Source organism: Mytilus californianus, unplaced genomic scaffold, assembly GCF_021869535.1.
Source record: "Mytilus californianus isolate M0D057914Y unplaced genomic scaffold, xbMytCali1.0.p SCAF_2, whole genome shotgun sequence".
Taxonomy (NCBI): Eukaryota; Metazoa; Mollusca; class Bivalvia; order Mytilida; family Mytilidae; genus Mytilus; species Mytilus californianus.
The window spans coordinates 66,369,388-66,430,335 of record NW_026262668.1 but is presented as its reverse complement, the minus strand read 5'-3'; the positions used below and the strand labels follow the sequence as shown (position 1 = coordinate 66,430,335).

At 32.7% G+C, this 60,948-nt stretch overlaps 2 protein-coding genes across 3 annotated transcripts; one reads left to right on the top strand and one right to left on the bottom strand.

The window, feature by feature from the left end:
• The first annotated feature begins 12,458 nt into the window (after positions 1-12,458).
• On the top strand, positions 12,459-18,782 carry LOC127730271 (uncharacterized). The gene is made up of 4 exons (XM_052238574.1): positions 12,459-13,266; positions 15,548-15,713; positions 16,168-16,467; positions 17,966-18,782. The coding sequence occupies exons 1-4, from the start codon at positions 13,125-13,127 to the stop codon at positions 18,780-18,782; spliced, it is 1,425 nt and encodes a 474-aa protein (XP_052094534.1). The 5' UTR covers positions 12,459-13,124.
• A 3,288-nt stretch (positions 18,783-22,070) lies between these two features.
• LOC127730269 (uncharacterized) lies at positions 22,071-43,424 on the bottom strand. 2 transcript variants are annotated; one of them, XM_052238570.1, is made up of 15 exons: positions 41,667-43,424; positions 41,028-41,248; positions 40,164-40,259; positions 38,595-38,675; positions 38,205-38,288; positions 37,542-37,619; positions 36,659-36,748; positions 35,393-35,476; positions 32,810-32,967; positions 32,244-32,321; positions 31,123-31,394; positions 28,188-28,402; positions 26,833-27,019; positions 22,959-23,162; positions 22,071-22,439 (listed from the first exon to the last, which is right to left on the bottom strand). In XM_052238570.1, the coding sequence occupies exons 1-15, from the start codon at positions 41,698-41,700 to the stop codon at positions 22,192-22,194; spliced, it is 2,130 nt and encodes a 709-aa protein (XP_052094530.1). In that variant the 5' UTR covers positions 41,701-43,424; the 3' UTR covers positions 22,071-22,191. The 2 variants fall into 2 exon arrangements, with proteins under 2 accessions (XP_052094530.1, XP_052094529.1); XM_052238569.1 differs by lacking the exon at positions 41,667-43,424 and having other exon boundaries at positions 41,028-41,490.
• Positions 43,425-60,948: the final 17,524 nt, after the last annotated feature.

Sequence of the window (60,948 nt, the reverse complement as noted above, 5' to 3'; positions counted from 1 at the left end):
AGTTCCAAAATGGAGTTGATATCTAACATTTATCTTGGTGTGCCCCATGGTAGTCTACGGTAAATGTTTGTATCTTTTCCATTTTTAAGTGAAATAGTCAGGCAATTTATGACAGTATTTGCTAGATTTCTTTGCCAGATATAATCTATTATTTGTTGATATTATCCCCACAGCTCTGTTCTTCAATGAACTGATAAAGCATTATTGACATCTAGCAAATAATTACATTCAAACTGGTGCTAGGGGCTGTTTTGAAATTGCAGTGCAGTGAGAGTTTCACTGTGACTTCGAGATGAAGAACAGCAATAAAAGTGTTGTTCCTTTGCTTTTACTTTTTTCTTGTACACATATTGATTTTGTGTCATTAATTAATACAACCAGAAGTCCATTACTAGGGGAAGTGTGCAAGCTGTACTATATAGCTGGGTGTTTACACTGTACCCATTATCAGTGGAAAGCGCTATAGGGGGTCCTACCAAATCATCTCGTTTTTCAACTATGGCATCATGGGTAGAAATGTTATCATCAAACAGATAGCTGTTTAAAATTAGTCTCCTTTAGTGTTTGATTAATTATCAGTCAGTTTGTTGAAAATAAAGTGAGCCAACTTAGTGTGGTAATTTCTTATTGCCAAAATTATTTAAAACTTCATTTTTAACATTCAGAAAATGATATAAAATTTTATAAAAGAATACATTGGTACCATTTATCATTAAATTGCGCATGAGGCAAATGAAAACTATAAAAACTATATCAAAATCTGTCGTGACTAAAAACTGGGACTATTGTACTAAGTTAGTATAATATTCCCAGCTAAAAATGTATCGTCTATTTAAAAGATATAGTTGTTTTTGTCAAAATATAGTCATAATTATTTCCATTTTTAAATAGAACATTGTGTTGACGAATTATGTCTCAGTTTAATATTTACGAAATCAAGGAAGCTTTATACCATGATGATTAAGCTAAAGACGGGTTTCTTCTTCACTAGTACAGAAATACATCTGTCAAAAATAACTGAATATTGCTAATATTTGTTGCTGCAGACGGCTTCAAAATAATTTCAAATTTCAAAAGTCTCTTGTTTTTAATCTATCTTAAAAGTAAGAGGCATACTTTACTCTTGTCTATCCGTCATTATACGCTCTCCCTCAGATGTGTGTGAGTCATCAATACAACGTCCCTGTAGTCTTTTTTTATGTCGTTTTATAAACATAAGACTTAAGACACCTCAGGCCTGCATATCATTCTGTTTATGTTTTGATTTATCACGTGTTGTTTGCTTAATATTCAGTGGCAAATATTTCATGCATATCCCATCAAATAGTTGTTACAAGTGTTATTTAATGCAGCAACATTTTTCATGAATACGCAAGGTACTGGATTTAATGTCCCTCCTCTGACCCAACGTGGCTGCTAATCTTTACATCGCACGCTTGTAAGAAAGGGGTTCTGTGTAAATTGGACAATTCAAGGGATTACCATATACCCAACTCAACCCATGAGATTGATTTGGTACTCGAACAAATTAAATCAAATTGCCCTACAGTAAGACTTTATCATAATTAAGTATGAAGTATACTTACATAAAGATTATGTATTCATTACTTACTTGTTACAGAGATCGTGATTGCGACTTTTCCTACAACTTTAACCTATAACATTTATATGTCAAACACATGTGTTGTTTTGTAACATGTATCTTAACGGATAAATGTTACAATATCTGACTGAAATGACAACCTTTGTCCGTCCACACCATTATCTGAGGTAGTATTACTGTCAAGATTTTACACAGGATTGAAGATATTTGAAATTGAAGAAACGGCATAATATTAATGTTTTCTCCTTTTATTTTCAAAATTGAGGGTAACATTTGTTAATTTTGCTAAAAATTGATATATCTGCAGAATAAAACAAAAACTCTTATTTCTTAAAAAAGTAATATGCAAGGTTTTTTTTCCCTTTAAAGTCTTTCCTAATTTAGTTTTATTTGTACTGTATATGGATGCACAATTTTTCGACCAAACTTTTTAATGGAAAATTTTTATGGTTTTCAAGATATTGAACAATAACTTGCATCTAACCCCTATGTTTGATTTTTAGATATGATGGCCTTATTGCTTGGTGGATCAAAATATATTTAACACACTATAATCTATAACTACACACTAAGCATCAGTCATGTGAAGTCTTATTTCAATTTGATTAGTGGCTTAGATTTTTAAACTAAACATGCAAACAATGCTGTGACACAAGATACCAATGCAAGTGATATCAAAACCTCCTATGGTCTTTGGCCAGATGAGCTAAAATAAAAGATCACATTGAGCCTTCAATTCACATCAATTGTCAAGACTTTCTTTTGAACCCCACTTTATGTATTTCTTGGGTTTTTTTTGCCCAAAGAGGTGACTTCAAAATGAAATCTTTCCCATTAATAATTTAGCTATTCTATAAAGCTATCCTATTTTAATTTCCAATGTATACAAACTGGTATATGATACCTAAAGAAATCTCTAATAGAAATAAATCATGGTGGTAGAGAAGATGAAGTTGACTGCAGATTTAAATTTATAACTATGCAGGAAAATCCAAAAAGCAGACGGTAAAATTTTTGTCTTATTTGGCTTTATTCATTCACAAAAAAAAAATAAATGTATACTATCATTATTAGTCAAAATTGTTTTCTGAATACATATATATATAAAGACTTAGAGAAAAGAAATTGATGACTATGAAAGTATGATGCAATTCTATTATGCAGGTCATATGGGAAAATTGTAACACTTTTTAGCTGCAAAAAACTAATTTCAAAGAATGAAATATCAGAAAGCTCAATTGTTAGCCAAAATAATGTTTCCCCAGAGAATGTTGTCACGTCATAAGATTTCTGTATGAATATATCTTTTCTGATGAGACTGTATATTTAGTCTACGCAAATAGACATGTTTTCAAAAGTATCATTTTGGATTGACTTTAATATCTGTTATGTAAGAATATATATATTTACCCACAGATGGCTTAGTAACTTTTAGTTTTATAATATCAAAGTTATATTTCATCACTTTTGGATTACTGCATTCTTTTCTATATTGGGAGAGTCCACATATTCTTAAATCTAAAACTCTCATACTGTGGATTCATTTATTTTCGCTGATACCAATTTTCGTGGATTGAGGATAAAAAGTATATTTTGTGGATATTTGATTTCATGGTTTTGCCAAAGTCTGCATACAAAAGTTAAGAGAATGTTTACTTCGGTGAACATTGAAATTAGAAGTTTACCTGTACCCACGAAAATTGGCATACCACAAATAATAATGAATCCACCGTACATATTAAAAGTCAGCATCTGTAGCATTCTTCTTAACGTTTAGCATGATTTAGCAAAATTATATTTCATTCAAAACCTTGGATGGTTAGCTACCATATTTCATCATAGAATTGATTGTTGGTGTGTTTGTATAATGTACAGTGGCAAATATTTCAAACAAACTCTGGACAAGAACAACTTAATGATAAATCCAATATGCAGCTAGGATTTGTGTGGTAGACCAGACGAATGGTGGGGAATTTAGACAGATTGGTATAAGTATGTTGGACAGAAAGAAAAATTTTGCATTGCAACAGGCAATCTGCAGACCCCTCAAAGAGTTGTTGCAAGGGTCCTTTAACTTTCAGAGTACATGGCATTGCCCCTTCTCAAGGCACTGGTTTTAAGGTCACATTTCTGACTGGACTTGGCTGCATATTTACAAACAAGCCACACCCCCACACCCCACTGCACCGACTTTGCTGCAAGATTAAAGAAGTCAAGGGATTAACATAAAATTATGTGTATAGCAAAGTACAAATCAAGAAACAATAATTAAATTAAAATGAAAATTGTTAAAATCCTAATGCTGTAGCCAGGACATTTAATTAAATGTCTGTCCCTAAAAAGTATAAAATTACTTACATTTTTTGTACACCAACCAGGATTTTAATTTACTTGCTTTGCAAACAAAAGAAACAATGCATAAAAATGTAAAAAATACCATGTTTAACAGGAAACACAAGATATATTACAGTGTATATTACCTGTCATTGTCAGACAATAAAATATTCAACTGTTTATTTGTGGCTTGTTATGTAACTAAGTCACCTACTGCTCAGATCTGAAAAAAATGTATGTAACATGCATCAATCAACCTGGTATGTAATTAAGACAAAAATTGCATGAATACATATAAAACTAGAACACAAAATTTCAGATCTATAATTTGCTTTTCTCAAAAGATATTTCATGCCAGATTATACAATAGACTATTAAGCATTTCATTCTGAATTACCAAAGGTTTCATGATTCTGCAGATTTTAAATATCCATCTTAATTTTTAAAATGCATATTAACAAAAATATTAAAACAGAAAAAAAAATATTTCCAGTTTGGATACCCATTAATATACCAACTAGAGGCTCCAAGTAGTTAGTGCATTGCTTATCTGCTGGTATTTGCAACATGAATGCAACAAAGATCATCAGTTTTATATTTTAGCAACATTCTTATATCAAATATGACAAATTAACTATTAAATGAAAAATTTGCACACAAGTTTTTAAATACATAAAAACTAGATGGTAGTGGTCAACATATGGATTTCTGCAAAAGGCAATCAAAGGATTGATTATCCCCCCATTAGTCCCCAAAGGTTGCAAAATGATGAAAGTTGTTGTTAACCACCATCTTCCATTTACAGATGAAATCTTGGACAATATAGGGTTTTTCAAACATGCATTAAAACATTTCATTGTGTCGAGACCACACCAGTGGCGAGCACGGTGAGGCGTTTCTCACCAGAAGACACAGCTCGTTTTCCAATCTTGAAACGGCACAAGTTACTAACTGAAATCCTTATCTTGGACATATTGTTTGAATCTGGGTGTATCTTTTTTCTTGCATTCGCTATTGTCAATTAAAAGCGTCTTTATCATGCAGACTGTTTTACCGGTTAATATTAATTTCAACAGATGACTTATTGTTTCACAGTTCATTAGATACTTCTAATATTAATCTTCCCAAGTTAGCATACTCATATTGTCATGTCTAATGACAAATCAATATAAACATGTATAAATGTTTTTATTACTTTTATTCTAACTTGTGAGTTAATTCAAAATAATAACCGTATGATTAAATCACTCAAATATATCATTTTTATAAGCTCTTTTTTCGACAACTCAAGGGGTCATACTCCATAAAATTTACAATATTCAAAATGGCATTTTTAACATTCATCGTTTAAATATCTTGATCATACAAGCATGATTGGACCATATGGCATAGGCATATGGGCCAGATACTCAAATGGTCTGGAACATAAGCAAACCAAGAGCAAAATCTTGCAGAATTTCTTACACTGAGACATCAAAGGACTATGGTGACCCTGTCCTATTTGAGAGCTTTTTAGAGCTAGTGTTACAAAATTCTCACCGTAATCTCCATACCAAAATTCATGACAATTGCTTTTCCTTGATTGTAATGTTCCATTTAGTCAGTGTACATTTCTCATGTCTCATATTTCAAAGTATGTATACAGTTGTATTTTATTACTAAAGGAATAACTATTTATTTCTGAGGGAAAAATATTTTTGATCAAAATTTGATTGAGAGTTTCTGCCATTTAGTTGAATGTCAATTTCATTAAAAAAAATATTTCAATGCTTGCCTGGTGCAAAACAAATCTTAGATTGAAAAAGATCAATAAACCCTCCTAAAAGTTAAATGGTAATTCCCTAAAATCCTATAACAAGAGTGCACACGCTGAAATGTCTCGCCTTCTTTACTAATCATTGATATTATGTTGATAGTCCTAAATATAAAGCTTTATTACAACTGTCACATAAACTTAACATTAACCAAGTAAACTAAACATTGACCAATGAACCATGAAAATGAGGTCAAGGTCAGATGAACCATGCTAGGCAGGCATGTACAGCTAACAATTCTTCCATACAACAAATATAGTTGACCTATTGCTTATAGTTTAAGAAAAACAGACGAAAACACAAAAACTTAACACTGAGCAATGAACCTTGAAAATGAGGTCAAGGTCAAATAAAACCTGCGTATATATATAGATCATAAAATATTTCCATACACCAAATATAGTTAAACTATTGCATATAGTATTAGAAAAAAAGACCAAAACTCAAAAACTTAACTTTGACCACTGAACCATGAAAATGAGGTCAAGGTAAGATGACACCTGCCAGCTAGACATGTACACCTTACAATCATTCCATACACCAAATATAGCTGACCTATTGCATGCAGTATTAGAAAGAAAGACCAAAACTCAAAAACTTAACTTTGACCACTGAACCATGAAAATGAGGTCAAGGTCAGATGACACCTGCCAGCTAGACATGTACACCTTACAATCATTCCATACACCAAATATAGTAGACCTATTGCATACAGTATAAGAAAAACAGACCAAAACACAAAAACTTAACTATAACCACTGAACCATGAAAATGAGGTCAAGGTCAGATGACACCTGCCAGTTGGACATGTACACCTTACAGTCCTTCCATACACCGAATATACTAGACCTATTGCTTATAGTATCTGAGATATGGACTTGACCACGAAAACTTAACCTTGTTCACTGATCCATGAAATGAGGTCGAGGTCAAGTGAAAACTGTCTGACGGGCATAAGGACCTTGCAAGGTACGCACATACCAAATATAGTTATCCTATTACTTATAATAAGAGAGAATTTAACATTACAAAAAATCTGAACTTTTTTTTCAAGTAGTCACTGAACCATGAAAATGAGGTCAAGGACATTGGACATGTGACTGACGGAAACTTCGTAACATGAGGCATCCATATACAAAGTATGAAGCATCCAGGTCTTCCATCTTCTAAAATATAAAGCTTTTAAGAAGTTAGCTAACGCCGCCGCCGCCGCCGCCGCCGCTATCCCTATGTCGAGCTTTCTGCGACAAAAGTCGCAGGCTCGACAAAAAAAGGTATCGAGAAACAGATATCATAAAATTATCAAAACTTTAAACTTTAATTAAATATAGGTATTAATTGTGAAAGCATCATTCCAACTATATAAATCAAATAACTCGAGACATTTAAGAGCCTAAATCCCTCAAAATATGATTGATTGATATATATTTTTACCTTTTTTCTAGTCCAAATAATTATGACGACTGGAAAGGCTATTTCAATTTTTTCATAGGAAGGTGTCACACAAAATAATTTAAAGGAGCCTTTCAAGAAGTCATAATTATTTGGACTACTTTTTTTCCCAGAAACACATTTATTTGCAAATAAACATATGTACAAGTAGAGTCATGTAAAGGTAGTTAAAACCATCTTTTTTTTAGTGGCAGGATCTCATAACTTATCTTTTTATCTATTTATTATGTATGTATTTCCTATCATGATTTCCTTGATAAGAGGGTTTGCTGGTCACAAGGAAGCTACTAAACCAAGAGTTCCAAGTGGTGAAGTTTAAATCGTCCCTTTGCTTTGTAAATTTTACGGACGCCATCACAAGTTGGTTGACCATTCACAGATGACAACGTATATGTCCCAATTGTCGTAACTACAATCCTGTCCCCTTTTCCCAGAATGTGATCAACCGAATTAGACTTATATTCGTGTTTTGTACTTACTTTTATTTAAACTAGTTTACAGGGGCAGTTCCAGGGTCCTTGGAGTATATGCAAAAAAATGGCAAAAATAGTGGCGAGCGTAGTGAGGCGAAATATTTATTGAAGATTTTAAGCTAAAATTTTAAAATTTCAAATCAAAGGGTGTATGCCATCAACCCAATTTACTCGTTCATTAGTTATGCTGTTTACATTTTCTCTGGAATATTGTTTTCAAAATAATGAAAACACAAACTAAAAGTTCATGAAAATCATTATTAAAGGTAATTACCCCAATAAACAGTCAATAGACAGTTGCAGTTACATGACATATGATATTCCCCTTGATGATGATTTTGTTGTTAACAGGTTCTGTCTATCTATTGCAGTTTTCAAACACAATCACTAAAGGGTAATATCTCAAACAAACAGTGAACTAGCATTTTCAGTCATGTGAATTTCTTGAAAATATATTTTATTGAAAATCACCCTTCAACTGGAGGCACAGGTCAAGATTCTAGGAAACACAGCATCAATTATACCATGGACATATGATAACAATAATAACTTTATACCAGTGTCTCATTAACTTAAACACCTTTTGTATTTACCAACTTATGCATTAAATTGAAAATAAACTTGAAGCAACATTTGCAAAACTATGAACTCATATATATATAAATGCAAGATACATACCTTTGAATCCAATTAGTATATTAAAATAAGATTTCTAGAAGTCAAAGTTTAAGGTCAATCGGTTAATTTCAACAAAGTCAGACAGGTAAACATATAATTCTACATGCAAGCAGAAATCATCCTGACCTTATTAGTGCATATATAAATTTCAAACCTAATGCAGGTGTTCCATACAGGTAAAATCAGCAAGAAAATCAAAGTACATGAAATTCAGTACAACAGGGGCAATTTTAATACTGTGGTTGTAAATTATTACTATGAAAGCATATAAATACATTAATTCTTTTCTTCATCGAGCATATTTGCGACATCTGTAAATCTTTCTGTGATCAATTTCTTTTTCATATGCAGTTTTTCAAGCAAAATCAATGAATTAATCTTTTTCTCGCCTGTACCTGGCAAATTATTTATCTACAATTCTAATATGACGTTCTTCTTTTGCTTTGGAAACAAAACCCATGTTTTAATTCCAATAGAACATGGGCTGCACATGACTGACGTCACAATTGAAATTGCAACGTGAGTTGTATTTTGACCAACACTGGAGATCAAAATGGACGTTTGCGTTGGTGTTGCTCACTATGAAATAAATTAAAATCTTTCTTAAAGTAACTTTACATGCATCTTTTCATTTTGTATCATTAAACGGTTGATTTACTATACCTGTTTTGACTTCATCAATTCAAAATGGCTGCCATTAGAACATAACTTACACTGCTTCAAAGTACAAAACTAAAGTTCTAAATTTCCTATTAGAATTGAAATAATTCTATCAGAAGTAATAACAACAAATGAAATGATTTGTAGATCAGTTTGCCTGATATACAATGTTGCTCTTTACAAATTCCATATTCAATTTTCAATGTCCAGTTGTAAATAACTTTTTTGATGATGTCAGAGGTTAGTATGACAGAATCTAACAAGAAGACTAAAAATCTTAAAATTAAAACATTTAAAATTAGCCATCCAATACAGTACCAAAAAAAAGTACTCTTATCAAATGGAACAAAAGACAAATATTTTATTTTGTAATAATAGATGCCTACTTTTCATTGCATTTGAAATTTGGTAGTAGACATCATTAAACATTTCCATGTTTAGAAGTGCTTTCCAACAAAATTTGAGGTGATAATCCAGGAAACATATTTTTAACAATTATTTCTCTCAAAATTAAGCACAGTGACACATCATTTTTATTTATCTATTTATTTCAAAATTCTGAAAGGTCCACCTATATAAAAAATATTTCAAAACAAACAATACAAGTACCTACATGTAGTAAAAGTTCATCTCAACCAAGAAGTTTAAAAATCTAATTTACCATTTAGCCTCTAAGCTCAAATAACTTGAAACAGACTAAGGGAAATAAATCCAAATTTTATAAATGAAAATAAAATATATTGAAATAACTTGATAAAAGATGTCATATTCAAACTTCAGGAATATTTTAAGAACAAGATCAAAATGTGATTTAATCATGGCTTGAATGGGAACCTATGTGTTAAGCCAGACACTATAAGGATGAGTGTTACCATGCTAGCTTTCCATGCGCAAGAGGGGAAGATTTTTGTAAAAATTTGCAGGAAAACAACTAATTGAGGAGGGTTATAAGGGCATATACAATAGTTTTGATACCACTGTGATTTTTTTATGAAAATTTGCATACAAACTATTTTAACCTGATCAATTCAAATATTTAATAAAATCTACTTTCATATGCTCCATTTAGAGATAAATGGGGTCAACATTTTAGATATTCCCTCTAAAATTTGATTTTCATAACATTTTTTTCCTTTGGGCAGAAACATCGAACTTTTTTCAAAAGATTATTATTACAAGGGTTTTTGTTAAACATTGGAAATATCTTCTCGACTACCTACATAAGTTTTAAATTTGTGTAACAATTCTTTGACAATAATTCATACTAATACTGATTTTTAATCATTTTAGAAAAAAAAACAGCATTTTTGCTGGATCTATTTTTTTTTTTTTAATCATTGGTGATTTTATCATTAAAATATGGTTCAAATAATCTTCCTACATTTTAAAGCAAAATTTATTTAAAAAAACAGGGGTCCATGTACTGGTTTTCAAACATATGATAAAAATCAGTGAAAAATACATCTTTTCTCAATTTGTGACACCACATTGGAACATTGCAAAAAATAGCATTATGATAGCAACGTTATTACCTCCGCTGTAACTGGTGTGCCCTTTAAAGATATGCAAAAGACACCATATACGTTTCTGGGATGTTAATATCTAATTTATAGGGATATGGAATAACCGTTGGATGTATCAGAGACATATATACACATGTGTATATATGTCTTATATACACATGTGTATACATATGTCTGCATGTAAAACAGTATCATGTATGCTTGTGAACTAAAGAAACCGAGATGTGTGGCTTGGGAAAAACTAAGAAAATATAGAGTAGACTGCGAAAAGGGAGCATACTTCATGAATGTCACATTCCTCGACAAACGGGTTACGTCGTCCAATGGTTAAAATAGTAAGTAAGGATCCCTGTCGCACCAACTAGAAAATGGCGCCAAATATAAGGTGCATGTTAATGCCAAAAAAGAAGAGGAAAGCAAAAACCCAACCAGGGACTTAATATAATATTATATTATATGATCTTATATTAGGTTCTAGACTCAATATTATAAATAAGTAAAAGTCAGTTTTTACAATTCTCAAGATGTATGCTGTATAGCTTACTGTAATAGAACAGAGCAAGGTGTTTATGGCATTGGGGGATTTGACAACAATTTTGATCAAGTTAACTGGAATCCGCCTGTATTTAACGCTTCGTTTTATGCAGGGTACTGGTTGTGCTATCAATGATGTTTCCTTTGTAAAAAAGAAATACAGGTTATCATGTTTTTTAAAGCAAATTTGGCTGGCATATTTATTTAATCTAATTAAACCTCTGTTTAAATAGTTTTAAAGAGATATAAGAAGATGTGGTATGAGTGCCAATGAGACAACTCTCCATCCAAGTCAAAATTTATAAAAGTAAACCACTATAGGTCAAAGTACGGTCGTCAAAACTTGGCTCACACCGAACAGCAAGCTATAAAGGGCCCCAAAAATTACTAGTGTAAAACCATTCAAACGGAAAAACCAACGGTCTAATCTATATAAAAAACGAGAAACACTTATGAACCACATCAACAAACGACAACTACTGAACATCAGATTCCTGACTTAGGACAGGTGCAAACAATTGCAGCGGGTTTAAACGTTTTAATGGTAAAAAACCTTCACCCTTATCTGAAACAATAGTGTAACATCACAACATAGAAAGACACACTATAAAGTATCAATTGAAATGGCCTAACTCAATCAAAAGACATATTTATGAGTGGCCGTTCATGTCAAAATAGCGATGGTTTCATCTAGTTGGTTTTTCCATCTAGATACTTGTTGAAAGCATCTAGATACTTTCAACAAGCATCTAGATACTTTCAACAAGTATCTAGATGCTTCGTATAAGTATCTAGATGGTTGTAAGATACATCTAGATACTTTAGCGAACTATCTAGATACCTTTTTCCATCTAGATACTACTTGAAAGCATCTAGTTACTTTTAATTAGTATCTAGATGGTTCTCACAAGTTATCTAGATGCTTCGCACAAGTATCTAGATGCTTCCTACAAGTATCTAGATGCTTCTCACAAGTATCTAGATGTTTCCTACAAGTATCTAGATGCTTCGCACAAGTATCTAGATGCTTCGTTAAAGTATCTAGATGTTTCCTACAAGTATCTAGATGCTTCGCACAAGTATCTAGATGCTTCGCACAAGTATCTAGATGCTTCGTTAAAGTATCTAGATGTTTCCTACAAGTATCTAGATGCTTCGCACAAGTATCTAGATGCTTCGTTAAAGTATCTAGATGTTTCCTACAAGTATCTAGATGCTTCGCACAAGTATCTAGATGCTTCGTTAAAGTATCTAGATGCTTCGCATAAGTATCTAGATAGTTTAAACAAGCATCTAGTTACTAAGACTAACTATCTAGATGGAAATAGTTAAACTGAATACAAATACTTTTCAATTTGCTTTTAAGTATCTAGATACTGTAGGGAGTTGTACTGACCAATCAAAAACCACTTAACAATGGAAATTTCTGCATGATTCTGCGGTTTTTTCTAAACAAAGTAATAACAGAAATATTTAAGATGGCCGAATCGGACAAGGAACGTTTTTTGCGACAGGTACAATCAACTATAGATTACTGTGCACGTTTAGGATCTTCAGATTCGCTGACACCACAGATCATTGACAATTTGAAATTAAGGTAACAAATATAAAACTATAATACAATACTCCATACTTAAAAATGTGTGTTGTTATGGTAATATCATATTACAGCTTTATACAAAATGATATAGTCATTTACTGTATAAAGATGAAAATTTTTGACAGTGAAGTTGTACTTTTAATCAAAACTATTACAATGTAACTTCAATCAGAGACCAAACATTAAGGAAAATTGAAAGTTATAATAATACTGCTTTACAATGAAGCTGATTCTTCAATATGAAAGAAAATGTGGTACGTACAAGATTATAAGGAGGAGCAGAATCAGAAGAAAATTAACTGATTTTTGGTGCAACTTTATATAGGCGTATAGTATCACTAGTATACTTTTTAAATTTGCCTATACATTCTTTGGGATATCATGTATTTGGTTCAGGATGACATGTTTTTTCTCTCGACTATACCATTATATTGTTGATTACTGCGTTGTAGGATGCTTACATTATCTAGAGATATAAACAGAGCTGGTGGCATATTGATATCTGATGATGAGAAAAATGACCTCATATCCATTGTTAATGAGATGAACGACGAAATCGATAGAACTTCAAATAATCATTTAAGTGCTAGTAGTGGTAAGTACAGTCAGTAGAAGGTCTCTTGGCTTAAGGATTATGCACCCTTTTGTAGTTTCACTCTTAACATATGAAATTTTATAGAGAATCCGCAGATTTTACTTTTGTACTTTTATAATGAACAATACTGTTCTTAGATAGGGAATTCACCTAAAGCATGTAGTGCTAGCAATTATTTCCGAATTATTAGATAAAGATATTAGTTCATGGACCATCTACCTTTTTGATGCAGGTTTTTTCTGTATTGTAAAGTTGTTGTTGTTTTTTATACAGTAAACGCTAGCACAACATTTAAAAAAGAGATATCTATGTTTTAAATTTTATAACGAACATTATTGTAATAAAGTCTGTGAAAATTCTTTAAAAAATCTTGGCTTGGTTTGCCACAATCCACATGTTCGGTAAACTACCTTATATGGTTATGCATAATTTAGGCATACAAATATTCCCGCCAAGTCATTGACTAATGCGTTGAATGGGTTGCAATGATTTTTTGACTACTACACATTTGCAATTTACAAAAAACACAAGGACAGACAACACAATTTTACATATATATATATAGACTGTGATAAGTACTAGTTCTATGCTGAGCCCCGTATTAAGGAATAATTGTTTACATCTTTAGAAAAGAATAACTGAAATACTTAAACCATGCATAGCCATTAATCATATTTATGACGGAATGTTTTAGTGATAGGAGACGACAATTTTATTTTTTTCTGGTGGTGACAGAGGAGTGCTTAATTGTGAATAAAATTGAACATGACAGATTGAAAATGAAAAGGAATGACTAGTCTGCAACACAAAATGCAGGAAACAACTCGTGGGGAAAAAAATAGCATGCGTTGCAGAAGGAAATGAATATTCAATCCACGAAAAATCCTTCAAATCCTGAAATGAATGCACAGGTACAGTGCATAATAATAGACAAAACCTGTTCTTATCTACTTTGACAAGACGAAAAAAAAGTCGAATGCTAAAGCAAGAGAACAATATTTTTTATATAAAAAAGAAGATGTGGTATGATTGCCAAAATGAGACGACTTTTCGCAAGAGACCAAATGACACAGAAATTAACTACTATAGGTCACCGTACGGCCTTCAACAATTAGCCAAGCTCAAACCGCCTAGTCAGCCATAAACAGCTGAATAAAGGCCTTGAAATGACAAATGTAAAACAATTCAACAGAGAAAAATAACGGCGTAATTAATGTACAAAAAAATAAACGAAAAACAAAATATGTAACACCGGAACAAACGACAACCACTGAATTACAAGCTCCTGAGTACGGACAGGCACATATATACATACAGAATGTGGCGGTGTTAAACATGTAAGCGAGACCCCAATCCATACCTGCTAACATTCGAAAATGCCCAGACACAAGAGCTGTACTCAAGCTTAGGTCTGTATGCCCTTTCTTTTATTTGTTTGGATGATACTTTTAGGTAACGTTTTAGAAAATTTAGTTGTCGATTTTCATTTGCTGTTATATTCTTAATGTTTATTCCATTTGAGATCTGATTGGATGGTTATGCCTAAATATTTAGCAGCTGCTTCAGTTTGAAGTATGTGACCATGAAGGATGTAGTCATGGTCGACTGGTTTCTTTTTTTTTTGGTGTGATTCTTAGTATGGCACATTTGTCTGGATGGAATGAAATTAACCAATCTTTTTCCCAATGTGCCGCTGAATCTAAGTCCTGTTGTAATTTTGATGCATCATCTTTATTTTTGCTGTTTCTATAGATGATGCTGTCATCAGCAAATAACCTTATATTTGTTAATTTCTGTCATTTGGTCTCTTGTGGAGAGTTGTCTCATTGGCAATCATACCACATCTTCTTTTTTATATTAAGGTGCTATGTTGTAAGTATTCCAGGAAATCATTAATACATATGAGGAATAAAATTGGGCCAAGGACGGCGCCCAAAGGCACTACAGATGTTACCCCGATTTTTTCTGATTGTTCTCCATCTTGTATGACTGTACATCCCAACAAAAAAAACCACTGAGTACAGATCTGAGAGTACTTCCTTGAATATTATGATATACATTACATTTATGACATTTTGTGAGGAAAATATACTTGTTGATAACAAACAAATCCAAATATGGACCTTAATATCATGCTCAATAGCAGCCTTCGACATCGTCAAACAGCTGTGTAATCTGTATTCAAAATATAACAATACTATGCTTAGTACCTGTAATAAAGGCTGTATTTGGGGTTTTTTCCTTTCATTATTTCACTCTGTATATACATTTTCTTTTAAAGATATAACAGCATTCAAAACAAAGAGGACACATCTTGGAACTGCTGGAGCACCAAAATTGGATATATCAAAGGATCAATTGGTATTCCTAGCGAAGTACAAATTTACAGCTCCATTAATGGCAGAAACACTTCAAATATCAGAATCCACTATTCGCAGGAGACTCAGGTTTGCATATATAACCCATCATGAATTTTGTTAAACAAAGTTGCAGTCTTGTGATAATGTGCATTTATTATAAATCCTATCTTTTGTGTTAAACATCTTTAAAAAATATTTAAAAAAAATTCACTTCATATATAAAAGAATTATTATGGCCACACAAATAAGAAACCTGATTGAATTTGTGTTCGCTTCAGTTGACCAAAAGAGGATATGAAATATGTAACTCATGAAATAATGAAGTCGCAAGGAACCACTTGGACTCTGTCTTTCGTAGAAGGAATACTGCTGTTTAGTCATGACATTCAGGGTGAAGGAGGAAATTATTCATTGGAGAGGTTAATTATTCATTAAATTATTCATTATTCAACTGTGAGGTCAATTTAAACCAAAGTGACATAAATTTTTACATATTTAAGTTTAAATTGTACATTCATTTGATCTTTAAAATTATTTTCAGAGAGTTTAACATAAAGTTAAGGGAAGGAAAGGAAACTATTATCTCAAACGAGGAATTGGATGATAAAGTCATGAACATAATTGGAACCAATAAAAGAATAGGTCCAAACTCAATACGGATTCGTCTTGCCATGGACAATACTGATATTTCACGCCAACGTGTCAGAGATGCTTGCCACAGAGTTGATCCTGTTGGCTGTGCTTTGAGATCAATTGAAAGACAAAATGTTCATAGGAGGACATATAAAGTTGCTGGACCAAATTCATTGTGGCATATAGATGGGAACCACAAACTTATAAGGTATATTAAACTAGAGGCTAAGCCTGTGTCACTCATCTTAGTCTATAAGCATATTCAACAAAGGACACTCTCTGACATTGTAGACAAGAACAGAATTCATGACAAAATATCGTGTTTTGTTGATCTTGTTTTGCTGATCATTTAGTTTATTTAGTGTCCCTTTTTCTTCTTTAATTTTTGCTCAAATCCTGAAAGTAAAGAAAAAGTTCATTTAAGGGTTATCACTCCTACGAAGAATGACAGTCTCCTAATTATATCTGCAAACTTTGACATGTTACATGTAGTAGAACATGCCCTCATATTTAAGTGAATTATATTTTTTAACATATCAGGCAAAACGCAAAAATAAAATGTAAAATCGTCATCAAAGGGCAATAATTCCAATAAGGACAATTTCCCCCATATCGTCTTAATTATAGATTTTGTCTCTCTGATCATTTTTGCTTATTTGAGTTTCTATCGGTCTATTAAAATTTTTAAGGTATAAGGGACGACATCAAAACATCAATGTAGGATAAAAAACTGAATTCAAATAGGTTGGGGGGAAGGTGGTGGGGGTCAGTGAAACAACTATGTGAATTAAGTTTTTTGTCCTTCATTGAACTTTTGATGTCGTCCCTACTGCAATAACACATAAAATCGGTAAACATTTTCATCAAAGGGTTATAACTCTAATGAGAAGTCGACTTACGATTTGGACCATGCAAGTTTATTTGTAGAAAATGTCATGCTGAATTTTGCAATTTAAAGTTTCTCTATACATGTATCTACTTATAAAGTTTTCAAGATAATAGCAAAAATGAACAAAAATGGTAAAATTTTTCATTTAAGGGAAATAACTTCTAAGAAGTCGTCTGATAGTTTTGACGTATTATGGACAATAGGTAGAGCTCATCATTCTGAACATTTTTGCCCTGTCAGATTTTCTCTATTTATAATGGTCGAAATAATAGACAAACCTTGCATTTTACTCATGTTCTATTTTTAGCCATGTCAACCATCTTGGTTGGCAGGTGGACACATTTTTTAAACTAATATATATGAATCCATGACAACTCTCCCCACTGCAAAATTGCCTTTTTAGATAAATGGTATAATCCCGATGAATAAAGGTCTGCCAACTCACTCTACTTATGAAAAAAGAATAATATTGATTTGTCAGTAGTGAATTCGTGGGGATTTGGATACTTTTCATAAGTCCGTATGAGTTGGCAAACAAGAGTGGTGGAGTAGGATGAAGTGGAATGAGTTGGTGCAAAGGTGGCACGATTTGGTGTGGGGTGAGTTGTCTTGCTTCCTATAATAATGTCCATATCAAAACCTTTTTTAAAATACATTTATCATTCCTAGTGTATCATTAAGTGTTAGACTATGGCTGCATTATCACATGTTTATAGTTTTAATTTTTTATAAATATAAATATATGTTTTAATAAATTAGATTTGGAATTTTTTGCATGACTTTTCATGGCATCTCCTTGGTTTTTTTTTAAATTTAGGTGGAATATTGTTATCCATGGTGGTATTGATGGCTACAGTCGCCTTGTTACTTTTTTACATGCCAGCAATAATAACCAGTCAACCACAGTGTATGATCTTTTTATTGAGGCCACTACACAACATGGAGTTCCTTCCCGTATCAGAGTGGATCATGGCGGTGAAAATGTAGATATATGCACCTTCATGGAAGGTTATCGTGGTACAAATAGAGGTAGTGCAATAAAAGGCAAAAGCGCCCATAACCAAAGAATTGAAAGATTATGGGTTGATCTTTGGGAGTCTGTATCTAATGAATACTATGATTTATTTTCATACATGGAAGATATCTACATGTTAGACATTACATGTGCACGCCAATTGTGGGCATTCCAATATGTTTTTTTACCAAGAATAAACAAGTCACTTCAAATGTTTGTATACCAGCATAATCATCACGGCTTAAGTACAGAGGGAAGCAAAACTCCTTATCAGTTATTTATCAAGGGAGTTTTACAAACAATAAATACAAACAATGTTTCAATTGCTGACCTGTTGTTACAGGCAGGTAGTAACGACTCTCTAGAACATATCACAGATGACTATGGAATAGAGGATAATAACTCTGATCATGAAGATAACAGTTTTGATGAAATTGAATTACCACGGATTCATAGCCCTTTAGATGATGGTGATATGCAACAGCTGAGAGACAGGATAAATTTAACCGAAGACTATAAAAACTTAACTCATGGTATTCAGTTATACAAGGATGTTTTATTATTCATTGAATCATTAAATTCAGATCAGAGGGAACTTATACCTTCAGTAACTGATTAAATAGGTGTAGTTCAATTTGTTTTTTCAAACTGTGACATATAGGGAAAAGATGCGTTTTTTGACTGATTTTTATCATTCATACTGATTTAACTTGAAAACGAGTTCATGGACCCCTCTTTTTTAAAATGACATTTGGTTTCAATATGTATGAAGATTTTTTGTACCAATTTTTATGAAAAAGTCAACAATATTTTTTTTATAAAATTAGATAAATATACAGCTAAAAATGTTTTTTCAATGATCCTGAAACTTTGATAAAATCTATTTCTTTCCAAACAATTGTTACACAAATCTAAAGCATACTTATGTAAAGAAGATTTTTCCAAATGTTTTTACAAAAATCCACTTGTGTTTATCTTTTAAAACAAAAAATTAAGGTACATGTATGTCAATCCAAAGGATAGAAATGTAAAAAAAAACAAAATTTTAAGTAAATGTCAAAAATTTTAACCCCAATTATCCTATTAAAGTATCACATGAAGGTATATATTTGTTGTTACATATTTGGATTGCTAAGGTGAAAAAAAGATTGAAGGAAAAGAAATTTTTGTCAAAATCATGGGATCGAAACTGTATTGTATGCCCTCGCTTCACAAATACATATATTTTATTGACCCAAACTCATTAACAATAAATGGTTAAGACCTATTGCTATAGATAATTATAATAATTGACATGATAGAATGAAAAGTTACATGTAAATACATCATGACAGAATGAAAAGTTACATATTGATATTTCACTATTCCTTATATTTACTCAATAATGCTGAGCTATTGTCTACCAATAGACATATCCTTTTTTAACATTGTTAATGTTTTTTACGCTATATTTTAAATAAAACACTTATTTTATTTTGTAATAGTTCTCTTTTTGAGGTAAATCTATCATATTGTAATTAAAAATGTTTTTCATCTTCAATTTTCCCATTATCACATACAGGACAGTATCATTCAAATTTGTTTAATATATCAACATATGATAATGTTTGACACATTGTGTAGATTTTAAGAAAGAAATTAAGATTAGAAGATTCTGGTATATTTGCAAATTGATTTTGCAAGCACTGATCATAAATTCCTTGATTTACTTGTCCTAAGTGCTTTTTGTTAAACAACTTTTATCTACAAGATATGAATATCTTAAATTTTGTAAAATATTTTTGGTTTTGTTAATCCAGGGATCTGAAAACCCAGTAGCACAGAAAATTTAATTTACATGTGTATTTTTGGAAAAAGGTATATGTTCCTAAAAATTTATGCTTGAAAAGACAATCTTACATTTGAGTGGAATTGGACCAATCTCAGCACAACATGCATCACATGAAGCCTTGAAATGCTTCTTTGATAAATATAATGTGTAATTTTTTAAAGGGTTCAAAGTCCCTTTAGGATGAGTAAACAACCCAAATTTCACAACAGTACCTAAGTATGGGTGATATAAATAAATCAAACAATTTTTCAAGAAGTCTACATGGGTTATTCAGACCAACGGTTTTCTTTTTTTTGAAGTAGGCTTTTTATGCCTTTTCCTCAACAGTATCAATGGCTATATTGAAATAACCATTACATTTTATTACAATAAAATAAGAATAATGAGTACACTAACAGTTTCAACACAAGAATCATTATAAGAAATTTGTAAAAAAAAAGGTTTACCAATTGAATTAAAAACAATAACTTTGGACTTATCCGTTTTAACTTGTAGCTTCCAACAGTTACAATTATCATGTAAAGCATAAATATAAACTAGAGGCTCCAGGAGCCTGTGTCGCTCACCTGATATTTTTATTTACAATTGATGCATGAAATAATGCAACTGTTATACTTTTGCTTTAGTTTCAGAGATATAAGTCAAAAACTGCATTTTTCCCCTATGTTTTTTTTTTAGTTGGTTGGCAAGCAAGGTCATCAGATACATTTTTTAAACTAGATACCCTAATAACGATTGTGACCAAGTTTGGATAAATTGGTCTCAGTAGTTTCAGAGGAGAAGTTTTTTGAAAGATTACAAAAATTTACAAAAATTTGTTAAAAATTTACTATAAAGGATAATAACTCCTTAAGGGGTCAAATGACCATGTTGTTCATGTTAACCTATTTGTAGATCTTACTTTGCTGAACATTTTTACTGTTTACAGTTTATCTTTATCTATAATAATATTCAAGATAATAACAAAAAATTGCAAAATTTCCTTAAAATTACCAATTCAGGGGCAGCAACCCAACAACGGGTTTTCAGATTCGTCTGAAAGTTTCTGAGCAGATAAATTTTTACCTGATAATTAATTTTATACCATGTCAGATTTGCTCTAAATGCCTCGGTTCCAGAGATATAAGCCAAAATCTACATTTTACCCCTATGTTCTATTTTTATCCATGGCAGCCATCTTGGTTGGTTGGCCGGGTCATCGGACAAATTTTTTAACTCGATACCCCAATGATGATTGTGGACAAGCTTGGTTTCATTTGGCCTAGTAGTTTCAGAGGAGAAGATTTTTGTAAAAGTTAACAGACGATGGACGACAGACGACGGATGCCAAGTGATGAGACAAGCTCACTTGGCCCTTCTGGCCAGGTGAGCTAAAAAGAAGATGTGGTATGATTGCCCATGAGATAACTCTCCATAAGAGACCAAATGACACAGAAATAAAGACTGTTTTGTAGCCCTTTTTTTAATTTGAGACAATAAAGCAATATCATCTGCATATAGAAGAATATTTTAAGAAAAATCCCCAATTACAACTGAATCAGAATTACAATTGATTAAAGCATTAGTGAGGTCAATAATATAATAATTAAAAAGTACAGGGCTCAGTACATCTCCTTGTTTTACTCCTAGCTCAGATAGAAATGCTGAACTGAGTCCATTTGAGAACTTGATTCTGCATACTAAGTCAGTAAATATTGAATAAACAATTCTAAAAATTCTATTTGGAATATCATGTATCAAAAGTTTATTAAACAATCCTATTCGCCAAACTGTATCAAAGACTTTTTAAGATCGATAAAAGCTGCAAATATTAATTTTGTTGTTAATAATGATCAACTACTGATTTTAGTGAAAATATGTGATCTGCAGTGCAACAATTTTTTTTAAACTTATCTGATATTTGTTGATTAAGATTTGACTTTTTATAGAATTAATTTATTAACAGCTTGCCAAAGTAAGAACTAATGGAATCACCCTTATAATTTCCAGGGTCAAATGTGTTCCCTTTTCATGGAGAACTATAAAACTTTCATTTCAGGTCTTTGTAAATGGTCTATTCCAAATAACATAAAAAATGTGGTGCACACTTTAAAATAACCCGCTACAATCATTCCTTAAATAATTAAAATTAGCTTTCACACAATACAATTTATAAGTTTTCAAGGACAGAGACTGATGGCCAAAATAATAATATATATCATTCTTGGGTAAATGTCTGGCTGTTGATTATGATCTCGCTGTAAAACTTGACAGCTTCAGCTGGGGCAAGTTCAGGTCTAACCTCCAAGGTCAATGCCAAGGCGCAGGTGTTTACAAATGTCCTGCTTCCAAAACATACATCTATTGGCTTGTGAAAGCCTATTGCTGGAATTGCTGTTGACCCTGTCAACCACATCAAGACTTCCTTTGGACCAATATCAATTCCATTTATAACAGTTGATGTTCCTGTTTAAAAAAAAAAATCTTTATCTACTGACCATGTTATAACATACATAATTAACAGCAAATTTGAAATTGCTGAAGAACCAAAAACTCCTGATCATTACATCTGAATAGATATTGTGGGGGGAAGTAATGTTTCCCATATCACACTCTTGTTTTTGGTAGTTCATAAGAACGTGTTTTAAAACAATGAATGTCTTTCTTAAATAAATTATTTGTCCATTAAAATCTTAATTATATTCAAATCAGCCTTCTCGATTCTTTCCAATTTTATTTTAATTGGAATCATTTTGAACATTGAGTACATCACTTTTCAAAGAAATCTGTGCTATAAATCATTTATATGTGCTTAGTGTCAATAGAAATTTCAAACTCATAACACTGAAAAACAAACATCTGAACCAAATAAAATTTGAACTTGATCTGTAACTGGTCATGATGAAACTATATATACCAAATATCAAATCAATATCGTCTGATCATGCTGTATGTCAATAAATTGGTTTAGCTCTAAATACTCACCTTTAGTGGCCTGAAGAAATGTTAAAAATCCTTGACCGGTTGCCCTTTGGTCTAAGGCAGCATTCCCTGTATCGTACTTGAACTTCAACAGGTTTCTTAATGTTTGGACTGTTAAAGGTTTGACTCTTCCACTGAACAGTGTCCTAGCACAGGCAATGTTGACATCCTGTTTTAACAGGCTCAAAACTTGGTGAGTGTCTAATCCTGTTTAAAAAATATTTAGATCATGAAAACATGAAAGTATCAAATATTCTCTAAAATACATATTATATGCATGTTTATCAGTCTGACATAAAACAGAAGGTTATTCCATTTTGTTTTGTAACTAATTGGCATCTCTCTTAATGTATTTTCATAAATAGGAAGTCAAACAAGAATATGTGATTATAGAACATCATTCCCTGCTCCCACTTTCAAGTTGACATGACAAGAACTTATAGATATATTACCTCAACAATAACCTTTAACCAGACAATTATGTATGTAATGGTTTCAGACTATCCCATTTCAATGTTAATTGTTAACAGTAAAAATAGGGTAAAAAAATTTTCTGGGAATTTGCAAAGAAAATTTCTTTCAAGTTAAAGTGACTAAACTTTATGGTTAACTGAATTGGTAAAAATGTTCACATATAAAAGACAGATTGATGGACAAAAGAAATAACAGCTGATGTGCACAAACCAGAAAGTATCATACCCCTCTCCTATCATAGGAGGGGCCTGAAAAAGAATCAAAGCGCGAAAGCGCTGTAAAGGCAGTTAATTACAGGTTGTGTGTATTTTTAGTCCAGTTATATCATTATCTTGCATAGTACATTGTACTTATCAGAAGTGGCTTTCAGTATTTAAGATTTAGAGTTCTCTAATGATATTGAACAAGTTTTATGAATGTCATATTCTGAGCACTATATGAAGGCGATTGTTCTCACTTGTTTATGAACTAGTGCATTATGTCCACTTTGTACCTTTTTTTTATCTATGTTTATAGTCAAATACTGTTTAAAATAGTTTGGCATTTTCTTTTTAGTAATAAGTAAATGTTATCAACTGTATTTTATTCAACTTCGCAAATGTGGTTTGTTACTGGTAGGTACAATGTATGGATGATAGTTGTTTCATTGGCAATCATAACACATCTCCTTATTTATATTCAACGACCTCAGGTACAAAAAAAATGTATGTAACTAAACTATGATGGGAAACCTTTGACTTCTTTCTTTTATATAAACTTTTGATTTGGTACCATAGAACTATGTAGAATAAATGTACATTGCAACATGTCAACTCTTTCAATGACAATACTTTTTTTAGAAACTATAACTCCAAGCAAAATTATATTTCCAAGTATAAAGTAATTTATGAATGAAACAAGAGTGCACAGGCTGAAATGTCTCGCCATCTTTACTAATCATTGATATTATGTTGATAGTCCTAAATATAAAGCTTTATTACAACTGTCACATAAACTTAGCATTAACCAAGTAAACTAAACATTGACCAATGAACCAAGAAAATGATGTCAAGGTCAGATGAACCATGCTAGGCAGGCATGTACAGCTAACAATTCTTCCATACAACAAATATAGTTGACCTATTGCTTATAGTTTAAGAAAAACAGACCAAAACACAAAAACATAAAACTGAGCAATGAACCTTGAAAATGAGGTCAAGGTAAAAAAAAAAACTGCGTGACTGACAAATAGATCATAAAATATTTCCATACACCAAATATAGTTGAACTATTGCATATAGTATTAGAAAAAAAGACCAAAACTCAAAAACTTAACTTTGACCACTGAACCATGAAAATGAGGTCAAGTCAGATGACACCTGCCAGTTAGACATGTACACCTTACAATCATTCCATACACCAAATATAGTAGACCTATTGCATACAGTATAAGAAAAACAGACCAAAACACAAAAACTTAACTATAACCACTGAACCATGAAAATGAGGTCAAGGTCAGATAACACCTGCTAGTTGGACAGTCCTTCCATACACCGAATATACTAGACCTATTGCTTATAGTATCTGAGATATGGACTTGACCACCAAAACTTAAACTTGTTCACTGATCTATGAAATGAGGTCGAGGTCAAGTGAAAACTGTCTGACGGGCATGAGGACCTTGCAAGGTACGCACATACCAAATATAGTTATCCTATTACTTATAATAAGAGTGAATTTAACATTACAAAAAATCTCAACTTTTTTTTCAAGTAGTCACTGAACCATGAAAATGAGGTCAAGGACATTGGACATGTGACTGACGGAAACTTCGTAACATGAGGCATCCATATACAAAGTATGAAGCATCCAGACCTTCCACCTTCTAAAATATAAAGCTTTTAAGAAGTTAGCTAATGCCGCCGCCGGATCACTATCCCTATGTCGAGCTTTCTGCGTTAAAAGTCACAGACTCGACAAAAAGGAGTTCTTAATTAAGAAATAAACTGATTCGCTGAGCGCAGCTGGATACACCTGCAGAGGTCCAACCCTGAACAGTTGGGGCAAAAATGGACACAATATTCAAGCTTGATACAAGTCTGAATTTGGATTGTAATTAAATATTTGACATATTATAGTTTCTGAATAAATGTAGTCAAAGAACTTGAAATTGGTTATATGAATTGAATTTATATTCAATTAAAGATTTCTTGCTGTTGTGCAATACACTGTGCAGTTGCGCAATACTTAATAAATCTGTTGCCAGACTATAAACAAATAAAGTTCAATTTCTTCTCAATGTCATATTTGAAATTTAGGAAAATCAATAGGGAGATTACATCAATAGCTATAAATAATTCACCAAAGTTTCATGCGAACTGCTTAAAGCATTTTTGAGTTGTTGTCCAAAAACTGGAAAATCCCCCCTTTTTTAATGAATAAAACCCCATAACTCAGAAATGTAAAATCTAAAATTTATAAAATTCTAAAGGGAGCTTACGGATTGATAATTTAGTCTTAGATGCAAGATTTTTTTATCAGTTGTTAGTGGCTTTGAACTAGCTGTCAGTAAATGCAAGTACTCTCAGATCTGTACTTAGTGTCTTTTTGTTGTTTGGATGTACATGTGTACAACTACCCGGCCACGTCCACTTGTATTTGTATTTATCCATCTGATGAGTTAAGCCTCTTTCAACTGATTTTTTATCGTTCGTTCTTATATTGTACTGTTACACCACTGTCCCAGGTTAGGGGGTGGGTTGGGATCCCCCTAACATGTTTAACCCTGCCACATTCTGTATGTACACGTATGTGCCTGTCCCAAGTCAGGAGCCTGTAATTCAGTGGTTGTCGTTTGTTGATGTGTTGCATATTTGTTATTCGTTCATTTTTTGTACATAAATTAGGCCGTTAGTTTTCTTGTTTGAATTTGTTTTACATTGTCATTTCGGGGCCTTTTATAGCTCACTGTGCGGTATGTGCTTTGCTCATTGTTGAAGGCCGTACTGGAAAAACTTCTCTACCAGTTGTTCAACAAAAGATTTTCTAAAAATGTTCAGGAACTAAAAGCACTATCACTGATATTATACTAAGCCCTAAATCAAATCAAGACATATTTCTATAATAAAAACATTATCCAGATATTAAGAATAAAATTGAGAATGGAAATGTGTTAAAGAGACAACAACCCGACCAAAGAGCAGATTACAGCCAAAGGTCACCAAAGGGTCGTCAATACAGCGAGAAAATCCCACACTCGGAGGCAGGCTTCGGCTTAAGCAAAAAATGTGTACTAGCTCAGTGAAAACCTAGTTCAGTTAAGAATGCCTGCAATATAGGAATATGAACCAATAAGCTTAGAACAAGTGTCATACCAAATTATAAGCTGCATACTTTAGATATGTCATAAACCAATGTTAAATACCTTTGATAAACTGATCAAGTTCTTTCTTGCACTTGTTAAGTTGGGTCTCCAATAACGCAGCCAGAAGGATGTTTACATGTTTTTTTTTAAATGATGAAGGTGGAATTATAAATCCGGCATCGACAGCTTCATCAAATATACCAGAGTACATATTCTGTAGGTCCGGTTCTGAAGTGCAATCTTGCATCTGAAAGAAATGTTAATAGAAATTATAGTTGCAGTAAGGAGATACAAAATTAAAATTAAAGAAAAATTGTATAAGAAAAAAAAATTGAATCATAATTTCCTGTCGATATGCACATCTACATAGTATGTCCTTATTATCTACAAAGTTTCATGAAATTCTGTTGTGTGGTTTAAGAGGAGTTGCGATGACAAACTCTTGCAGAAGTATATTGAAGCAAATAAGTTCAAAGGGGCGTAACTCCTGGAAAAAAAATTGAATCATAATTTCCTGTCGATATGCACATCTACGTAGTATGTCCTTATTATCTGAAAAGGTTTCTTGAAATTCTGTTGTGTGGTTTGAGAGGAGTTGCGATGACAAAAGGTTGCAGTAGTATATTGGGCAAATAAGTTCAAAGGGGCGTAACTCCTGGAAAAAAAATGAATCGTAATTTCCTGTCAATATGCACATCTACGTAGTATGTCCTTATTATCTGAAAAGGTTTCATGAAACTTTGTTGTGTGGTTTGAGAGGAGTTGCGATGACAAGAAACAGGGCTGACGGACTGACGGACAGACTGACGGACAGACGGACGGACGGGTCAAAAACATTATACCCTCCGCAACTCGTTGCGTGGGGTATAATAAGAACTTGTACATGAAAGAGCAAATTAATGTATGCAGTTTTTGAAAAGGAGACTTCAATCTTACCAGCTTTTTGTTGTGTTCATGTTGTGCAATCTCTAATTTTTAGTTGAAAGTTCATCTTAATCCTTTTTTTGCAGTAGAGTTATCTGTTTTTATTGGAATTATTTTAACACCCACCCCCCCAAACCCGGCCACTTTCATCAACAATCAGACATCTATTTAAGTTGATACTTTGTATTTTTTTAATGGGACTGGCTAAATAACCTGTCCAATGAAGGGTTAAGTTTAATTTACAAAAATGATGGAACAAAAAAAAGAGTATTATATGAAAATCAAATAACAATTTATTGCAACAATTACTGGTATTCCATAAAGGTTATGGAACATGAGATTATGAATCGAGATTTAATAAATTTAAAAAAAATATGATGCTGAAATTTTTTTTTCTTTTCCTTTATTACATTCAGATTTTTTGTTCAAGCTTATTTATACAATATTCACACCCCATCTTCATTTTACGAAAATATGAATAGAAAACTTACCATGACAATGGTATTCTTTAAACCCTCTGGCAAATCATCTACATTTAAAATACAGGGTTTCCCAAGCAAGATATAGTCTGTAACTATATCACTAAAGATGGGAAGACCTGGCCCATCTTGAATGATGGATAAGGCGACCAGCTGTCCCAGATGGAAAAAAATATTCTGGGTCCTTGCAATAAAGTTGTCACGCAAGGTTTGGCGTCCTGGTTTTCCTGAAATTGTACAAAGTACCAAAATCATACTAACAATATGGTTGAAACATTATACTGCTCTTAATACAATCACTGAATCTCTTACGGGCAATATTAAGCAGTTGTAATTGTGGTGTATGTAATTATATGAGAAGTTCAATGGGATTCTAAATCATTAAAGTTAACAGAAGCTGTTTCAGTAATACAAACAATGCTGTACAGGAATTTTGCATTGATTCATCCAATGTCTTTGATCATTAAAATCGTTAAAAAGGACATTATCTTATAATATTGATAATATAATAGACCTGAATAATAGTAATTTTGCTATATGCCAAATGTTTCAAAACTGTCAATCCAAGCGCACATCAGACCAAATATAACCAGATTAAAATGCAGGTCAAAATAAAAGATATTTTAAAAATTTTCATACAACAAAATTTTATAATTTGATATATTTGTGTATTTTCCTTTGAAATTCTGTAAAAATTTGCACACAGGCCCTCTTTGGTCCCTATTTAAGAATATTTGTGATTCAAATTTTCAATTCAATCCCAATCTAGGTTTAAACAATTTAGATTGCATATATGCAACCAAAGTTTAGCACAGAAAACTTAAAATGTTCAAATGAAAGATGGCAAAATATCTTAACTGTAAAAATAACAAGAAATGATTGTAACAGGATGCTGTTACGAAGTCTCCCAAACGAAGCTCCCATAATTCGTAATTCCCAGGGTCGCCTGACATTGGGCAACGTCCAGTGAAAATTGATTTGGTCCAGTAAAGTTATATGCATTAGTGATGCCTGGGGACTAACCTTGTATATCATTCAAATCATCTTGGCATGACAAACCAGAATATATATGGTTTAGGGGTGGGGATCTCGACCACTTACAAGGTACTAGAACTTTCTCAAATGGCAGGGGGTCGGGATGACCCTTGGGGACTAACCCTGTATATCATTCAAACCATCTTAGCATGACAAACCAGAATATATATGGTTTAGGGGTGGGGATCTTGACCACTTACAAGGTATTAGAACTTTCTTAAATGGCAGGGGGTGGGGGTGACCCCTGGGGACTAACCCTGTATTTCATTTGATGTGCTTTATCATGACAAACCAGAATATATATGGTTTAGGGGTGGGGATCTCGACCATTTACAAGATATTAGAACTTTCTCAAATGGCAGGGGGTAGGGATGACCCCTGGGAACTAACCCTGTATATCATTCAAACCATCTTAGCATGACAAACCAGAATATATATGGTTTAGGGGTGGGGATCTTGACCACTTAGAAGATATTAGAACTTTCTCAAATGGCAGGGGGTGGGGGTGACCCCTGGGGACTAACCCTGTATTACATTTGATGTGCTTTATCATGACAAACCAGAATATATATGGTTTAGGGGTGGGGATCTCGACCATTTACAAGATATTAGAAATTTCTCAAATGGCAGGGGGTTGGGATGACCCCTGGGGACTAACCCTGTATATCATTCAAACCATCTTAGCATGACAAACCAGAATATATATGGTTTAGGGGTGGGGATCTTGACCACTTACAAGGTATTAGAACTTTCTTAAATGGCAGGGGGTGGGGGTGACCCCTGGGGACTAACCCTGTATTTCATTTGATGTGCTTTATCATGACAAACCAGAATATATATGGTTTAGGGGTGGGGATCTCGACCATTTACAAGATATTAGAACTTTCTCAAATGGCAGGGGGTCGGGATGACCCCTGGGGACTAACCCTGTATATCATTCAAACCATCTTAGCATGATAAACCAGAATTTGTATGGTTTAGGGGTGGGGATCTTGACCACTTAGAAGATATTAGAACTTTTTTAATGGCAGGGGGTGGGGGTGACCCCTGGGGACTAACCCTGGTTTTCATTTGATGTGCTTTATCATGACAAACCAGAATATATATGGTTTAGGGGTGGGGATCTCGACCATTTACAAGATATTAGAACTTTCTCAAATGGCAGGGGGTAGGGATGACCGCTGGGAACTAACCCTGTATATCATTCAAACCATCTTAGCATGACAAACCAGAATATATATGGTTTAGGGGTGGGGATCTTGACCACTTAGAAGATATTAGAACTTTCTTAAATGGCAGGGGGTGGGGGTGACCCCTGGGGACTAACCCTGTATTACATCTGATGTGCTTTATCATGACAAACCAGAATATATATGGTTTAGGGATGGGGATTTTTACCACTTACAAGGTATTAGAACTTTCTTAAATGGCAGGGGGTGGGGGTGACCCCTGGGGACTAACCCTGTATTTCATTTAATGGGCTTTATCATTTAGAACATTTTCAATTAAAAAGATTGTGTCTATCACAAACGGTTTCAATTTATAATCATTTGAAAATTTTAAAAAATAAAATCCCATAGGGTTCTATAGTAAAACCCTCTTTTCTTTTTGCCCCTCAAAGTACCCCTTTATAAACCCCGTTGCACAAACAAAACCCTGATTGCACCACTAGACATGTTAGTCTAACATATTGCGAAACCCAAAGTTAATCTGACATGCGGTTTTGGAGAACGGGTGCGGACAAGTTCAAATTTAAAAGCGGCGGAAGAAGAAGAAGAAGAATAATAATAATAAGAACTGAGCAAAAACAGTAAGTCTTCCCAAACTTCGTTTGGGAGACTTAATTAACCTCTTTGTGAATTTATCATTTAAAAAACTAACGTTTATTCAATCAATATTAATTTTGGCATACCTGTAACAAATACAGAACTACTTATCTTGTGGAGAAAGAGACTCCAAAATTCCCGTCTCAATCCCCCAAGATCAACACCGTCCTCATCAGTGAAAGATATCCTTAGTGGGCTGTGAAGATCATCTTGGCTGATACTGATGAAGGCCAAGGAATCCTGCACAGGATTTTCCCTTCTCACCTCCATCAGTAATGGGTCATCGGAGTCATTGTGGATAAACAATTCCTTATGTTCTTTAATTTTTTTTCTGAAATTTTCTGTACACTCATTTTGCCTAAAAATAATAAAAAATATCACTTTCAGATGTCATTTTACAGCAAACTGTCTTTTGAATATCACTTTCATATCTGAAAAATTTCTTTCCAATGAAAGCACTTTCCTCTTAAGCAACAATACATGTACAAACATAAAACTATAGTTTTTGAAGATTAGTTTGTACAATTTTGTGTAGTACTAGTATCATATTTACAAGCTTTGCCTTAACCTACAATCCAAAATGTGCTGTTACCAAAAGGTGTAACATAACTTCGTAACATAAGGTATCTGCATACAAGGTATAAAGCATCCAGGTCATTGTCCTTCAGAAATATAAGACTTTATACAAATAGTTTACAGCACTGCCCCAAGACAGTTATCCATAGGTCTCTAATACTGCCAATTTCGTCGCAGGCAAAACAAAAACCTTAAAAATATTTTTCACCTGGAATTTTAAACATTCACACTTAAGTTTGGAGAATTCAATTTGGAAAAGAGCATTCAAAATGCAATTGCAAATTAACTTTAAACAAATGTTTTTGCCTTTTTCAGGTTAAATGATAATGGTAGAATAACCAACACAATGTAACTTTATCTGTTTTAGTATGATCTACATGTTTTCCTGAAAATCAGGCAAATTTGTTCTTTTGGTATTATTATATCAGAAATTGATGAGGCAAGTACCAGGTCCATCAAAATCCTTCCAAACATGATATGTAATCTTCCTAAAAACAGGATATCTTGATCAAAAGTCAGAGCATGAACACAAAAGAAAGTGAACAGAGGGAAGTTTCAAGGACAAAAACAAAGATTGACCTTCATCTTAATGCTATTATAATTATTTGGTTTTGTCAAATATCAATTTTACCCAATGTCTCCAAATAGTCCAACCTCTGGGATGTCTTCAAAAATTGCATTGATATTGTTTACATCTACAGCCAAATCCCTGAAACACACAAAATAAATGCATAAACTATTTATGTGCAAGATGCAAACATATTCTAACTTATATATAAATTCCCGTGTAATACTTGATCTCATTTTTTTCTTGATATAAAATAAGATGTGATACAAAAATGTATAATTGCCAATGAGACAACTCTCCACCAGAGACTAATTAACATAGAACTTAACAATTATAGGTCATCATACGGTCTTCAACAATGCAAACAACAATCCCATACTACATAGTCAGCTGTAAAAGGTCTTGAAACAAAAAATGTAAAAAAAAATCAAACTAATGGCCTGATTTATCTAAAAAACATTAATGAACAAGTTACAAATACGATGTACAGCAACAAACAGCAACCACTGAATTGAAAGACCCTGATATGGGACATACTACTTTTCAAATGTGTAATAACTGAATTCATGTTTGTAGGATCAATGTCTCACATACATTAATTCATTATCTCTTCATTTCAATATCAATACCTTGTAACATCCATTAATGACAGAGGGTTGACTGGTGTAGACAGTTGTTCATATTGTTCAGTTGCCGTTTGTTCTGTGGATGTTGGAACTGCAGTTGATCGGAATAGGACTGTTGGAGTACCAGCAGTATGATAGGCTTGAGTTGTAGTTTCACTTACCTGAAAAAGAGCAAAGCAAAAAATATAGAAGTTCTGTATATATTTTAAAGTTTCTCTATAAAATAATCATGACACAGGGCAAGTGAGTAGGGAAAACGGTGAAAGAATGTTAACAAGAACGCAGGAAAATAGTCATATCTTTTTCTTAAAGAATAAATTTAATACAACACATCATTTAACGACTGTTAAGGAAAACTTTTATGAACAAACGAAAATAGATGGAAAATATATAAAGAAAAAATTAAATTCACTTATACGTCACATGCCCTACATGCTCTACATTGGTTGTTTATAAATATCATGATCATGTTAACTTTGCCAACAAACTAGAAAGTTTTTAAGCTTGCGATCAACAGTCACTGAATGAAGTATTATTTGTTGATAATATGTTATAGCTTTGCATTTGGATTGTGATGAAATATTTGACACAGCATAGGTTTCTGACACAGAATGAATGTGGTCTAAGAACTTAAAAATTTTAAATTGGACATTCACCTATTATGGTCCAATATCAAAAATCTAAATACATGGTTAGATTCAGCATATCTAAGAACCCCATATATTCAATTTTTGTTGAAATCAAACAAAGTTTAATTTTGGACCCCGATTTGGACCAACTTGAAAACTGGGCCCATAATCAAAAATCTAAATACATGTTTAGATTCAGCATATCAAAGAACCCTAAGAATTCAATTTTTGTTAAAATCAAACTAAGTTTAATTTTGGACCCTTTGGACCTTAATGTAGACCAATTTGAAAACAGAACCAAAAATTAAGAATCTAAATACACAGTTAGATTCGGCATATCAAAGAACCCCAATAATTCAATTTTTGATGAAATCAAACAAAGTTTAATTTTGGACCCTTTGGACCTCAATGTGGACCAATTTAAAAACGGGGCCCAAAATCCAAAAACTAAATACACGGTTAGATTCAGCATATTAAAGAACCCCATGAATTCTAGAATAAAACCCCATTGAAATTGGTCAAGAAATAAGCAATTTATATGAAGTATCTTCTTTTGCACAATACTGTGCAATTAAATATTTCTTGCTATTGCGCAATACTGTACAATTTACAATTTCTTGCTATTGCGCAATATTGTGCTATTGGATATTTCTTGCTATTGCGCAATACTGTGCAATTTAAGATTTCTTGCTATTGTGCAATACTGTGCAATTGAAAATTTCTTGCTATTGAACAATACTTATTATATAATAATTTACACATCCTGTTTGGTGTGTATCTCCTACCATATCATTATTATTTGCTTTTAAATATAAATCAGAAATAACCAACTTAAAATGGAAAATTTTAAAAGAAAAAAAAAAGGAAACCCCTCCCCCCCCCAAACTTTTTGAACCCCCTTACGATTCATCACCCCCAAACTCAATCCCAGCCTTCCCTTTGTGGTATGGTACCTTGCAGTACAATTTCAGAGAGATCCATACACTTGAACACAAGTTATTGTCTGGAAACTAGAAAAATGCTTGTTTTTTGGCCCTTTTTGGCCCCTAATTCCTAAAATATTGAGGCAATTACCCCCATCATCAATCCCAGCCTTCCCTTTGTGGTATGGTACCTTTCAGTACAATTTCAGAGAGATTCATACACTTGAACACAAGTTATTGTCTGGAAACTAGAAAAATGCTTATTTTTGGCCCCTTTTTAGCCCCCAATTCCTAAACGTTTTGGCAATTACCCCCAAACTCAATTCCAGCTTTCCCTTTGTGATATGGAACGTTGTAGTACAATTTCAGAAAGATCCATACACTTACACACAAGTTAATGTCATGAAACTAGAAAAATGCTTGTTTTTTGCCCCTTTTTTGGCCCCTAATTCCTAAAATTTTGAGGCAATTACCCCCAAAATCAATCCCAGCATTCCTTTTGTGATATGGAACCTTGTGGTACAATGTCAGAGAGATCCATACACTAACACACAAGTTATGTCTGGAAGTTACAAAAATGCTTATTTTTGGCCCCTTTTTGGCCCCTAATTCCTTTACTGTTGGTACCATAACCCCCAAAATCAATCCCAACCTTCCTTTTGTGGTATTGAACCTTGTGGTAAAATTTCATAGAGATCCATTCACTTAAACTTAAGTTAGAGTGCGAAAACCAATGTGTCTTCGGACAACGACGCCGACGACGCCAACGTCATACCAATATACGACCACAAAAATTTTTTTGCGGTCATATAAAAATGTGCATACAGGACTTCAATGATTCAATGATTTCTATAACATTAAAATTTCACGTAAATGATTTCATATGACTTTAATATTTTACAGTTTTACATTTGTAATTTTAAAATTTTCATTTGTGGATGTTTCTATTGTATATTTAATGATACTTGGTAAAGTATATTTAAACAAAAGTAGTATTTTAGCTAGCCAAATTTGACATGAAGTTTTTTACTCACATTTGATCTACTTGCAACCACCCTGGGAGATGATAGGGCTCTGTTTCTTCTTGTTGATGGTGAAATGGAAGCTTCAGGAGCTACCTGCAATAAAGTTAATGAATTAGATTTAAAATGATGAACTATTGGTAATCCAAAAAACAGACTGAATCACAAATCATTTAAAATCTTCCTTATACTGTTTTTTTAAGAATTTTGTCCAGGAATCTCCATGAATGAAAATTTAACCATGAAAGAACTTTTACCAACACAAAACCTCATGCATTATGATCCAGATTATTTGATTCGTCTGTATTTTATGTACAAAATAGTAAATAAACTGATATATATTGTTTTTTGTATTCATTTTGGTTCAGAAGACATTGAATAAGTAACCAATTTCATCATCAATTATTATGCATTAAAATTCCAATATGACCATAGTTAGTTGTACTGTAAACATAAATATACTTTCCTGTAAGATTTGTTGGTAATATCAAGATATTAATCAACACCTGCAATATTTAATCTTGACTAGTGTTAATTCTTCCTGTGTTGACCACATTGATGCCTCTTAATTTTGGTAAATCATTGTTTCCTATAATCTGTAGACTGTTTTGTCATCTTGTGTTTTTTTTACCATTTTGATATAACATTTTTACAGGAGTAATTGGACCTTTTTTTAACTAGATTACAACAATGACACTTGGTGATTGAAACTCCTCTAAAACCATTTGACAGAAAGCTTACATTCTTGCAAGCATTGATTGCCATCAAATGTAGTTGACCATATAAAATCATCATTTGGACCACTATTTCCATGGGACATTGACCATTTGTTTATATTTGACTTTCATTCCACAAGGTATGAAACCTTTTAATGTCAACTCAGGAGTCTGTCATTAGGTGGTTGTCGTTTATTGCAGTATATCATGTTTGTTTTTAGTTTTTCTTGTTTGAAATGTTATATTTTACATTTGTCATTCATTAGTCTTTTATATTTCTTGTTTGAAATGTTATATTTTACATTTGTCATTCATGAGCCTTTTGTAGCTGTCTATGCGGTAGGGGCTTTGCTCATTGCTCATTGCTGTACGGTGAGCTAAAGTTGTTAATTTTTGTGTCTCTTGTGGAGAGGTGTCTCATTGGCAATCATACCACATCTTCTTATTTCATATATATATATATATGGCAAAAAGTATTTATACAGCACAAGGTTTCATACTGTTGGTTTTGAGCAATGACATATACAAAACTGAAGAGGTGTGAGAATTTACTACGACATACCACTGCATGAATAAAATCATCAGCAGCTATAGCAGTTCTTCTTCTTTGCCTACCAGAGTTAGATGATAAACCAGTTCTGCGTGGTGTGGCCTACAAAAGAATAACCTAATTTATAATAGACTTCAAATGAAAAGCATTTGCTAAAAGGTTCACAAATGAAACAACAGAAATTTTCATTAATTTTTAATGACAACTGACAATATATACTTTGTGGTAGAATTATGCAAACTAAAGGAATCAAAGTTTTCAAAAAGAATTGAGGTTGAGAGATACCATTATGAAAGAGTTCATTTAGTAATTGAAATTGGAGTTTAACCAGCCTTCAGCAACTGTGAGAACTCAAAGACCAATACTTAATATCTTTTGTCTTTCATTATATTTTTTGGTTCTTAGTACCAATCTGATGAGAGTTATTCTAATTTCAATTGATTTTTATACTTTGTTCTTAGTATTGTGACACTAAGTCGGCGTTTTTCATATGCGCCGATTAGCATTTCACTTGCGCCGATTTTGTCTTTTATTTGCACTGATTATGTACAGGTAAATTACAGGTGAATGTAATTTTTTTATTTATAATTATCAATCTCTTCCATTAGATTGTGTACATATATGTTATGAACTGTCAATAATAACATCTATATAACTAGAACTGTTGTCCCCTGCTCACCAAGTAGGGGTAAAAGTAGGATTTCAAGCAGGATGAGTCAATTTAAAAGACTTCAACCAAAGACTTAGTCAATAAATCAATGAATGTTACTTGCATAATGATGTTGAAGTATTTTTGATTCAAAATAGAATATTTCTTGTGTTAGTTGTCTTTACATCTCAGACAAATTTCTTGTACGAGTTGAGAATAGTCAATATGTGTACTTTAAAAACTCACATTAGATCTTCTTGCAACAGGAGATGCTATGACTCTGCCTCTTCTTGATGATGGTGTGTTGGAGCCTTCCAGGGCTACCTACAATGCAAAAGCTAAATATCTCTTCATTGTTTTCAAAGAGAAAACACAATTTTTTTTTTGCAGTACAATAAACTGATTGGAACATGAACTATTATTGACAATAATTTGAATCAATACTTAGTAGACATTTAATTTCACGGAATTGTAAAGCATGCTGCTGGCTACAAATCTACTTTCTTATTAAGTCTTTATGATAGTTATCTGATTGGCATTCATACCACATCCCCTGATTTAATAAGTAAGTTAGAACATGCTAACACTTTATTTAATTTGTCTCCCCTTAAAATGGGTTTTGTAAAATGATAATTTAGTCCAAAGTAATTTTGTTGAATAATTCTGAAAAAGAAAGTTTTATTTCTAACATTTTTAAATTTTGATTTGGAGTTTGCTTTATATTAAAAGTGTGATTTCCAGCAGCAAACTACTATAGAAAGTTGCATCTGCTTGCACTAATTGTTATCTTCAAAACATCTGCAGAACAACAAATGAAAATGGTGTTGTGTTGCCTTTATGCGTGAACAGATTATCATACCAGAAACTAGTTTCAAGTTATAATTATAAAGAGCATTCCAAGTAACTTACAGTTGCTCTATTTCTACCAGGTGAGGACAATGTACTGGTTATTTGAGTGGATGAGGAATTTGACCTCTCAGATGTAACGGTTGTCTACAAAAATAAAACATGTGATAAATACACATATGGTTAATGAAATTCCCTACTTTTTTTTATTAAACATAAGTTTCATGGACTTATAATATACCTTCAAAGTATTCAAGTAGCCCATGATGATGTGTGGAAGACAAAATTCTCGCAAAAACATTATGAACCAAATTCCTTAATCAAATCTTTGCATAAAACTTATTGGTACTGACACTATAAGTAAAACTATATTTTTAAACAACAGGGTGTCATTACCTCCAAAAAATAAGTTGAAGTTATCAATTTTACACAGCAGTTCTAGTTTTCACTTACACTTGCTCCACTGGTACCTGGTTGAGACAGTGTACTATTTCTCTGGCGACTTCTTGGCGAATCTGGTGTGTCAGATGTTGACTGCAGAATAAAAGAAGACAGAATTCATTAATTCATTTTTTTTTGCACTGTCTTAAAATCCTGAGAGAACATATGATTCCAATATGGCTGGGTTAATAAAATCATGTTTGACCTGAAATTCATTTTAAAAAGTATTTGTTTTGAATTGCAAACCTGTCACTAAAGTTTAAAGATTAACTATGGAGACTACTACTTTTCAGTATCATGCACTTTACAAGTTTACAATATGACTGTAATATACTCTGTTTCTTTGGCATTAGGAAATATAATCTGTTGTAAATTGCATACTATTTTGTTAGTTTTCTATTTACTTACATGCTTTCATGCTTTCAACTGAAGTGTATCTGAAACATGCAATTTTATTTTTAAGGTGGCTGTATAAAATCAAGAATCTGAAGTAGACTTAATTTTAAACTTAAAATTGATAAAGTTGTATAAAAGACCCATGAAACATTTATTTATATTAGTTTCTTATGCAACAGAAAGTACTGAACATGGTTTTATATTTTAAGTTACCCATTCATGTTAATATTTTTATTTAAACCCTTTTATACAAGAGGAAATAGAGGTGATGAGGGCATGTGCATGGTTATAGCTGACTTCAAATGGGTGTTGTCAATTTAAAAAGATTGCTGTGTTCATAACTATAAACTATTGAACCAATTCTTTAGTTATCAAACATAAATGCTTATTACCAATTTCAGTTTTAAAGTTGATCTCATTATACTGTGGATTCATTATTTTTCGTAAGGTACCAATTTTCGTGGGTTTCGTGTGTACAGATATACCACGAATTCAAACATTCAACGAATTACAAATTTTGTATAAGGTTTTCCTTTATGCAGACATTGGCAAAACCACGAAATCAAATTAACACGAAAATGCAAGTTTGTCTCAATCCAAGAAAATAAGTACCCACGAAAATAAATGAATCCTCAGTATTAGTTAAAATAAAAAATCATTATACATTAATAAGATTGCTAATTTATTATGAAAATTTAACTGAACTAAATACTGTTAAAGTTATGCTCCAATTTAGTCTTCATCCATACTGTCCATAATGTTGAGGTGCATATATATAATGAGGATGGAACATGTAAATAAATTATTTTGCATGGCTCACCTTGATACGAATATAACATGTTCAAACTTGAGCAGGATGTAAATAAACGGACACATTGACACATTATTCCGTCTTTACTTCAAAAATATTCAAACATGAAAGCACAAAATTTCATGTATGATCTCTTGTACTTAAACAGCATTCATTAAAGTAAATAATTCTGCACTTTTCTAAATTGAATTCCATAATTATCTATGCACTAATGTTTTTCACATTTAACTTACAGGTGTTGAAAATTCAGTAAAGACATTAACAGATCATGCTTCAATTTACATGCTTTCATGATTCTAGATGTTATTTGGGATAACACATTGCTTTTAGTAACTGGGGAATAGCATATTGTTAGGCTGTGATCTAAAAATTACCGCTTGTACTGTCAAATTAGCATCATCAGATTGTCTTTCTCTTCTGGGAGGGAACAATGGTGGAAGCTCTTCTTCATCTGATTCACCTTCAGTAATCTACGGTATACAAAAAAAATATGCCTTTAGACACAATAGATTTCAAAATAAACTTTGTAACATAGCTTACAGTCCTGCTGATGAAATGATTTGCTCTGACGGTACAGAGATAGACAAATGACTAAAAGACAGTAAGCTAAAAGTGTATGACTTAGAAATATCCTTGTGGTTCATAGCCTACCTCTGTGCAAGGGAATTTTAAATGAAAATTAAACGCAAACAATAGAAACATATTTAATTTTGATATTTAATTTCCTGGGACGAGCGCTCTCAATAAAAATATTTTTCATTTAAGAAGGCAACAACATTCTAATAGAAACTGATTATATTAGTCAAGTATCATTTTGGTATTCGATACTTGGTACTATAGAGCAATACTCTAGTACTCGTCAACATCCCTAATTTTTACATTAATTCAAACCCAATAAGTCATTTTCTGAATTGGAATGCTGATTACAAAATGAAAGGTTGAAGTTCGCACCCCTGGTCAGGACTGAACAAAATAATTTTGTTGAATAAATTAGTCAAGTAAACAATCACATATAAGTTGTAAAAAAGTACCCATTTAATAGAATGTGTTTTTCTCATTGTTGAAGATTTTACTGTAACCTTTATATATATATAGTTGCCTACAATGTACATCATTTGGTTTCTGGTGTATTGTTGTCTCACAGGCAATAAATAATTCCACAATCTTATTTTTATCAGACAATATCTAAACCTGCTCTTTAGAGGAGATAAAAGGTACATCAAGTTAACTGTACTCACATTGATTAGCTGTTGTGCAGGTTTAATATAGAGGGTGAATTTCACTTTGGCCTTAAGATCCTTTAAGGAATTAAACACCACTTGTTCAAGTCTGTGTTTCTCCCTCAACTTTGCCTGGAAGAACTCAAAATCAACCCTTTCCAATTTTGGAAAGAGTTCTATGACTCTCTTCTTAAAGTTTATTACAGAGTCACTCCGGGATATTACTATCTTCCTGGATCCTGTAAATGAGAAATTAATTTTTACCAATGTTTTTTTTTCATGGAAATTCTTAATTATATATTTATTGTAAAATTCTTCAAACCTAAAATCATATAACATTATTACTCTAAACTCTTGACCTTCTTTTTGCAAATAACAATATAAATCTGTGCATCACTGTTTTCCTAGCTAAGGCAATGTCAAACACAAATGGCAACAAGCAATACAGGATCACATGTTGTGGTAAAAATTTCAACCTATTGGAAATAACACTAAATCAGCTATTAAAATTGTTTATACCAGTTTTGTCAAATCCTTGTATTTCAGATTAAAATTACAATTATTTTGAAAGATCATTATCATACACTATGTAAAATTATGTTACTTGTATTGGAATTTATGTAATTTCTTTCCAAACAGTGAGTTAATAATGTATACCTAAACCACACTTATTCAAGCGTCTAATCATCATGGGACTGACATTGGTGAATTCAGGGCCGTCCAAACATGCAATTTTGAATGAGTAGACTGGGTTAGTCCTCCTTCTGTATGCACCTGCTGCTGCAGTCTGACCTGGTCTACTGTCATGCTGCGTTCTAAAATTAGCAAATCTAAAGAAAAAATAATAATTAACTAATATATACAACTGACCTCATTCAAAATGATATATGATCTGATTAGAATACAAGAAATTTCAGTTCAACATATCATGCTATTATTTCATCTTCTAGACAGAGGCAAATATTTAGATTGGGTGTATAATCAGGTTGGGGGGGACTTCAATACTTAAATGATAGGGGGTGCCGCTGGGATTCTGTTACACCACCATTTTAATATAATTCAGATTTTAAAAATGTATACCTTTTCATATATTCCTTAGGTAAAAAAGTTACCTTTTCCCATATTGTTTGGGTTTTCTTGTTGTGTGTAATGTAAAAATGGAATACATGTACCATATTATCAAAAGAGAGAAAATTGGTTGATAAAAACACAGCCAGGAACACCAAGAAAGATGACAGATGAAGAAGTTATGGGAACTTTATTGACCTCATCATATATTTCTGATAGTCTCATCGACCTATTCACATATTTTCAAGCTTGAAAAGATGACCTATTCGAGCGGAATGTCCTATTACCTTGTATAAAGGAAGTGGCCCCCAGAGGGTGTATAATGCTTGTCACCAACCCCACTCCCTTGGAAAGGGGAAAATATCATTGTGAACCTCAATTAATGGACTTTAATATATGCAAAAGTGTTACTTTTATTAAATCAAAGCACTGTAAGCGCTTCGGCAGTTAACCAAAAACCAAGGCAAACGTAATTATGAAAACTCACAGTGGCACTGTTTCTTCAAATTCTTTTTTAAGATTTGAAAGAACAAACATTAAACATTCGTATATTGTACATTTGTGTTTATTTACACATTACGACCTTTCATTTGATATACAACAACCTTACCTTAAAAGAAAATTTTATTTTTTGCACTCAATGACCCCACCCAACTCATTTTTTGGGGACGTCAATTTGATATTTGAAATGTACGCTCCAAGTTTTCAATCAGGAGGGGGTGGGGGTGACCCTAGGGACTCCCCATATATTTCATTTGATTTGTTATATTGTCCCATACATGAATATGTATGGTTTAGGGGTGGGGATCTTGACTGTTTACAAGTTCTCTAACAGGAGGGGGTGGGGTGACCCCAGAGACTCCCCTATATTTCATTTAATTTATTATATTGTCCCATACATGAATATATATGGTTTAGGGGTGGGGATCTCGACCGTTTCCAAGTTCTTAAACAGGAGGGGATGGGGTGACCCCAGGGACTCCCCTTATATTTCATTTGATTTGTTATATTGTCTCTGATACATGAATATATATGGTTTAGGGGTGGGGAACTCGATCGTTTACAAGTTCTCAAACAGAAGGGGTGAGGTGGCACTGGGGACTCCCCCAAATTATTTTCATTTGATTTGTTTTATTGTCTCATACAAGTATATATATGGTTTAGGGATGGGGATCACGACCGTTTACAAGATAAAAGCACATTTTCAAATTGAAAGGGGGGTGGGATGACACCAAGGGACTCACCCTATATTCTATTTGATTTGTTTTATTGTCCTGTTCTCATTACTGAAGACCGTGTGTGTCTATCACTTGCTGTTTTCAAGTAATAGTCATTTGAAAATTTAAAAAAAATAAAATCCCATAGGGTTTTAAAGTAAACCCCTCTCTTCTTTAGGCCTCTCAAAATACCCCTAAATAGTCCCCAATGCACAAATGAAAGATTGATGGCTCCGCTTGACATGTTAGTCTTACATTTTGTGAAACCCTAAGTTAATCTGACAAGCGGTCCGAGTTGTCTTCTTAGATGGTCCGTCAGTAGACTCAGCCCTACTTGTCTCTGGGACGAGTTGTTCCGCATTTCTTAAAACATCGACCTGATTGGTCGATGTTGATTACGTCGATTTATGAATCTTTTTCATTCATAAAATAACAACAAGTGTAAGTTAAAATTACCAGATTACCGCCAACTTAAGACTACTATATATAACTTTATTTCCTCTATCATAGAGATTTGGTGTACATGAACAATATTCATTTTGCCATTTGGGAAATATAAACGACTTGTAATTCCAGATTTTCAGCGATGAAATATTTCATACAATACAGGGGATAATAAACTACGTACGGATTTCTATTGAGCACTATTTCCTATGTGGAACTTCAAATATTATGGGTCGTTTGACGATCATTTAAGGTTATTCTGGTCATATTTTTTGTATTCCAGAAATAAAAGTATGAAAAAAATGTCCAATCAGTTATAAATAACATATTAGCCTGCTAGATTATAACAATGGCACTTTTTTCCGCTTTCGTTGGGAAGAACACAAATCTAGGGTGCTTAACTGCCTAAAAAATTATGTTTTAAGTGACCTTATATGTTTTTTTTTAAATATCCCCAATCATATCACTTTGATGGTCTATTATTCAATACTATAGACACTATTTTATTAGTACAAACACAATTATAACAATTGGTAAAAGGCTAAATATAGTAATTAAATAGTATATAAACTACATAAAATTCAAAAACAAAATAATCATTATTATAAAATTGAGAATGGAAATGGGGAATGTGTCAAAGAGACAACAACCCGACCATAGAGCAGACAACAGCCGAAGGCCACCAATGGGTCTTCAATGCAGCGAGAAACTCCTGCACCCGGAGGCGTCCTTCAGCTGGCCCCTAAACAAATATGTAAACTAGTTCAGTGATAATGGACGTCATACTAAACTCCAAATTATACACAAGAAACTGAAATTAAAAATGATACAAGACTAACAAAGGCCAGAGGCTCCTCACTTGGGACAGGCGCAAAAATGCGGCGGGGTTAAACATGTTTTTTGAGATCTCAACCCTCCCCCTATACCTCTAGCCAATGTAGAAAAAAACAAACGTACAACAGTACGTCAAAGTATCAATACTTTATAAACAGGATATTAATATTTAATAGACGACTTTTGAATTCATGCACTTTCATGTAAATTTCTCTAATATTTTTTCTTGTATTTCATTTTTTATTTTATTTTTAATTTAAGATAAAAACATGATTGCCTGATTACTCAGGTGTGGATAGGTTTCAAGGAGCACATCGTAAGTGAGTGCACCATTGAAGGTTTCTGTAGTGGTGTTTTTTGTTATGTCTGAGGAAAATTTGTAGCTGTCTTTGTTACATTGGATTTGTCGGTAAGCATCTTTATTGGTGGATCTTGTATTGGACTGACTCTGCTGTAATAAATTTTGCGATGGAATGGCAATCTTTTCGTGTATAATTTTGTGGAACATTATTAGCCTTGTTCTTAGTCAGCGTTCTTGTAATGTTTGCCATTTCATGGTGTCTAGCATCTCAGACACACTACTGGTCTTGTGATGTCTGTTACATGCATACCTTGTCGCTCGTCTCTGTACTTTTTATAAAGATCGTATGTTTTCCTTTGAATATGGGTCCCATACAGTACAGCAGTATCCAATTTGGGTCTTATGAGAGTTTGGTATGCTCTTTCTTTAATTGTATGTCACTGGACTTTAAGATTTCTTCTGATAAAACATAAAGATTTATTTGCTTTTAAGCGGCTGTTTGTTTGATGTGGGTGTTCCATTTTAGATCTGAAAAGATTGTGATACCTAAATATTTTGCATGTTTTACTGATTCTAAGATGTGCCCATACATGCCATGCATGTTGTAGTAAGGGAGCTACCATTTGATTTTTATGGGGAAAGTTGACAGGACAGGAGTTTTGAGTAAAAAAAAAGGCAGGATGAGACACTTTGCCAAAAAAAAAAGGCAGGATGACAATTTATTTAAAAAATGTCAGGAAACACTAATAAAAAAAGACAGGACTGAATAGAGTGAAAGATAAAAAGGCAGGACAGAGATTACAACTAATAAAAAAATGCAGGACAAAATTTAGTCACTAAATTTTTCATCCTAGCCCCCCATAAAAATCAAATGGTAGCTCCCTAAAAGTGGATGGGATTTCTTTTGGTTGTCATGTTCATGATGTTTCATTTGTTCGTTTTTATATTTGATATTTTTTTATTTTATACGATCGGAGATAACTACTATGCTTCATGTTATAATAATATCTAAAAATTAGGATTGAGTTTGTAGAAGTACGGTTTGGTAAAAGTACGAGGTACATGTATTAATAATCTGGTACGAGTTGACAAAGTCATAGATCCTACGGCAACGAAAATAGTCTGCTAAAACACTAGAGATGAAATAAAATATTTATTACCCTGTTACAAAGTCGTTATCGTCACCATTTTCTTCCTCTATTCTTTCTCTAATTCTAATTAAGCTTCTTCTCAATAATTGTTGGTATCTTTCAAGATTCGACATATCAGCTGTGCGGGGAATAAAGCTCACGGGGAGAGAAACTACGTGTTTCCCTCTCTAAAATCCCGCGAAATTTGTTAATCAGTAGAGTAAGAAAACGCAAATTCAATTGGTTAGAATACGACAGAATACTAAAGATTTTAAGACTTTTCGGCCATCTAGATACTTTAACGAAGCATCTAGATACTTCAGCGAAGCATCTAGATACTTCAACGAAGCATCTAGATACTTTAACGAAGCATCTAGATACTAACACGAACTATCTAGATACTTGTGCGAAGCATCTAGATGGTTATGCGAAGTATCTAGATGGAAAATGCATCTAGATGGAACCATCGCTATTTTGACATGAACGGCCACTCATACATATTAACACCAGTGAACATACACTGAACAAATAAATTTGATCTATGATACAATGTAAATACAAAATAAATAAACTAAGGGAAGAATAATAAAAGTAACATGTTATATCGCTGTGAAATGTTAAACAATTTAAGAAAAACAATATTAAAGGTTCGTTTAAATGAGACACGTGAGTCCCGGCAGGTCGCGAGGTGGCCCGCCAAACCCCAAAGATCGCAGGTCAGATTTGATGAGTTTCATGCTGTGAGTAGTGGAGTTCAGCTCGGTTTTAAACGGAGGATAGTTTGCAAGTACTTGAGTACTTAGTTTTAATCTAATTTTAAATAGTAAAAAAATGTGTATGAGGTAGGCAAGTCAGAGTTACTTCCCGTACAACAGGGAAAATAACAAATCTGATATTTTAATATATCTTACAATTATATATACGTACTTTGTGCATATGTTAGAGGTATAGTTAAGTTTCCTTCCTATAAGATTAATTGTAGTGAACACACCAGTAAATAATCGAGACCTATAGGATTAATTGTAGTGAACACACCAGTAAATAATCGAGACCTATAGGATTAATTGTAGTGAACACACCAGTAAATAATCGAGAATATTAAAGATCAACATCACTGTTTTTTATCCTAATGTTATCATAAGTAGAAGGGAGAAGATACCCAGGAGGCAATCAATAACCATAAGTCGAAGACAAAAAAGAGACAATATCCTCAGGCAATATCATGGTGAGAAAGGGAAAAAATCACGAAACAAACATGTTTACAAATTCCTACAAAGCATTGATACCGCTAAAGATTGAGCAACAAGAACCCAAGAAAAAGTATTATACATGAATGCATAGTGGATAGATGATTGTTAAAAAGGATTTAATTGTAACCCTGTCACCTATTTCTCAGTTATTTATTTTTTTTAATCTTGCAAGTTGATTTGTTTATCGTTTCGTGTAAAACTTGAGCTATACCTTGAATACAAATCCAATAAAACTCTAATAGGGTAAAATGCAAGTTATTGTCATCATAATATCTAATATAGATATAGATGTATTATATAAAGATAGATCCTGTCAGGCAATTATACTAGTACTCAGACTGTTATTATCTATCTTCTTCATATTAAAGCAAAATAATCAAAAGTAACGAGCTTTTGCCTCAAAAAGACAATTTTTGACAAATTTTAGCGGTTTCAGTGCATATTGTTTTGAAAACTATAATAGCTGGGACTATTATACTTGTTAGTCCCATATAATAGATAGGCATAAACTGCAACCAGCAAAAATATCAGCAATTAAAATCTATCAAAATAATAATACTATTCAAATAATCAATTAACCACTTATATGAGTTATTGCTCTGAAAGACCTATACAACAATGCTATGATCATAATTGAAACTACTTCTTATGGGAGTAATTGCGCTGAAAAGAACAAAATGAAAATTTTTAGCGTTTTGCCTATTATCTGAAAACTCTTTTAGAAAGACAGAAACTATATCACGAGTAAAGATGATCATCAATACAAGTTAAACAAGAACTAACACAAAATGAATGAAATAGTCAAATGACCTTTATAAGGGTTCTTGCCCTTAAATGACATTTTTATAAACCATTTCAGTTTTGTAAATAGTGATAGAAACAGTATACAACAAAACAAATTATCATCAAGGCAAGGTATATAAGTTAGTCACATGAATGAAACTGTCAGTAGGTTGTTAATTGGAGTCAATTGTCCTTAAATGATTATTATAACCTATGATTTGGTCACAATCATCCTAGGTTGTCTAGTTTAATATGTGATCCTGATATTCCTGTCAAAGAACCAAAAATGGCCACGGTTACTAAGAATAGAACATAAGACAGAAACTGAAAACAGCAAAACAAATTGATATATAAATTAGTCACATGAATGAAACTGTCCGTTGGTTGTTAATCGGAGTAATTGTCCTTAAATGATTATATTAACATATGATCATGATTTGCTCACAATCATCATTGGTTGTGTAGTTTAATATGCGTTCCTGATATTTCTGCCGATAAACCAAAATGGCCACGGTTAAGATCGTCACCACGAAAATTATTACAATTGACCAAATTTCAACAAAATTGACATGAATGTTCCTTAGTTTGTACATTTTTTTCAATTTCATCAGAATTTACCAACCATGCGTCTATAACTGAAAATGGAACATATATATGTAAAATGCGAATAGATTGTCAAATATTTTGAAACTGGAAGAAGAAATATATCTGACAGGAAAATCCTCAGAAAATTAAGATATATCACCAACTAAAGTCCACCAAAATCGTCAGATGATTCATTATTAGAGTTATTCATTGTCATAAGCTTAAGTTTTATATTTAGTTAAAATGTATAATAATTTGTTATTTTAAAATATTTAATATTATTTAAGGTGACTTATCATGAGGTCCATTGGGCCGGGTGTATTCATATTTCTTTATATTATATCGTTAAAATTTGTGCGACGAAAAATAAATTGCCTCGATTTCACCTTTTAAAAACACTAAAAAAAACTATAAATTTGGTTTCAAAATTCAATTGAGAAATATGAATTAGTATATTTTTGTCTGCCGAGCGTTCCGGGATGCTAGTAGCCTCTTGTTATTAAACTGCTGATGGTAGAATATAACTTCATCAATATATATTATAGTTTTAATTATGATGTCTATCTTCGGTTTGTAAAAGGTTTAAATGTCCCGTTTGTTATATATCTGTGATACATGATATAATACTAAAGTAACGACTTAAAATCAAATAGTAGATTAATAGGTAGATTGTACAGATTATTCTCGCATTAGCATATATTAAGCTCTTAAAGGCAAAACATTTCTTCTCTTTAATTTGTAAATGCATTTTGTATGCACTTTTGAAATTTAAATTCTCTCAATGATCCTCAATAATCGGAAATTTTAGAATGCTTGACATCACAAATATTTATATTGGGTACTTTGATGCAAACACGTATCCAATTGTGTATAAACGTTGTTTAATCCGGTGCATTACATTTGCGAGTATAAATCATCACTTAAAATTTTTGAACCCAAAATGCGCGCAAATTTAATGCGCCCGTTAAGTCAAATAATTACTGACAATAAACAAACCAATACACGGGGCTCTGTTGTGATTAGAATTGTTCCCCTTTGTCCAGTTTACCAATATATTCAAAGTGTAAAAAAACTAAATAAATGACTGATATAATGATAATGTTTTATTTGCAAACACAGAAATACTGTAAACCTGATGTCTTAAAATTAACAGATTGTTGTGTGGAATTTTTTTTTTTACCTTTTTTTGGCTAAAAAACATAAAATAAGTGTAAAATGCGTTTATAGTTAAAGTGTAGGGGTTGGACATTTTTGGTGCCGTATTCTCTCCATCAATTGTCTATTATGAAATGATTGGATGGATCCAAAGCTATGTACTAATTAATATATTTGATGTGGGATTTGTCAGTAAAGAATGGACATGGAAAATTCTCGTTTGTTGTATGGTTAGTTAGCATAACCTCACAGATTTCTTGTTGTAAACAAGATATACGGCTATTCAATGAAATTTACAATACGACCGACACGAAGAAAGACAAACAAGCAATTTTCATCCAAATGTTTGGTTGAAATGTTTTACCCAACAAGGGAAGTGAGGGGTTCCAAATCAACCAAAGGGTACGAATTAGTCGGAAATGACAATGAAGTTGTGAATGATGGTCGACACATGGAGACATATAGGCCACACCCAGCAGGCAGGTTGCAGTCGGGCCTTGAAAAAAGTATTCAGTATATCAGTTCGGCTAAACAGACATTCCGGTCAGATATGGGATTCACATGCACCCCCCCCCCCCAAAAAAAAAAATTACGCCCGTTTTTTATTCATCATGTTCATGTAATGCTAAATAGTTCTGTTGAAAATATTTTTTTTCTAATAGCAAAAAATGGACAAGATTATTGTTTTCAATCCAAATACGGCCAGAATTTTTGTTTAAGGCAACAATCAGGGTCAGAATTTTTTCTCTAAAATATCTCAGACTGCCCCCTCATATCAAATGGTCCGTACCTTAGACTTTAAATCTATATCTAGAGCTTACTGACTGGGGATCACTATTCAGCAATGTTATTAATGGGCTGGGGCGTGTGGGGTTAAACATGTTTTCGAAGGTAAATAATATTGCTGTGGAACTTTTTTTTTTCATGAGAGTGTAATAGAGTATTACTTTCTATTAGGTGGAATTGTGAAATAGAAGTCAATACGTTCTTGCTCAATACTTTGTCGCTTTGAAGGCGTCATGCTTGTCATCCTCTAAGAAATGTGTTACTGTAATTTGAATTTCAAAATGACTGAGTGACGTTTTTTTCGACGAACTGATCAACTCCACCGTAGAGAATCACATGACTTTGACATAATCAATAATATATTACAGTAAATACGAGCGAAAAATATCTTTATAAGTAAAGAATTGTCGCATAAAAATTAAATACACGGGAAATGGCAAAGTTCACGAAGTCAAGTCTGATTAATCATTTTACAAAAAAAAAAAAAAAAAAGTGCAAGCAAAGGGGGGGCGTACGCCCTCTACGCCCCCCTCTGGATCCGCCACTGGTAGGTCAGTGATATTTGGTATGCAGTTGTATTAGCATTGGCACAACCCATTTCCATGAAGATTATTTAACCCTGCCCCCTTAGACATGGTCTATTGACTTTGAAACTTTTACATAGTTTACATGTTAAGTTTGTGATAAGGTCAGCTTCAGAGAAACTCCTTATGTTAAGTCAATGGTATTTGGTATGCAGTTGTATTAGCATTTGCACGTCTCTTTTCCATGGTGTTTATATGGCACCACTCCCTCGGCATTATTCATTGATTTTGAAACTTTTACATTGTTAACTAATTAAAGTTTGTGTTTAGTTTATTGTAAAGGGAACCACTTATGATACTAGTAAGTCAATGGTATTTGGTATGCAGTTTTATAAGCATTTGCATTTCTCATTTCCATTGGGTTATTTGGTTCTGCACCATAAGCCATGGTTCATTGACTTTTAATGTTTTGCATAATTTACATGTTTAAATATTGCCGTTTGGATTCAGTACTTACATTATGCTATCAAATTACAAAAAGGCTAGACATATCTCTGTGTCAACAGTTTATTATATATCCATTTCATTCTGATTGATGTTAATTGATAAATACCTTAATGAATTATACATTGCATAAGTATTGACGATCTTACATTACATTGTAAATAATTCGGGCATGTAAACAAAAGACTTCATCTTTTGATTTCCAAACAACCGGAGTCAACGCTTGGCTGGAAGTCTTCACATCCGATTTAGTTCTTGCATAACTTAGTCAGTCTCAATTATTTCAACTATTTCACTCATCGATTGGTCCTTTTCACTTTTCACTGGTATTTGTTCAGATGCAGCTTCTGAAGTTTGTCTTATTATTCTAACATTTTGTCCATAGTTCGAGATTTTAGTGATAAACTAGTGTACATTGACATTTGATAATGAAAAGATAAAATTGAGAATGGAAATGGGGAATGTGTCAAAGAGACAACAACCCGACCAAAGAACAGAAAACAGCCGAGGGCCACCAATGGGTCTTCAACACAGAGAGAAAATCCCGCACCCGGAGGCGGGCTTGAGCAGGCCCCTAAACAAAAATGTGTACTAGTTCAATGAAAATGGACGTCACACTAAACTCTAAAACATATAAATGAACTAAAATTTAAAAACATACAAGACTAACAAAGGCTAGAGGCTCCTGACTTAGGACAGGCGGAAAAATGCGACGGGGTTAAACATGTTTTGTGAGATTTCAACTCTCCCCTATACCTCTAACCAATGTAGAATAAACAAACACACAGCAATACGCACAGTAAAACTCAGTTTAAAAGAAGTCCGAGTCCGATGTCAGAATAGGTAACAAAAGAAACTAAGCAAATGACAAGAATTTGACGACTTCACGTGTATCTAGATTACGCTGTCATTATTTTTTAATCAAGTTTTTTCAAGTGAAAAATATTGTGTAGGCACGTTATTTTATGATTTTGTTTCGGCAGTTATAGGAATTCCTATGGGTAATAAATGTGCTACTCTTTTTCTTATTGTCAAGAACATTCTTTCATGAAGAAAAAAAAAATCAACAGAAAGGGAAAATTATATCAAAAAGAACTTCAGCTTAATAAGGCAAATAGTAACAGTCAATGTGGTCCATTTTGAGATTTATTTAATCTGTATTGCCAGAGAATTGAAAAATTGAAATTAAAATGTACGACCAAAAAGGCTATTTCAAAGTCATCACAAACTTGGCTTTCCTTTTTTGGACGATGAGGAACTGTTGTATCTTCTGGCGTGTACATTTTATAACTTATACGTTTTTTACATCGGATGTGACCTTGAGAGGTCATACCTGTGTTATGTTGCCGCAGAAATTTCCTTGCCGTTTGCCCGATAACCGAACGTATTTCGTATATATATTTTATAACGCGGATATTATCGAGTGCAAAATAACATTCCTTATCGCTTGTTATATATTAATTTCATCAATAAATATTCATGAAAATATTTTTTAAGAACATAGATAAATGTATGAAAATGTTTTGGCGTGAGAAATATATATATCAATAACAAATAATGGATGCCGAAAATTTGTGTTAACGCATGCGGAAGAATATCTCGAGAACGTTTTGCAACAAAAGCGGGAAAATATGAATGCCTACTCAAATCCAATCTATTAGAAAAACGAATTATTACAAAAGAGTGTCCACCATGCACTTGCACTTCACTATCATTAGAATAGTAGAATAGAATGATATATAAATGGATAAAAATTTGCCTGTAGAGTTATTAAGATGATCTGCTATAGATATAACTGGTATACAAATATTAATATAATATATAACAGCAAACCAGAGTATACTGATAACAAATGATTATATCACTACAATATAATAAGTATTACAGTCAGGTTGAATTCCCTGTTAATAATTCTGGCATCATCCACACAGGATTATGTCGCAGAAAAAAATATATGTATGACTTGTACTTAACCTAACTTTCAGGTATAGAGATGTGATTTTTTTTTGAGACAAGTGCTTGTGACCACGGTCATCCAATGTTCAGTACTTCAGTACTTTGCCTACTCAAATCCAATCTATTAGAAAAACGAATTATTACAGAAGAGTGTCCACCATGCACTTGCACTGCACTATCATTAGAATAGTAGAATAGAATGATATATAAATGGATAAAAATTTGCCTGTAGAGTTATTAAGATGATCTGCTATAGATATAACTGGTATACAAATATTAATATAATATATAACAGCAAACCAGAGTATACTGATAACAAATGATTATATCACTACAATATAATAAGTATTACGGTCAGGTTGAATTCCCTGTTAATAATTCCGGCATCATCCACACAGGATTATGTCGCAGAAAAAAATATATGTATGACTTGTACTTAACCTAACTTTCAGGTATAGAGATGTGATTTTTTTTTGAGACAAGTGCTTGTGACCACGGTCATCCAATGTTCAGTACTTCAGTACTTTGCCTACTCAAATCCAATCTATTAGAAAAACGAATTATTACAGAAGAGTGTCCACCATGCACTTGCACTGCACTATCATTAGAATAGTAGAATAGAATGATATATAAATGGATAAAAATTTGCCTGTAGAGTTATTAAGATGATCTGCTATAGATATAACTGGTATACAAATATTAATATAATATATAACAGCAAACCAGAGTATACTGATAACAAATGATTATATCACTACAGTATAATAAGTATTACGGTCAGGTTGAATTCCCTGTTAATAATTCCGGCATCATCCACACAGGAACATGTCGCAGAAAAAAAATATGTATGACTTGTACTTAACCTAACTTTCAGGTATAGAGATGTGATTTTTTTCTGAGACAAGTGCTTGTGATCACGGTCATCCAATGTTCAGTACTTCAGTACTTTGATTAAAGATTGCGTTACCTTTCAGTGTTACAGATACCACAGTCCTTTGAAAACTTTCAAACTAATTTAGTCGGTATTAATTAGCATCTTCTCTGTAAATGTAATGTTACTAGTAACAAGTAATCTAGACAGTATCTCTCAACCTACATTTTATTGTTATGTCGTTAATTGATATATTGTATTGTATTATATGTCTCTGATTGAATTAAAACGCTGGAAAGTTATATATATTTAAAATAGGCAAGTTTCTTACTTCTTTCAACAGCAAGGGCTACGGGCGTATATGACTTACTTCATCAGTAAAACAGGTTCTTTCTTCTGAATGGCTGACTATTCTAAATACTAACTGAGTGACCTCTCAGAAAATACTGCCGAATTCAATTAAACGTTATGATGAGACTTTTAATAAAACTTTTATGTATCCAACCAACAGCTGTAGCTACCTGTAAAAGCGAGCATACCCTGGTTCCCAAATTATTTGACTTTTTTATTTCCTGGTTTAATTAAGTTATCGATTGCGTAGCTTTTTATTGTTGATTTTTAGATTTACAACAAATGGTATAGAAAGACAACGGGAGGAGGTTTATGGAACGTATAACTAGTTTAACTACACCACATGTGCCTTTACCAAGTCAGGTTACTTGGAATACGTATTGTTCGTTGATTTTGTCTTTATGAAAATAGGGAAATGTGTTATGATTGACAATGAGACAACTATATCCACCAGAGATCAAAGAACGAGGGTGTATACAACCATAGGTCATCGTATGGCCTTCAACCATGAGCAAAACCCGTACCGTACAGTAAGCTATATAAAAGAAATCGGCTGACAAAATGTGAAACCTTTTAATTTAGAAAACCAACGGCTTTGTTTATATATCTATTTTTTCGTAGGAGAAAAGTGTTGGTGGCTGATGTGGTCTGTTGTATTGTGTAAATTTTTTTTGGCGATTCTGGTTATCCGTTTTTTTATGTATCATGTATTGCAAATAGCTTATAACTGTAGACACACTTATTGTTCTTGTTATGACTTTTCTTCTGATATTTGATTTCAGAGTAACTTTTAATTCCTATATTTTAATTGCATGTCATTTGTATGAATTTTCCACTGACAATTCTTTTTTGAAAATCTTTCATTTTTTCAAATACTTTTATAAAACGTTTCATTACCAATTATTGATTAACTATTATTAAGTGAAATTCGTTTTTGATAAGTTAACTTTATAATTATAACTTTATGAAGATTACAAAATAGCTGGGTTGTCCCTACGTGCATACGTTTTATTTGATACCAATTCTTTAGCTAGTACATAGCATATATTTCATGAATCTATATCGAACATGTACAAATTTCTTTTAAGTTCAACTGTTTGTAAAAACAATCCTTGCTACAGATCTCTATATCCGATATTTTAATTGCATGTCATTTGTATGAATTTTCCACTGACAATTCTTTTTTGAAAATCTTTCATTTTTTCAAATACTTTTATAAAACGTTTCATTACCAATTATTGATTAACTATTATTAAGTGAAATTCGTTTTTGATAAGTTAACTTTATAATTATAACTTTATGAAGATTACAAAATAGCTGGGTTGTCCCTACGTGCATACGTTTTATTTGATACCAATTCTTTAGCTAGTACATAGCATATATTTCATGAATCTATATCGAACATGTACAAATTTCTTTTAAGTTCAACTGTTTGTAAAAACAATCCTTGCTACAGATCTCTATATCCGATTTCGAACCGTGGATATGAATAGTAATTCAATGGTCCGTTGCATTCCCCTTCTACCACTCTCTCATTACTTTAACATATTTCATTGTTTAACAATAATTGGACATGACACAACTAAGAAACGTCTTTTCTATCGTTGTTTAGGCTCAGTCCAAATATATTTCATTTCATCAATTAACAATATAGTAACAAAATCGAATCACGTGTTGAAAAATAAATAGCCAATAAATAGTTTAGTACAAAGAAGCCGACACGCACAGTAATGGTCAACTGTCGCATGCCAGAATGACCATCCATTTATTATGAAACTAGTTTTAAAACTGTCATGCCTTCTTGAAACATTTTTGATTGTTTGCGTCATTTGTCTCAGGTAAAAATACCCAAGCACACGTGCGATACACGTGCACAAAATTTCACCATGAAAGCTGTTTTATTTTATATACAAAAAATCATAACTTCTGTCACATTAGTTATCAATCAGTTCCTTTACATTACTTTTTCATGCAGTTAGCTAAATATTACAGATTACTTTTTATTTCTTCAAGACTCCATTGAATATATAAATAAAGGTATTTCCATTTCTTCTCGGTCCTAGGTATACCATAACGGTTTTCAATATTCAAATAAGTTAAGGTGATAATGATTAAATTCCTTTCAGCGCGGACGATTTCGACGGTCATTATATAAAGAAAGTTTAAGGCGCACTTGAACAATGCGACGTTCGTTAAAGTGCATTCACACGATACGATTTTCCATTCGATTTTCATTCGATTTTTACCTATGCACCTGCTTTCGACTAAAATCGTACCGTGTGAACACTAAAATCTGAAGTCGAATGTCAAGTCGAAACGTCGTTTTGAAATCGAAAGGTACGCTATTTCTATTCGACTTTTTAACTGGAATCGGATCGTGTGAACGCCAAAATCGACTAAATTTATTAGTCGATTGAAAAAATCTAGCAAATAATTTTAATCGACAATATTCCAACTTTCACATCATTCTAAACGTGTTGATTTCGTAAAGGGAACAGTGTCATCTTTTGTTCATAAACCTTGCCACCGTTTCACAAAGCCTTCGTAAGTCTACGTGTCATCGTACGTCCATCGTAAATAAATCGTAGGTTTTACAGCCGTTTCACAAAGCCGTCGTAAGTTAAGATGATCGTAAATAATACGTAAATCCTGGCGTAACTTACTAGCTACTGCAATATTTAACTTTTTACTCATCTTATTTCCTTCCCGGCTTCCGTCTAGTCAATGTACTAAATAGGCTTTCTATCACGTCCGCGTTCTGATATCTATTTATAATTATTTCACTTCAGACACAGTGGTAATCGACAAAACGTTTAAAGGAGGATGTTTTATTCCCATTAAAAGAGCTCACAATGAACTTATTAATACAATGTATATCATTATTTTTTACAAATAATACACAAAAACAATATACATAATTAGTTACAATAGTATATATACATTAAAACGCCACAGTTTTTAAAATTAAAACTACACTTTTTTGTATCTACTTTTTTGGAAATAAAATTGTCACTAAGTCTTATCTACAGTAGAGAAAAATAAATTAAAACTACATATTGAATATAACCCCGTGGCCCGTCTGTATGCATGCAGATATGTCTGCATAAATTAAATTAAATACAAAAGAAAACCGTAAACTGGTTGTGTAAACACGTAAGACACCTCGGGTTTGGTGCCCTGCCATAGTTAATTAATTCTATAAAGTATGCCATTATGTTGTTCTTCCAGATTGAAATAAACAATTAATTTCCCCATAGGCGACAATGATAGCCTTTTTCGAGATACAGACTTTAGAAAGTTTTTTTTTAACGAAACCTTGCTAGAGTTAAAGAAAAGTTATTAGGACCGTATTTTTTGGTCCAAAAAATATAGGTTCGCGTTACTTTTCTTAGCGTAATTTATACTTATCTCCCATGCCTATCAATTTTGCACTTAAAAATACGTGTCTCATCCTAGCGTTTAAAAGACATCTCAGTTCCGTTTGGGCAAAGGAAAATAATTTATTTGGCCTTTGGTATAATGCAGAATCCACGAAGTCTCTAATAACAAAAAATAACGGGCGCACATATCAACCAATCAGGATTAGCTATACTCTTAATTCTGAATACCATGTTGCGCCCATAAAATCTAATGGTTTATTGTAACCTCCAAGCTTTAACAAAAGGCAGTTAACTTACCTTATGCAGCTTGAATGAAAAAATGAGCTCGTCAAACTATCTATAATTTTCTATATATTTAAAAAAACAAGAGGCTCTCAAGGGCCTGAATCGCTCACCTGTTATTCGTTTGCTTAAATCTTTCGTCAATGATTATTTTTGCTTTTCAATATATATTAATGAGTTGCTTAAAAATACCATTTAAATGTTCATTGTATCTGTCATATTTTCTTCAAAAGCAAATAAATGCATTTTACCTATATGTTCCATTTTAGCCATAGTGTCTATGTTTCTTGGCGTACAAGGAAATAAAATACAAAATTTATACTAGATTCATTTGAGAAGATTTTTAAAGTTAAAAAACATAAACAACTTGTGTAAAATTGTCCTTAAAGGGCAATAACTCCTTAAGGGGTCAATTGACAATTTTGGTCATAAAACTTTTTTGTAGATCTTACTTTGCTGAACATTTTTGCTGTTTACAGTTTATCTTTATCTTCAATGATATTCAAGATAATAACCCAAAACTGCAAAATTTCCTTAAAATAACCAATTAAGTGGCAGCAACCCAACAAAGTGTTTTTCGGTTTGTCTGAAAATTTCAGGGCTGATAGATTTTGACCTTTTGAACATTTTTACCACGTGTCAGATTTGCTCTAAATGCTTTAGTTTCTGAGATATAAGCCAAAAACTGCATTTGACCCCTATGTTCTATTTTTAGCCATGGCGGCCATGTTTGTTGATGAATCAAAACTTCGGATACAATGTATAAACTAGATACCCTAAGGAATCAGTAGTTTCAGAGGAGAAGATTTTTGAAATAGTTTTCGACGACAGACGACGGACGACGACGGACGCCAAGTGATGGCAAAAGCTCACACGGGGCCCTTCGGGCCCCGGTGAGCTAAAAAACTTGTGGCCCAATTATGTGTATTAACATCTTACTGAATGTTAAAGCTGTATACGGCATTTTAATTAAATTTCTCAAAAATCAAAATCCTATGGACATGCACACATATATGTTTTAATATAACGATTATCGAATACATTTATAAAACGTCTAGCCGAGGTATTTTCTTTGATTTAAGAATACACTAGATGATTCCCGCGAAATCGCGGTTAATTGGGTAAGTGTTGAAACAAAGAGTGTGGACACAGTAATAAGGTAGACACAATAAGGATTTGGATACGGCATTTAATTCTATTTTTTAAAAGAGATGAAATTTTTAAAAGAAATGAAAATGAGGAACGTTATGCCAAAGATCCCATTAATCTCGGTTGGAAAACAAAAATATTAAATACCATAAGAAAAGTGTGGCAAAGTGTAATTTTCAGTAGTATTTTACCCTTTTAACTCAATAACCGCATGAGCTATGTAAAATTCGTTGACATTTCCAAAAGGGATCAAAATGAATAACACAATGGAAAAAATTCCATCTTAATCGGATGAAAAGTAAAATCTATACCACTTCCAGTGGCGGATCCAGAAATGTTCATAAGAGGGGGGCCATTGACTGCCAAAGAGGGACCCGCTCCAGTCGTCATGTATGCTTCAGTGATTCCCTATATAATCAACCAAATTTTTCCCACAAAAAGGGGGAGCGGGCCCCCTGCCCCCACCCCCTAAATTCGACTCTGGCTTCATCAGGAATAAACCCCTCTTGTATCTCAGAAACCATTGACGATACTCCAAATCAGAAAATTAGGTCAAACTTTCTTAGCTCTTGGAATAGTCGTGCCATTTAAAAAAAAGTAAACTTCTGCATTTCGGGGTAAAACTTAATTAGATCCGGGAATTTGTGAACTGAGAGTATTGCTAGGGATCATTATAATACAGAAAAATCAAATTGACATTTTTAAGGAAAACAAATCATGCTAGCTATTCCTAGTCCGATAATGTTTTGACGTGTGGCGACCTTGAATCTTGGCAAATTTTTTCAGGGATTGAAAAGTCCCATATCCCTTTATTTATTCTAAATTTTCTAATTTATGGTATTGCACAAGCTGGACTATATCATGGATTCGAAAACCTTTAATGTTATTTTATAAAAAGGTATTATTTTCCTATATTCATGCCACACTTAAACCCTACATTAGTTTAGTTCGCACATGTATATATAATTTAAAATAAGTTTGAAAAAAAAATCACCAATAATTATAAATACTTGTGAACATTATACATAAGAATATGTGGTTTAAGTGCCAAAGAGACAACATCCAAGTCACAGCGAATTTAAGCTAACAATTATAGATCAAAGTACGGCCTTCGACACGGAGCCTTCTTTAGCTCACACAAAACAGCAACTATAAAGGTTCCCAAAATGACCAGTGTACAACAATTCAAACAGTAAAACTAACGGTCTAATCTATAACTTACAAACAAACGACATTCACTGACCAACAGGCTCCTGACTTGGGACAGATGCATATAATATAGACGTTGCGCACGATGTTGGTACCAATTCCATTTTGCTATAGATTAGCATAAAAATAAATACGTAGACTGGTCAGTTCGATAAAAATA

What these genes read in the sequence shown, in the direction of transcription:
- LOC127730269 (XM_052238569.1), bottom strand. Translation starts at nt 41,348, where the DNA reads ATGTTATATGATTTTAGGTTTGAAGAATTTTACAATAAATATATAATT. An exon ending in TAGTTCTGTATTTGTTACAG is followed by an intron (nt 28,403 to 31,122) that starts GTATGCCAAAAT and finishes GTACAATTTCAG; the next exon opens with GAAAACCAGGACGCCAAACC. An exon ending in ATTTCTTCAGGCCACTAAAG is followed by an intron (nt 22,440 to 22,958) that starts GTGAGTATTTAG and finishes TTTTTTAAACAG; the next exon opens with GAACATCAACTGTTATAAAT.
- LOC127730271 (XM_052238574.1), top strand. Translation starts at nt 13,125, where the DNA reads ATGCTTACATTATCTAGAGATATAAACAGAGCTGGTGGCATATTGATA. An exon ending in ACTATTCGCAGGAGACTCAG is followed by an intron (nt 15,714 to 16,167) that starts GTTTGCATATAT and finishes AATTATTTTCAG; the next exon opens with AGAGTTTAACATAAAGTTAA. An exon ending in GGGAACCACAAACTTATAAG is followed by an intron (nt 16,468 to 17,965) that starts GTATATTAAACT and finishes TTTTAAATTTAG; the next exon opens with GTGGAATATTGTTATCCATG.